The following is a 56,175-nucleotide window of genomic DNA, read 5'->3' on the forward strand; positions in this document are numbered from 1 at the left end:
TAAATAAAGGTTGATAATATTCTTACATTTTTTATACAAAGATACACGCAAATTTTCTTAATGTTGCATTGAAACAATTTGCGCTAAATACAGCTTTTTTAACTAAAAGTATTAAATATCTTGTTAAACATTATTTAATTTTTCAGCATAAAAACATAAAATAAATTCCAGAAACTTACTTAAAATATAAAATCGTAGGAATCGGTGAAAATACTGATACGATTTGTTTAAAGTAAAAAATATAAAATAGTTTCCTGAAACTTATTTAAAATATTAAATAAGAAATAAGTCAGTGATTCAAAAATAAGGGAAAAATAGCAAGGCGTCAATCTTTTATGCAAAATATTGTTCGGAAACCGTTTTATATTTTTTACTTTAAACAAATCATATCAGTATTTTCACCGATTCCTACGATTTTATATTTTAAGTAAGTTTCTGGAATTTATTTTATGTTTTTATTTTAAATAATTCGTAACAGTTATTTTACTACAGATTAAACTACAGATTGTTTAGTAATAAATATCATGATGGTCTTGTAAAGATGTTTTGAAGAGTCTATGGATGGAATCCATAGACAGTGTTCAAGATTCAAGATGGTCTTAAGCTAGTGCATGAACTAATCAGAGAGCCGTATTAGCATCTTAAGACATTGCTTGAGATTTAGTCCGGATCTACAATAAGTATTTTAAGACTTAAGCTGTAAGAAATTGACCAATTACAGTCAAATCCGAGGGGAATAAGCGACTGTGATTCGCCCATTTCTTATGGTTTAAGGATTAAAACCCTATTGTAGATCCGGGGTAAGACTGGATTATGGATACCACTGACAAGATAGCAGACAAATTGAATATTTCTGATTCATTTATGTCTATATAATTTGGAAATCTCACTCTATCAAGCGCGTTGGAGTGAGTAAGAGCTATGATAGGAGCATATTGGTACCTGTTGAAGCATGCGATGCGAACAAACCTTTACCCCGGATCTACAATAGGGTTTTAAGTCTTAAGTCATAAGAAATGTGCGAATCACAGTCGATTATTCCCCTCGGATTCCATTGTAATTGGTCAATTTTTTATGGCTTAAGTCTTAAAACACCTATTGTAGATCCGGACTTAGAAATCTAGTGATTTTACACTCAATAGCAGCGAGCGCTCACTCAACTGTTGAGTCTGCCAAATGCGTCCAATAAACTTACAGCTCCTAACATGTTCATTAAGTTGTAATCACACTACAGGCTCCCGACTCAACTGCCAACTCTGACTGTCGGTCTATAATGGACCAATAACAATAAATCAGTCTCATTATTATTGGTCCATTATAGACCGACAGTCAGAGTTGGCAGTTGAGTCGGGAGCCTGTAGTGTGATTACGGCTTTAGGTGCATCCAGAAGCACGACCGCTCATTAAGCGCTCAGTGAGCTCTTGTACTTGTTTAGTCTATATTTTTAGCTTTAATGGAATATGCCAATCAGATGCAAGAGCTCACTGAGCGCTCTATACTTGTGGATGCACCCAGTGGATGCATTCAGTACTACAATCGCTTACTGAGCGCTCAGTGAGCGCTTGCATCTTATTGGCATATTCCGTTAGAACTAAAAATATAGACCAAACAGATACAAGAGCTCACTAAGCGCTCAGTGAGCTGGTACTGAATACACCCATTGGTTATCGCGTCATATTGGGTGCATTCAGAAGCGACGACCGCTCACTGAGCGCTCACTGAGTAAAAAAGGGATTAATCTCTGATTAATATGTTTATTTGTTATAATTGTAATGTAAAATAACTTGTCTATTATCGATAATCTTTAATATCATATTCCTTACTTATTTATTACTGTTTATTATTTCTCTAATGCTGTGTTTGAGCCGTAAGGTTACGTAGCGCTCAGTGAGCGGTAGAGCGATTTTTAATTACGAATTACTCGTAACTCGGAACGCACCCTATAGCTGTCGCTATAGGCAATTACCCCACTCTTCCCCCACCACGCACTACGCCGTTGATAGCCAGAATCCGACACCATTGGTTCCACCATGTCATGGTTCACTCTTCCGGTTTTCGTCGCTCTTTCAGACGAACAAGATGGCTGATCAGGTACGTGTTCGACGCTGCGATTATAAATAAATCAATTTCCTCGTTGATGCATCACAATATTATTTTGTGAAAACATGCCTTCGTCATGATTAGCGTTAATTAATAAAAGTGGTTTATCAAGTAAGATCGTAGATCGAGGCGCGTTCAAGTGGTTAAAGTTCTTCGCCGTAGCACGTGGTTAGGTCGTCCACGCGCGCAAAGATCCGGACACTTAGGAGTAGAAATAGCATGTAATCCATACGATTTCGTTTATTATAGAGCGAACGCGCGTTCCAGAAGCAGCCCACGATCTTTCTTAACCGTAAGAAAGGTCTGGGCCCGAAGCGCAGGAAGCCTATGAGATACAGCCGCAATGTGGGGCTTGGTTTCAAAACACCTCGCGAAGTAAGTACAAATCTGTCTTGCTCTGATGTTCATTGTTCTGATATGATTTTAGTCAATAATCTTAAAACAGATATGTTTCATGTACTGTTAATTTATTTCATATTCATGTATAAGAAGCATATTGATTAAGGTTGCTTTCCTTTTAGGAGACATGTTCAATGTAAGTGCTGTTTTATCTTTATTATTCATTGAATGCCAAGGAAACAAACAACGTGTATGTCTCGTAAAAGGAAGGCAGTCCAACTTAGCAAGTACAGGTGAGTTTTTTAATTCATCGACTGATCAGTTACAAATGCAGCTTTTATGGAGTAAAATTGTATTTGTACATAAAGCGATTAATCAATTGATGAATTAAGAAACTCACCTTTTGTATGAAACAAAAATAGTTGAATATACAAAGATTTAATTTGTTTTTATTCCTCTGCTAGATTATACTAGAACTTTCTTTCTCGCTTTTACCAAATATCAAACATATTTATTTTGCTTTAAATTCCAAAAATGTATACTAGTTCAGCTATAAAAAAACAGACCTGTTCTAAAATATTATTCAAGTAGGATGTAATTCATTGGGCTAAAATGTATTGAATTAGAAATAGAGTTGATTAAGATTTAATTAACTACAGATTGTTTAATAATAAATATCATGATGGTCTTGTAAAGATGTTTTGAAGAGTCTATGGATGGAATCCATAGACAGTGTTCAAGATTCGAGATGGTCTTAAGCTAGTGCATGAACCAATCAGAGAGCTGTATTAGCATCTTAAGACATTGCTTGAGATTAAAACCGGACTATGGATTCCATCCTATATTCCCTGAATGTTTTTACAGATTGTTTAATATATGATGATAATCACGATGGTCTTCTGAAGATATTTTGAAGAGTCTATATTTTCTGAATATTTTTACATCTATTTTTTATTAGTAAAGGATACATAGGATGCTTTATATATTTTGGTGGTTTAATCTTTGCAGGCTCTTGAAGGAACCTATATTGATAAGAAATGTCCATTCACTGGCAATGTATCGATTAGAGGACGTATTCTTACTGGCGTTGTGCAAAAGATGAAGATGCAACGTACTATAGTTATTCGTAGGGATTATTTGCATTATATTAGGAAGTACAATCGGTTTGAGAAGCGTCATCGTAACATGAGTGTCCATCTCAGTCCTTGTTTCAGGTACATAAGCAATAAAATAATTCTATTCATTAAAATTCTTTTAATTTCCACTTTTATGATGATAATCACGATGGTCTACTGAGTTTTGATGATCATTATATATCTGAGTTACAAAATAATATTTAAAGAAGAATTAGTAATTAATTTATCATTAATATTCATGAACTTTATGTTATATTTCAGAGATGTAGAAATTGGTGATGTAGTCACCATTGGAGAATGCAGACCTTTGAGCAAGACAGTAAGATTTAATGTATTGAAGGTATCGAAAGGAACAGGATCAAAGAAAAGCTTCAAAAAGTTCTAAACATCTATCTTACAGCAATGGTTTGTAATATCCATTATTTGCAATTTGTATTACTATTATTTAACAAATGTAATTCTATTAAAATTTAACTCAAATGATGAAAACACGACGGTCTTCTGAAGATATATTGAAGAATATCACGTAATTTCTGAATATTTTTGCATTTTAAGGCTCTTAAGCCTAACATTTCATGTGTCAGTACGAAAGATTTCAAGTCTGTTGATTGACTGCAAGACAGAAAGATCCGAGACCTCTGTCTTGCAACTGATCAACTGACTTAAAAACCCTTATCGTATGATAACATGAAATATCAATCTTAAAATGAACTTTTTTATATGAATGTAAAATTTATAACATATCTCATGTACTTTTGTTGTTTTAATTACAGAACATTTTTGGCAGATTTCAAGGATGAGGTAAGGAAAAAATTGCAAAACGTGATTACACAATTCTGTATTATAATTCTCATATTTGAAATCTGGCAAAATGATAAAAATAAAATTTCTATAAAAATACTAATAGCATATATTTTTTACATGTTATTCCTTCAATATATATTATGTGAATGGGCATTTTTTAAGAAAATAGTTTGCATATTTAGTGAAGAATTTATGTTATATATATTCCCAATTATAGGAAGTCCAATAATCAAAAAAATTAATTTTTTAAATCATATATATATTGCATATGATAAAATGTGGAATTATTAACAACGTATCACTCAGTTTTAAAAAATATATTTCAGCATTTTTTAACAAGTATTAACATATAAAAATAATTACAAGTATTTTGGCATATATGTTGTATCATAAATTATAAAAATATTTAATTTTTAGAAAGAAGACATATTTGTCAAAATTTATAATTATAAATCTATAATTATAAATTTATAAAGATAATAGTTTGTTGCATAAAAAATTAATTCCATATAATCATATTGAATTAATCTGCAATATTAAATAATTTGAATATTTCCAATCACACAAAAGTATGACAGATTTGTTTTGTAATATTTAGATTGTACTGATCAACAATAGAGAGTTCCAGTTATAAAGGCACCAATATTTATCTAAATATTTCTTATGTATTCAGTATTTTCTATACTATTTTCTATTAATGATTTTAATCATTCTTATTAAATTAATTTTGTCACAAATTTATCACAATTATGTTTGGTATAGTATGACAACTTAATAACTTTTCTACATGAAAAATAATATAATTTTAATATATCTTATATTACTAAATATTAGAATTTATCAATTTCATTAATAGTAGTTATAGCTATAAAAAGATCTCACTCAATATAAAGGACAGTTCTCAGACTTTGAACTGTTATATGTAAAAATAAGAAAATATATTCTTTATATAGATACAAATATATAACTATAAATTTGTAATTTCGATTGCTAATAAAACACTGGCAAATAGTTTTATTAAATCTATATAATATACAAGAGAATAATTACATTCATGATAATTAGAAAATTATGGAAATTCAGTTTTTTTATTCAACTTGGAAATTACGTATGTCTATATGCAAAATATATCTTCTTATTCTGTGACTTTCTATCCTTATATTCCTTTACACGAAATATCAGTTACTTACAGTTATATTTGTTTTAGTTGAGTGTTCCGCTATATAAAGTATGTATATAATAGGCCCTGCGAAACTTAGTAGTAACGAGAATACAAGCAATTGCGTCCAGGACAATCCCCAATTATCGCCCGAACATTTGAACATATTTGTTTCACAGGATTCAGCCGTTCCTGTATTCTCAACATCATCAAGTAATGCATCGTGCTCCGTGTGAGAAATTTCAGGAGTGTTGGCACCGTTGTAGGACGATAGAGGTTCACACACTGAATTCAGTATGATCGTATTAATTTCCGTGTTTGAGGACTCCGTGCTCGTCGATGTGGCACTTAAATCTATCAGTTGTTCACCCGTTGTCGCAGGTGCTTCCTCTTGGCATTGCTCAGACATGATAGCATTATTGCCTTGATTTTCATGCGACGTCTCAGTTAAAATAGAGAATGGTTGTACGGGAACCTTAATATAAGGCTTAGCATATATTTCATTTTCTTTGTCGATTTTATTAATTCTTTTCAATTCAGATATCTAAAATTATGCGATGCATATTATGAATATAAATAAGCATAAAGATACGATTGCATATCTTTATGTCACGTAAACATACACGTTTTCTTACTATACATCAAAAATTATGCAATGCATATTATATGAATAAAAGAACAAAGTTATCAGAGCTGTCCTTTTTAGTTAAACTTCTTAGTTCATTTTTCTCTCCAATGTTAAAAGAAAACGAAGAAAAACGAACCATGAAATTCAGCTAAAAAAGGATAGACCTGATTGCATATCTTTATGATATTCTTTGACATATGTATCACATTTTTCTACTCACTATACAACATACGTCTAAAATTATGCAATGCATATTATAAATAAAAGGAAACATAAAGATATGTTCAGATTTGTTCTTTTTATTTGAACTTCTCACACAGTTCATTTTTCTCTCCAACATGAAAAGAAAAAGAAGAAATACGAACTATGACGTTTAGATAAAAAAAACAGGCCTGATTTCATATCTTTATGCAACACGTATCACATTTTCCTACTCACTGTACATCTATATCGAAGAGCTAATGCTTGCAGGGTATCTTCAGGTTTTATTTGCACATTGATCACCTGAATTTTTCGATATAATGATGTAGGACGTTTGATAGTTTGTAAAGAGATGTTATCTGTGCTACCTTCGTCATCCGAGTGTAAAAACACATAATGCGGGGAACTTTCTCTTCCACGGAGATGGATCGTCTGCCTGAGAATTTATTTTATTATTAAAAAGTGTGTTTTAATAATTCTTAATTTAAAAAGAAACTTTCCATTTATAATACTGATTCATTTTCTACATTTCTTATAAAAAGTACACGTTTTCCGTAAACACTATTGACTGCAATTGATTATATTTGTAAATTTATTGTACACATAATGTTATTCGTATGTTGCAAGAAGTTTATATAAATAATGATGCGACAAAATTGTAATCGGATAATCAGATAACCTTGAAAATTACCTAATACTTTTCTGTTCCTCGAACGTCGAATTCATTAATTTTTGCGGCATAATGCGATCATGCTTAGAATAAGTTTACCCTTCAACGAGAACGTTCGTTCGCATATGCATGAGTATTCAGGAAAAATGCTGTTACAGGTGACAGATGGGGACGTGTATCTAGCAATAGCAAGCTGCAAGAAGTTTGTATTGTATGAATTGTATCGGATCGAGTTAGGTTAGGTTAGGCATATTGTGGGAGGCATCAGCGTGAGATGAGCGACGCGTCTTCAGCGACCGTGAGAATCGAGTATCATTCAAGATGATGCGATTTGACGAAGAGGAAACGTTGAAAGATAAATCCCGATGCGCGAACGTTCGCGCTGATCTCAAAATGTGTTTGCTTCAAAGTGATTGTTGTAAAATCGTAAGTGAGCGCGAAACTGTCATAACCTATAATGCCGCTGATGCTGCTATAACTCGAAGGCGTATTTTTTTACGTATTCGTAGTTTTACGAAAAATAATATATCTTCTCTTCTTATTCTCTCCAGTTTTTGTATTTTTTAAGTAATCGATTAATTATATCCATCAATATAGATTCAATCATATCTAAAGTTACCAATTCCGATTTCCAAATTAGTTTGGAACATTTCAAAAATTACTTGTGCGTAGAATTTTGCGAAAAATAATTCGTTTTGTCTCTTTATTTCTATTTTTTGGTTGTAATTTTTTATATTTTTTGAGTAAATATCGATAATCAATATAGATTTGATCATATCCAAAACTTCCATTTCTGATTTTCAAACTAGTCTGACGTGTATATTTAAAAAATATTATATAAAAGCACATTTTTTTCTTCCTCTGTTTAACGAAAAAACCGTTATTTCTTTGACAGTACAAACGCACCCCCAAAGAATGCCTTAAATCACAGGATAGCACAGTTCCCAATGAATGTTTTGCTTTACAGAGAACGTTCTTTGAATGTAAACATTCTATAGTAAGTATAAATGGATTTGCATAATAATTTCTAAATATTGAGGAAAGAAGATATACACATTTTCTTCAGAGAAGTCATGTATGGAATATGTATGTTTATAATGTAGTTTTACTGTTTTTCTTTACTTTCTCACAGATTGATGGTAGGCGGCGATTTAGAGGTCCTAGGGGATATTAAATGTTGAAATAAATATTATATGTATATATGACATAATTATAACATTGTTATATAATTTATGTATTAATAGAAAATTGTATACTTTTTCTATTGAATACTTTGTGAATAAATGTCAAATGTGTATATATTAAATGCAAAAAGAACTTAAGTAAGTGTAAAAACGTATGTACTTAGTATCAGGCTGCTCCTCGCCCTGATGAAGTGAACTGCAAGGTTCACGAAACGTTGGCATTCCAAGAATGGATCTGAACACGGAGAAAACCCGCGAAACGCAAGATTGTCACATAGGTAACACCCGTGAAAGCCTCAAGAATATTGTAAAAACGTATGTTTTATTGATGAAGAAAAGGAAAATCAACGTTATATAACGTTTAATGTTAGAAGTAATTTATTGTTATTCGTTGTACACGATTCAATAAATCTATTATACTTGCGAAGTAACAATGTACCATACAATTCATCACATTTACTTACGTATCCTGATATCCAAAGATTTTCTTATTTTCTTGATATTCTGTTGCCAGACCTAATTGAGAAATATGAAGCTTTGTATGCTTGTTACTTTGAGGAGGTATACTCCTCTATATAGAGCAAAAGTTCTTTTTGTAGGCAAAAGTTTCTCTTCTCGAAGAACAAAAACGGTCATATTTTAACCCTTTCAGTACCCTTCTATTTCTTCAGTATCACAAATTAAATGTTTTATTAATTTTTGTAAAAAACATCCCATATTAATTTTTTTTAGTTTTGTAATGATAAATAACAAAATTGAATATATAATAAAAATTGATAAAAATATTTTTAATAATAAATTAAATATAAATTATTAAAATTCAAATATAATTTAAATTATCTTAATTTAATCTCTTGTATTTAATTTGTTACTGAAGGGGTTAATACGATGTCCAGCCTTTTTTAAAACAATATCACATTAAAATTTTCCTACGTATGTGCAAAATACCATGTATAATCGGAATTTATGTTTCAGTATAATTGTACAATGATGAGAAAAGAGAATGCAATGGATCAAATATTTTATTGACGCATTTGAATTATAATGTACTGTTTTTCTTTTTCATGATTTATACATCATATAGACTGGACAATATTGGCTCATTGTAGCATTTATCATATTTTATAATATTGCACTTATTTGTCGTGCTGAATCGCACACATGGATGCGTGTATCGAACATGATACGCGTATGATCACAGTAAAATTGCGAAATTTCCTAGCTTCCCTTTTTTTCTTTTTTTTTTGTTATTAAGTTAAGAGCATTTTGTTCCACTTTGTGTTCAGCGAGTATACGATTCGGGCGTATGATAAAGTACGCCATTATATAGGTCTTTTTTATTACAAATCTACCAGATGACGATCACGCCTGCGTAATCGCCCTATCTATTGTCTGTATGCAACAAGCGTATATTGGCTATACCATTTTTTTTTGTACTACAATGCCAACTCACGCTACTCTTTCACTCTCTAAAATGGCTATAGGCACCTAAAAATGGGATTTGCAAGCTTTTCCCGCGCATACTTGTTTTACTCTCATCTGTCTCCATATGTATGGAAAGAATCTTTAGATTGTATGTGGATAAAGTACAAATTCTTGAATTTATTAGCTTAAATTGAGCTCTGATTTTAAATAAATTATTTCTGTATGGTTATACATTTTTTCAAGTTCCTATAAAAAAATAATTAAGACATCAAGGAAAGGATTATTAAATTTCCAAATAAGATAATATATTATTATTTATTTGTCTATTCTTTCAGATGTGATAAAATCATCGTTTGAAATAAGGTTTATGAATTTTTTTTTATTTTACGAAATAGAAAAAGGGAAAAAGTGACATAATTAGAAGTAAAAGATATATTTTATTCAAATTTCTATTTTTAAAAACTGTAATTTACCCACACACGTGACACATCTGCCGATCGAATTTCGCGAGCGTAAAATCCGTGTATACGGATATACATATAATATCAAATATTAAGATAATCGATAAAGAACTTGAAGTTATTACGTTCTACCGCGTTGGCCTTCGAAGTTCCACTACCTTGTGCCTAAGTCACCTAAATTGATTTCAAGAGTAGCATTTTCAAGAATAGGTTTTCAAGAAGAGTCCCATTTTGTGATATATACGCCGCTGGTTCAAATATCACAGTTTATCGAGTATGATATGTAATTAGCGATTATTCGATAGTTATCAATAGTAATAAAAGTATGTTGCGTATATGATCGTTATTGTATGCTTGTATAATGCGATGCCCGTAGGATGACCAAACGTCTTTAATCGGCAACACTTACATCGTTAACTTTTCCATGTTACTACATAAAATGTTCTTTCCAGAAATTAAATATCGAGGATCCTTGGCGCTTCATCTGTATGAGATGGATCGGACACCCGTTTTGTATTATTTTATATTACGTATATATATTACAATATATACTTTCTGCAACCTATCAATTTTATTATTATTCGTTCTGTATATATTTCATTTCCGCTTCGTTCGGTGACCCTACTTGGGCAATACTCGTTTGCGTAATGAACGAGATAGTAAAGTCGAAAAATACAAATAGGTTCAGTTGCATATCTAATCGAGCATGCATGCCGTTTCGTCGATTATCGACGAGACTCGTCTAAAGCGTATACGAAGTTGCGCTCCTTATAATAGGTAGTACGATAAGAAATCACAGTGTCTCGTTCGTTAACGACATTTACGACGATATACCCTCAGTTCCTGCAAATTAGTATCGCGTCTTTTCTCCCGTTATAGTATTAATTATGTTCCTGCAATCAAAATTAATTCTGATTAAAAATAGAAATGCTGATCGATACCATTGCTTATCGACATCGTTTCACTATTAACTGAAAGATATTGGTATTAACTTGTTTAGTTACAAATAGAATCGTGAAGTAAAAGATTTGATACGACACCATTTCGTTTGGATTTTTCTGCAGAGTTATACGTAATGCGATTCGAAAGGATGTTCCTCGCAGACTCTAACAACCGGGTGAGGAATCAGAAGCACACGGAGGGTCTGTAAAGTCCGGTGTATCCGCACAGACGTGCACGAAGTGCTGGTAGAAGTATTGCCGCAGCAGATAGATTATCTTGCAGCTGCGAACACTCGCAGATTAACAGATACATCTTGTCGCCTTGTGACATCGATTTGTGCAAAGTAATACGTCTGAGACCCACAGATTTTGGCAAGTATCGATACATCATCCGCGCGCCTGTAACACGATAAAAGCTAATGTAGTATCTTGATACACTATCGGAATAAAATTTGCTTCTTTATTCGTGCAATTATTCGTAACACTTGTATAGATCAATATGTTATGGGTTGCGTATGAAATATTCATTTTGTAAGAGATAAAATATCAAGTTTTAATATTATTTTTTATATAAATTTAACATGATAGTCTTTAAATTGTTTATATATATATAATAACAATAAATCTTTTAATAGTAGACTTTTCAGATTGATTAAAGTCAATCTCATAATCCCATAAGAAAAATAAAATTGTAATTTTAATAAATCGAGATAATGAGACTAAAACACTACACTTTGTGCAGTATTTTAATCTCATTTTCTTATTAAAACTACAATTATTCATTTACTAAATTTGTTCTTTTTTTCACATACGATTTTGAAACATATTAAAATTTAAAAAAATAATGATAAAATTTTATTTTATCACAAATAAAAATTTTATTTTATAACACATACTTTTGCAATCGAAACGAAGGAAAATTTTATTCTTCAAACAAGCATTAAAGAGGTTTAATAACTTTTTAAATTAAAATAATTACTCAGCAGTTTACTTTTTTATTATCAAACTTCTTTAGCAACAGTAGGAGATTATATAATTATATTTTTTTAGTATATAACATATATGTATAAGCAAGTTATATCATTATGTTATGGATTCATTAGCGTCATCTAATTTATAAGATAAGAATACATATTTATCATAAGATAAGAATACTTTATACATACATATATTAGCGACGCTAATGAATCTACAAAGTAAAATGCAAAATGTGTGATAATAATATCAAAATCGGAGTTTTCCGATTCCAAGGAAGGGAAATGAATTCGGTGAATATTCACACATTTCATACTCTCTAAATTCTTTCGAGTAAAATCTCACTCTAAAGAGTGAAAATTGAACTAATCCTATAAAATAGTGACGCAGTTTTCAATCTATGAGTGAGCTAAATTTTCCCCAACATTACAGAATACACTTACAGCAATATTGCTGCAACGTGTAATATTGCTGCAAGTTTTGTGCTGTTGGGGTTTACTCCTCAGAGTGGGATTCACAAAAAAATTCTCTACAATAAGTTTTAAACTGTAGGTACATAAAATGTTTCGTATAACTGCTTAACACGACGTATTATAGCTACATACACAGCGTGCGATGTTCATGTAAGATCGCTTTGTTATCATTTGCACGGCATGGCTCAAGCGGACGGGTAGCGATGCGTTGTTGCCTCTCTCTCATCGCATTATTATAATGCGCGTGCTCTTAGCACCAAGACACTACCGTGTTTCCTGATATTCGCATTTCATATGTAAAATATTTCGTACAACTGTTTAGCACAACGTATTGTTATGATTACATACACAGTATGCGATATTCACGCAAGATCGCTTTGTTATCATTTGCGCAGCTTGACTCGAGCAAATGGATAGCGACGCATAATTACAGAGTTGTAATTATACATCCACAGATCTGGAAAACCAGGAAAAGTCAGGGGAAAATATAAAAAAGTCTGGAATTTTGAAATTTGCTCACAATTTCCTTAAACTGCTCCTATTCCAAATAATTGTTATAATTTTTTAATATATATTATATCGGAACGTTTTTTTATAGTCAAATACGTTCAAAACTCACTTTAAACGATTTTAATAAAATAATTAAAATTTATATTTTATTCAGTATTTTTATTCGATCACCCTTTTTCGTAACTGCATTCTTTTTTCCAATACTAATTTATTTTTTGTTAGCTTAAATTTGCACCCAAAATTTTATTATGCTATTAAGCCTATTTTGCATTGTTTTTAATAATATAGGTTAGCTTTCTTACAATCCTTGACTCTAAATATATTAAAATTTACATATTTTATATTGGAAAATTTTCCGTTTTCATCTGGAAAACCTGGAAAAGTCATTTTAAAATTCATTTTCTGTGACAATTTCCCTGAATTGTCTCTTGTTGTGTTGTTATAATACTTTTTGGAACAACAAATAGTTACGGAAATAAGACACAATCATTCTCTACGAACAATCAGTTGAGTTCACGCAATCGATCAATTAAGTACTATGATTAATGACTCTTGAGCTATTCGAGGCGGCGTGGGTAATCGTTCCTTAAAGGCGCGTTCACACCTTGACGGAAAAGCAGAAAGCGGAAAAACAGCAATCAATCAGAACTCGCGGTAGTCGACAATTTCGGCTTTTAGCACTACTTACTACTAACGCGAGTTGTGATTGGCCACTGCTTTTCCGCTTTCTGTTTTTCCGTCAAGGTGTGAACGCGCCCTGAGACTGGCGTAATTAATTTACTTGAGAGTATTTTAAAGTTGTAGATAACGAAAAGTGCGAATTGCTATTTCATCGCTATGTTCACGGATGATAATTATTTCATTATAGCGATGCTTATGCGGGGTCTACAATAGAAGTCATAGCGGTCGTAGCGTCTTAAGTCCTAGAAAATTGACCAATCACAGTTGATTATTCTCCTCATATTTGACTGTGATTGGTCAATTTTCTACGACTACTACGACTTCTATTGTAGACCCCGTATTAGATTCAACATTTACCTATTCGCGGGAAAATTACGCATTTGAAAGATTATATATACGATATTGAAATTGGCATTTAATATATTTTCGGACAATTTATCGCGTCTTATTTAACGATTCCTATAATCATTCCGTGTAATTCGTTTCGCGCGTAAAGTTGGCGATCATCTTTAGGTGCGTTCCGTATCTTGCATGATGCGCATGATGCATCCATTGTTCTTGTTTAACATTTGGTGAGCAACAAGGATAAACGATGCATTATGCACATCATGCGAGAAACGGAACGCACTCTTTGTAAATGGAATTTCGCGAATGAATTTCGAATGGAGCAGCGTAGCGTCTCGACAAGCAGCATCGTTTAATTTCTAAATGCAGTTATAACGAGTCATTTATCGATATTCGTCAACTGCACATTAACGTAAGTTTGGCGCTCGTATGGAGGTTAATAGCGAAATGCATATTTCGCGAGATTTATTCGATCGAAATCTATTGTTCGGGTAGTTGGAAACCTAACCGTTTTCAAAAATTGCAAATATGGCAAATCGTACTTGACTCGTACGCAGGGAAGACTCTTTTGTGTTATTCTTCCTGCCACAACATAATAAACTATTTAATCCCCTGATAATATATAAAGTGTGCGTCGCGTGTTATTAATGCCGCGATTAATGAAAGTACAATGCAAAGTGCCGCGCGTTGTATTCTAATTGTATTCTGATTTTACATGCATAATTATACTAATACAATTGGTGTGTTTTGTAGGTAATGTGTGTGCCACACAAAAAGGCAGCAACAGGGAAATAAGTGGAGGATAGAAAAGTATTGGATGATGGCGGGACAACAACTATAAAGTGAGCATTTTTATTATTTATTTAACATATTTATTGTTTGTGGAATTTTTGACGATATTACGCTATATTATTATTGCATAATGCATATAACATTTTATTGTTAGCTTTGAATTTAGGAAATATTTAAAATATTTTATAAAGTATTTGTAAAAGGCTTAATATTGATTAAAAAATACATGAAATATTTCAACATGTTTATAATTGAATTGTAATGAGAGTTAAATTTTTATTTATAAAATTTTATAAAAATTAATATTTAGCAAGCTTTCTTTCTCTCTAACACTTTTAGAGTGAATCTCACTCTTAAAGATTGAAAATTAAGCTATTCTTTTTCAAAATTGGTTCAATTTTCACTCTTTAGAGTGAGATTCCACTCCAAAGAATTTAGAGAGTTTGAAAATCATGTAGTATTATTATATTGCAGGAGACTTTAATTTAAATATATTTGTATTTTTACAGATCAGCATCTATTACAACTCCACTGCTTCGCATTATACTGGTTAGTCTTAAATTATTTTTCACCTTAATTACAATACCTACCTGTCCAATAGAGCCAGTTTTGTTCGAATTTGAGACCGTCGTCTCCCTCGAAAACCTTAAAAATCGACACTATGTATCCGGTGGATGGAATAGGCGGTCTTCCACCGGGTGGTTCGAGCGGCGGTCTCGCGATGGTTGCTACCTCGTTGAATAGATCTAACGTGTGACTGGCAGCGTATCTGAGATCTCGAGGGTCGAACTTACGTAGAGCCGCGCATTGCACTTCGTTGTAAAAATCTACGGGGTCTGTGCTCTGCTTGTTTATTAGATAATACGTGATGAACGGGAAATCCGCTGAAACACACGGAAATTCGACTAAACGATCTTAAAAAGTATTTGTCGTCGTTATCTCGCCGTCTTCAGAAGACGGATAATCTGATTTTACGTACTGTTCTTCTCCATATTCGTAAGTAAAATACTTTGCGAAGCAGAAGGTGCTATCTCGGCGACTAGTTCCGCGGCGGTGTCGCGTTGTAGGACTAACGGACGAGACACTGGAGATTCCATTAGCGGGTCCAGAGGTTCCAGTGGCGTCATGAAATGCGCGAGAACACATTGCTTCGGGTCCTCAACTTCGAGAACCGACAGAGGACTTCCCGGTCTCTTCTTATCAGCGACAGGAGCATGCTTTGATAAACGATAAAAGTTAAATTTCAAAGAAAGTGGAGTAGAATACATAGTTTACCAATTACGCGTAATTTATAATCTATGTACTCTATTAATTTTATTTTTTTTTTTGTAATTTGATTTATCGTAATCATTATTCGAAGTCAATCGTAATTATTATTTGAGCGAATACAAAAGCAAAAATAGTTTTTAGCAGAGTTTTTTAATATAAATTTTGTCTCTTTTTGCAAGTATTAAGATATAATTTTGTTACTGTTTTATTAAATAATAGCGTTTTTCAGAATCGTGACTTACTATCGCTTTATTTTAGACATCTCTAGTTTCTTTCTCTAGTAGACATATTTTATCTATTTTTAGATATTTGTACGGAAGGTCGCAAGAGTCTAAGGCCAATAGCTTGACCATTCTAATTTCAGCAAATGCTATGCTTGCTCAGAATTGTTGATTGCACATTTATCAATTGTACTAAACATTTTTATAATATTTCGTTAATATTTTCCAATTAAGCAAGCAACAGTAAATTATATTTTACTGTATGTACATCAATTTTAAAATTTAAAGACCCCTTGAGAAAAAGAATAATTGTTTTATTTCTTTGATTTATATAAATTGCTCTACAATTTCTTGTGATATTTAAAATTAATTTACTCTTAATGAAAACATTAAGTAACATTGTTTTACTGTGACATTACTTTACAATGACTTGTAACTCGAATATTACAATACTTTGATATTTTAATGAACAAATTTTAAAATTATACAAAATTCCTTTCGCCACGATGTGCGATTTAAAATATCTCTCATTTGCTACAACAACAAAAATTGTTATTTTTCAGTTGTTTGTAAAAAAAGAACGGAAGCTTAAAAAAAATAAAGAACATACGTTTATTCTTCTACAATCAGTTATTACCAAAATTGCATTTCAAAATTAATATTATAAAATTTTAATGGTTCAAAACATTGAAATTCATTTTCTAAGAATTAAACTCCGTTTTTTAAGTTTGTGTTGTTATAGCAAATAAGAAAAGCGATATATATATATATATATACATATATATTCGTGTTCTCTGGGAATATAAAGTGTGCATCGCATGCGATTAATGTCGCGATTAACGGAAATGCCGTGCAAAGTGCAGCGTTATTATTGTATTCTAATTTTTTATGTTTACATGCGTAATTATATGTACAATAATTAATGTGTTTTGCATGTACAGGTATTGTGTATCAGAAAAGAACGGGAAAATAAGAGAGAAGGAAGAGGCCAAGGAGGTATCAGACAACGGAGGAACCATGCGGTGAGCATCTCATTATTCATTTGATATATTTATTATTTGGAAAGGAAGAATAATGCTGCGTGTTTACTTTCCACTAATTCTGTAGCACTCTAATTTTATAGTAATATTTTCTTCTTAAAAAAACACGTGTATATTTTGTATTGACTTACTGGTACACCGGCTGGTAAAAAACGTTCGAGAGAAGCGAGAGGTATAATAAAGCAGTCACGGTCCAAAGTGGCCAAAGAGATTGGTTCGCCTCGTGGCGGGCTGTTTCCAGAAACCACGAGAGGTGTGTAAGTACCGGAAGTACGGTTTCCGCTGAAGGATACCTGTAAAACGATAATACAATTAAAAAATTATATTAAATGTATATATATATATATACTAAATGTATTAGAAATATGACTCAACAATTTTTAAAACACGAATAAAAAATGCTGTATTAATTGGGAGCCATGAAAGAGAAATTTTAAAAATTTAAACAACGAGAGAAATTGAAGAGGTAAGTGAAGTCAGAGACTCTCTAATCAGAGTAGCATATCAATTTATATTCATTTAATATCTCATACTGTAAAATCCATCACAGAACATAAGGTTCGTACGAATATCAGTAATTAAATGGGTATATGAAATATTATTCGAAACATGTACGAAATGAAAACTCATCCTGATCATTTTATTGATCGTATAATCCTAATTCGATATCCCTATACTTTTAATTAAATGTGTTAAAACATTTATTCAAAATTATTAATTTATTAATGAAACGTAATAGAAAAATAATTATTAATTAATTAATTTTTATTAAATATAATCTCAAAATATTATTATTTACATTTTAAAATATCTTTATTTCTGCGATAGCAACATGATTTCATAAGATTATACTGGTATCAATAGATTAACGATGTTGCTATAAATTTTTCTAATGAGAGAAAGATTCTTTTTCTCTCTTATTATATATTTACAGATTCGAACTAAATTCTACATTATATTCTTTATCTCTTAAAAAATTTCACTGCACTTAAAAGAATCGATGTCGGCTTATGAGGTTGTAGATCATCTTCGCAGGATTAAAGATGAAAGCGCTGAGAGATATCCTAGTATGTGCAACATGTGCAGTAAATTTACGAGCATAGACATATTTCGCAAATACGTTTATAGCAGTAATAGTAAAGATGTCAAGGTACGTGTCCAAATAAAATGAAAATAGGCTGTGGGTATAGACAGAACGTCGCTGCCAGCGTTCGCACGTACGCGCTCGAGTCCGACTCGACTTGTCTTTTACTACTTGCGTCAAAGCTCAGTTATCGTCGTAGTTTCGGCCCGCCGTTTTTTCCGCCGTTTCACGTAAAGTCTCGTAGACCTGACAACTTTACAGCTCACGTTCAAAGTTGGTGCAATGCGATTTACGTTGCATGTCAATTTTGCAAGTGCACTCGACGTTAACGATTGATCACATCGCTTCGTAATTTTTCATCCGGCGGCCGGCAAGCGTGAGACATCGTCTTTTATAAAGTAGAACTGAATAGAATGCACCGAGAAGAGACATTTTAGAAGAACAATGATTTATCGTTTATTTCTTTTTATATTATAAAAAATAAAACTTCAGTTTTTATCATAATATTCTAATCAACTTTATTATTGAAATTATTCTCATCGTACTGTCACGTTTTCGCTATAAATTATTACAAGAAGACCCTTCGTGTCTTTCTATATACAGAGATGTGCATACTATGAATTTAATACATTGCAACAGTGCATGCATGGAAAATACATGTGTGCACATCGTTAATATTGTGCGAAATGTACATATGCGGCGAAATACTTTTACGATCAATAACAATTTGCATGCTGTTTAGTGTGTAAAAATAGTATGTCGCATAACGTTGTAGTAACTATGGCAAGATTTCTACTTGCATTGCGTTCGCACGCATGATACGCACCAACATTTATACAGGGTTGGCAAGTAATGTGTTATATATTATATATATATATATATATACTTGTAATGACGTTACTTTGTTGACCGTTACCTTGTTATAATAACGTTTTGGTAATGACATTGTGAATTTTTTATGATGGTAATGCTAACATCAGAGTTAGAAAAGTCAATCGTTACTTGTAATGGATTGAAAAAGTCATTCGTTATTGGAAAAAATAACTCCTAATTTGTAACACGTTATTTTTAGTAACGCGTAACGTTACGCGTTATTCGTTATACTTATAACTTTTTCAGTGTAACGCGTAATAATGACAAGTTACTTTTCAAAGTGAGTTTTCTAACCTTAGTACAACCTTAGCGTTTAGTTAGTTAGTGTTACCGTCATAAAAAATTGCAACATCGTCATCAAATTGTTTACTATAGAAAGTAATGACAAAGTAACTGAAAAGTAACGTTTGCCAACCCTGCATTTATATCTGACTTACACATAATTTTATTTTGATAATCAAATTAAAATAGTACAATCAAGAGTTTAATCATCTATAGTTACAAACAAGCTGTCAACTCATGCATTGCATTCTATTGTGGTTATTGTATTAGCTTATCCCAAACAGCTGTTAAATTCCGAATGTCACACACATTGCGTATATATAATACATTAATTAAGGCACCGAATGGCGACTATTTCGCAATAATGGTTCCATTGGGAAATGTTTACTGTACTTTTTCAATCCTCAACATGCTAAAGGTGCATACAGCATAAACAAACAACATATGTGTATAATGCCCGATATAATCAAACTACTAATTTGCCAATGCATCATTGAGAGTATTTGACATAAACTTTTCATAGTATTTTTTTCAAAGATAATGTACTTCTTAAGATGGATTTTTTATATAATAAATAAGAACAAAAATATTATATCTTGAAAAAGATATAAAAAGGATTATTAAGAAATTCCTAAAAACTGATACTACAAATATACTTTAGTTCGTTAATTGTAAATTAAATTTATGCTATGACATTTTCAATAAAATTTTGTAATTTTCCTGATTGAATTTTATTATTATAATTATATTCTCTATTTATTGAACATATCTATAATTTATAATTTATTTTGTTGTGAAGAAAATCATTTGACATCTCTTTCAATTTTCATTTTGTCTCTGCGAAACTGCAATGCATGAAATTACAATAAAATACTAAATAATAAATATTTGATTGTTATATATACATAAATTAATATTTTAAGTAAATGAAAAATATGAAATTAATTAGCAAATCATGTTCGTTTTGTTTGTATGCACCTTTAAAGTGCAAACTTTCTGCATTACATGCTGCAGTACGTAATGTGCGATGACAGTGTTTTCTGCATTGGAATGCATTTACTGCATTCATAAGTTCAATCGATACATAGAAAAAGTGTGCCAACATGCGTGTTTGGATATTTAATTACATTGCATTCAGTACACATGATGGTAAATGTCCACGGTGCGCACTGTAAAGGTCACAGGTTACTGCACGACACTGCGGTCTTTGTCAGACCGTGAAAGCCGCAGCAATACTTCAATCGTGAATTTCCGCACTTATATCTCTCGCACTTTCAGCACGTTCTTTTCGATCACGCGAGAAGTTTAGCAGGAGATTTATGAAGAATTCTACATTTTCTTGTCGTATTCTTCCAATATTTTTTATCGATACATTTCTAAGCTTAATTACGATAATTGTAGCGCTGGCATAAATGTGTCAGACAGTGTAGCATTGCTTAATGTTACACTGAGAAAAAGTTTATTAAATTTTAATATATTTTTTTAGTAGTACTAACTATGCATTTATTTACAATAAATAAATATTTACTCAAGAAAAAATGATAGTTAAATTAAATTATTGTTGTATCAAATAAATATATGTTTACATTTAATAAATATTTAGTTAATACTATTTAAACAAATATCTATTAAAATTTAATACATTTTTTAGTTTAAAATTAATACTAATAATAATAATTTGACGAGTTTGTTACAAATTATTATTGTTTTTCAATTTCATAATCAACACACTAAGAATATCGTTACGTAAAATATAAAACATTATTAAAGGTTAAAACTGCCCTGCGTTCAGAAATTTCACTCGGCTGCACTTAGATATCATTTTATTCATGTTTAACATTCAATGAGCAACAAGGATAAAATAATATGCCCTAAATTCTTGATTACAATCTCTGTTTACGGATCAAGCGGTGAGATTCATTACATCGTAAAGTGCTTATGCCCGAAAATGTCTCTTCTCATGTGTATAATACAATATACTGAACGTTCACGAAAATATGGTGATGGAATGCGATACGGGTTTCGGATGGGCTGATAATAAACAATAGATGTTAATTATCGAATATTTGCACTGTGAGGAATTTATGGCATGTTCTCGGATTCACCACGACTTGCAATAAGATAGCGACTTTGGGTACCGTTTGAGCGCGCGCGTAAGTGCTACTTTATGTCTTCCCTCCTATAAACGGTCTCCTATTTCCTCCGTAACTTTGCTTTATTGCAAAATTTTTCGCTATCCCGTGGCCCTTTATGAGAAATGGTGATATAAATGGATATATACTTGGTTCAATAACGATAATGGAAAGCGATTAGTCTATCAAGAAGTCCCTCCTCCCCCTCCCAAGATTTATTATATTAATATCCCTTTAATTTCTTAGCTAATTCTTTTATTTTTAGGGAATAATAGAATATGACTAATTTTATTCTATGGTAGGAAACGTATACTTAAGCGTAAAATTAATTCAATTACATCTATAATTAATCACAAAATTATGTGCACGCACGCCTAATATGAAAAAGTAATTATTTTCTGTTTAAAAAATGATGTATAAATTATAAGGTAAAGTCGTTATTAAATAATCGTTATAAATTAGACGGTAAATTGGTCTGTATCATTCTATATGTAATGTTAAAATTTCTTGCGCTTATGCATATGACAGTTTGCGGGTAACGAGATATATTGGACGAACAGCCGAAAGGCAAACCACCAACATTCTTGTTAGACAGAATAATTCTAACGTCGGAAAAAGCGAAATAGCGATTGTAGATTAATAATTCAGTTTGTCGATTGTGTAGGAAATGACTATAATTAGGCTTAAGTACAGGGTACAACATGTTACAACAGTTTTCCGTGCGTGACTCACATTGAAAGATAAACACGCTTGATAGTTTATTGGCGTGCTATTTCATATCGTAGTATGAATTTATTGTTATTTAACAAGTTTTTCTCTAGATTAGCAGATAGATAAATTGATATACTCCTCTATTTTTTAATCTTTTTGGAATATTCTATATAGCTTACAAAAATAGCATAAATCAATGCTCGGAAATAATACGCATTTAAAGGAAAATTTAGATAATTTTAAATTAAAAAATTTTAATTGTATTAGAAACGTTGTTAAACGTTAAATCAAAACCAGATGACAAACTGTCGATCAACTATTGTGCGGTTCATGGAAAATCCTTGATAATGCATGTAACAATATAATTACATATGGGTACGCAAAAAAATGTACTAAATTTTATTAAATATTTGTTTGAATAGTGCTAACTAAATATTTACTAAATATAAAGATATATTTATATTTGGTACAAAAACCATTAATTTAACTATCATTTTTATTGAGTAAATGTTTATTTACTGTATTAAGTGAATATTCAGTTAATAATAACTGAATATTCACTTAAGTATACTATTAAAATAAATATTTATTAAAATTTAGTACATTTTGTCCCCATTTTATCATTTTTAATCGTTTTCTACAAATGACACAACAGTCAGCTGACACTTTGTCTATCGTTTGCTCTTTTTCTTAGAAAAGATCCAAGTTATTTTCTTGGTCCCTTCGAGTTTCTTATGGATTTTAAATGTAACACTCACCTGCCTAGACGCAGTCGGGCTTGGTGGGTCGGAAGGTTCTTTCTGCTGACCGATCTGATTTTGCTTTCTTCTGGCCTGATTGCCGGTCTGACCGCCCTGCGTGGAATTGACAGACCCACCGCCACCCCATTTAATCACATGGGGGCCCGAATTACGACGTGGCGGCGGACCCAGTCGCTCGCCTGGTTCTTCGGACGGTGAACCGAGTGCCCCACCTGCAGGCGGTGATAGGAATAAGTGAGTACGATAACCATGTCCCTGGTGCTCGTGATCGGCCATCGGAAAGTATCCGAATTCCTTGCTGCGTCGTACGGGTCCACGCACGCTACTGACCACTGACTGGCCGATACCACCGCGCGTAGCGCCAAAACGCGTTCCTGTCTGGCCGAATGAGGCCCCGCTGGTCCCGTAAGTAGTGGTGCTCAGGACAGGCCGAACTTCCCCCAGTCCTCCTCCACCTAGTCCGCCACCACCGAGTCCCTTCTCGCCGAAGTTCTTGCGGAACATAAGATTCATGACTGACTTCGGTACACGATCTCGCTGTCGGCGTATTTCTCGTGGTGTGTATGTGTATTATTTTTTCTCGGCTTTTTTTTTAACTTCTACTCGACCATTCGATACGCTCGGTCGATTCGACGAGTGCTCGAGAATGCGCGTGGAAGAGAGGCAGTGGTGGTGGTGGCGGTGCGCGACAATCACAAGAGGATACGAGGGTGTTTTAGCGTTTTTTTTTTTAAATCCTTTCCTAAATCTCGTTAAACGATTTCATATTAGACTTTGTGATTTCTCCGATAAGAGTTTTCCCTTTTTCCTTTTCTTTTCCTTTTTTTTCTTACGATTCTGGACACGCTGATTTGTTAACTCATGGCGAAATATATTACGAGTATAGCAATCTTGACACGTTACAAATGCCAACTTGGGCATATGATGTCGCGCTCGAACACAGAAGAAACCGACGTGGTGCAACGTCGGACGACATTGGGATCGGGATTTAAACTGCTCGTGCGATGGCACTGAAAGTGAACCCCGGCAGCGAATGGTCGGTGCACTTAACTTTTACCGACTTCCTGCTGCCGCGTAGTTCTAAAGCACTCACGTAGTTGATCTAGGTCGAACAAGAAGAATAGTAGCGATCTTTTACCGCGCGATTTTGGTCGAACTTCTCGAAGGATAATCGACGCTTGATCCCAAAATACTGAGAATAAGTAAAATCTACGCTTTATATGTATATACGTAAAAATTTCTTTAAATGAAAGTAAGTTTAAGTGTCAACATTTTAATAAGTACTTTTGTCAAATTGATAATAATATCAGCATTACTGTAAAAATAATATTATGCAGCAGGTGCAGTATTAAATTTTTATATTAAATATGTAATTATGTGTAAAGATGAGCACGCGCAATTGGTGCGTGGCTTAAATTAATTTAAAAAATGTTTCACAATGAAAGAAATTTTATTATTATTAGTTTTTAATTTTATTATTATTAGTTTTTAATTTTTAATTCAGTTCTAAAAAGAATATTAAATGTTGAAAAAGGAAGTTAATAGAAGAAAAATTAAAAATAAGATGTATTAAAAAAAACAATTAGAAAATAAAAAATTAAAAGGAAAATTATATACATAAAAGATTGAAAATTAAGATATGAAACATTTATCTTATAGAAAAAGGAACATCGAAGTAAAACATCGAATAAAGAGGATCAAATAAGAAGAATCAATTAAGGAAAGTTAAAATTGCTAAAGAAGTTTGAAAAAGAAATATTATAAAGATGTAAACGGATACAAGCTTGTACAAGGAAGTTTAAAGAAAAAGAATCAAAAAATTAGAATTCACTATACATATATTATACCCATCTAATTTAAAGCATATATGAAATTTTTAGTTTAAAATTTGCATTTTGAAAATTACCTCCTCAGGGACTCATATGGTTGTAGTCTTTCCAAGCCATTCCATGCCTGGAATGCAGCCAAGACTATCTTAAATCCACTTTGGACGATCTTCGCGATAATTTGAAATATAATTCGTATTGAAGTTTAATACAGAATTTTTTTCTTCATAATTTTATGAAACATATTTTAATATTCTTAAATGGTTATAAGTATTCTTTGGATACTTTGTATTTTGTACATGTGTATATCCTATCTCCATTTTTTCTTATTATATATTCAAAAATATATGACAAATATAGAATTTTATCACAAATTAGAAAAAGTCTAAAGTAGATTTAAAAGAATAATTTTTTAATAATGAATTGAGGAGTTTAATATATAACTAATATAGAATAAATAAATAAATATGTAATTTATCCAAACTGAATGAACGTACACATCGTGAATCGTTTGATGCATCATATTAATTTTTTCATTTTTCGAATAAATTTTACTGTGGCGCGCGAGTGAAACATTATGAAAATCGGAAAACACTGAACGATTTAAAACCTAGAACTTTTGATTATCTGAGAACACTGTTGCAATTCGTCTTTTGATTTGAAACAGTGCTTTATTGCTCTATCTTACATATCTTATACAACTCGGCAATCTTGATAAAATCGAGAAGATCATTAGTTAAACTGAGATTATCGAAGAAGACAACGATAATTTTGTTACACAAGGTAGTCACGCACACATAAATTCTTTTTATATAATCTTCTAGTTCGATACATTCTAAATAACGACATAATAAAGTTCGTATTATCACTTTCTTGCAGTTATTATATCCATTGATTTAGTATTTTTAATATTTAATAACATTAAATATCCATTTATATAGTAGGTATTTTTAATATTAAATAATATTAAATATATTTTTTTTGCTTTTATTAAAAATAATTCACGCTATTTAATATTTCACTGTTTATACAGTTTACATTTAAAATTATTTCGGTTTAAAGTCGTTAAATATGCTTAACGATGTTTTCACTTTTTAAAAAAATTAAATTTATAAAAATGAAAAATTTCAATTAACCGCAAAGTAGTAACGCACAACGTTGGATTACAAGTGGCACGGGTAACGCGCGCGTCAACTAACGTTTGCCTCTTCGTGGGAGAACTGTCTCGTCGTAGAAACGGCACAAGCTTTAATAGCGAGTCTCTCGATTGATTTAAAGTAGACTGCTTTGTCACGGTAGCGACACAGATACATGTATATGCAAGGTAAAATGCGTGAAAACAAGAGATTACTTTCGATTCATTTTAATGCTCAATATTTTATACTTGATAATGACAAAGGTAGAGGAATGCAATTTGTATTGACTCGTATTTCTTGAATATTTTTAGAATATATTGGCTGCACTGCCAAGAAGATTTTCTGTAATCTTCTGATGAATAAAATCTCCTCATATCATGAAATACTAACCGCTATTCTCAAATTGATATTAATAATACATTAACGATGCTTTAATTTCGACCGTATAATTTTAAAATATATAATACTGTTATAATATTTTTATGAAAATAATTTTCTAAAGAATTTTGCTGGAATGTTATTTTTACAGTACATGAATTTTAAAAACTTTTTTTAAGAGTATGCAAAAAATATTTGAAACATTTGATTTGATAGTTAAAGTTTGTGGCGTATGTTTTTCGAATGACTTTCCAATGATACACACGTGCCTTAAAATCGATTTTAGTATTCCAGTATTCTAGGATCAGTTCTTCGATATTACTGGGAAATGAAATTAAGTTTTTTTTGCTTGAACTTTTTCTTTAAACGCGTACCTGACGGCGCTATGTACGGCAATTAGTTAACGAGGTAAATGTCTTACTATTTCATTTGATCTATAGTTAGGAAGAGGTACGTGACCATGAGTTTATATTAGTTATTGAACTTAAAGCAAGACTGTCGTTTCTATTTCTTATATAAAATGTTGCAATAAAAGTGACGTATACGTCTTAAAAAATGTTAAAATATCTAAATAGGAAAGGTTTTCTAATAAATTTCGCTATAGCATCATTTTTATATCCATTTAATTTTAATATATGTTCAAACATTTCTAAATAAAAAATTAGAAATATATAAAACAAAAATGATGAAAATTTGAAGTTATTGACATATTTTAATTTAATACATTCTAGCTATGAGTTATAAAAAATTGTATATAAGTATAAGGAATTTGAAGCAAATAAGCGGGTGATTCAATTGGCTAAACGTTTTAGTTACTAATTATGTACGAGAAAAACAAATTGCACGAACGCTGCAATGCTGTAGCAACGAACTACTGAAATTTATCTCTCGCTTCTACAAAATCCTCTGATCTTGTTCTACTATCGAGTCACGTACCGTGGAGAAAATTCAACTTTTCTTGGTAGTAAAACAAGTGCCGGTTTCAAGATTTATCCCTGGATTTACACTAAAGTGCTGTATCATTACTGTCATAAAGTGTGGCTGTAAATATATATATATATATATATATAATTATCACATAAATATTAAGAATTATTCTAATCATTATTTGTCATTATAATTATTAATTAAATTCTAAATGTTAGACACGAAATGTTAATCATGTTTTAACTACAATTATAATACTTATCAAATATTTCAAAATCCAACACCAAAAGTTGACTTAAATTAATCCAAGATTGTATCACTCTTTAATTTTTTAAAACCACTTTAGTATTAAATTATAAATCGATTTTTTAAAACCACTTTAATGTTAAATTATAAATCGATTGCTTTCTTTTTATTTTTATTATTTTAGTTAACATACTCATATATCATATTTTTACAATAAGCCATTTTAACAATCGAATTTCAAACGAATCTTTTTAAAAATTAAAAAGACAAGATAAAGGACTATGAGCCGAGCAAGAAAATTTTTTGAAATTTTTAATTCCGATCGATTATTCTAATTCCATCATGATTTTTATTTTTTTCTGTACAACAGTACAAAACGCTTAGTACGATATTAATTTGTTTACTTCGAAAAAGAGAACTTTATACTCGAAAGTTATAAATATTTTCTTACGAAATTTCGATAGTCACACTATCTTGACCAATTATTAACGGCTGTAACTACTGAAGGAAGCAGTCGGTCAAACTCCATGCAAATTTCGAAGTTTTACACGAAGAAAGCAAGCGAGCAGCTGTCTTCGCGATAATATGTACAAGGGCGAGATGGTCGTCTATCATCGCTGTCGGAATGCCATTACGAGCGAGACAACACCGACATAAAACTCACAGTTGATTAAAAGCTGTAATTATACATACATAGAGAACGATCTAAAGATCCATGAATATTTTTTTACAACATAACGAGAACACAGTGAGTGACAAATGAATGCACTATTATACGACGAGAACGAAAGCAGGAAAATGGGTAAAAGTATATAATCGATGGATAATTCACATAGTTGAACCGTATTAAATATTCATATAAAGAACGTTCAAGTATCAAATCCGCGATATGAATGAAAAATGTTGGTTTGTCGTGCATAAAAAAATAAAATTATAATGTAGGAAATATACTTTTATGAATATATAATAATTTAATAAGTTATAAATATAAGAAATAATGAGTCGTCTGTCGTGATAAAAAAAAGCGGACGCGTTACTTCAATTTATCGAATGTTTAATCTTCCGCGATGAAAGGGTGATAGAAAGTTATCTTACGTATAACCTGCATGGAATTATTACCGCGATTATGCAACAGCCGCGTTATTGCTATAAAAGAGCGAATACTCGGAATATCTGCTTAGCTTCCGTAGATCGATGCTATATTGAAATATTCATAAGAAACTTGATTGGCGTGAGTGCACAGGCGCACGTTACAAGGATAAAGCATGGAATAATAGAAAATGACGGTTGTTAAGAACTTTTTTTCTATTTATGTTTCCAACATTAGTGACTGCAGCGTTCGCCCGGAGAGTTTAAACTTTGTGCTGTACAATTTCAATACGTAATTTCTTTCGTTATGTATACTTGAAAGGAAATTATCATTCATATCGGATATACTCATTGGCATTGAATAGACGCGTTTACTTGATTTACCGTAGACAGGCGAAGAAAAATAAAGTCACGACAGGTTATACAGAGGCATTTATGAAACATGTGTTGCAGTCGATCGATTTCGTATTGTAATATTCACACTACACGCGATTAGATGGAAAAGTTCGGATTCCGGCGTCTCTGCGGTAACGCAAATAAACGGTGTGACGGTCACACTGTGACATTTGGATCAGTTTCGTACTCGAGTACCGCGACTCGAATGAGCGACTGGTGTTTTTATGCGAAAATTAGCTTGAAACTTCTTTGAAATAAAAATGTAATGTGATCTTGCGATTCGATAAAGTTAGTGCCGTGTGAAAACCGCGATCCTACTGCTTCAGGTAGTCTGTTGACATTCGGGTAGATTAGTACCGCGTGGTAAATTCAAGGTAACATTGATCACAGGACTATCGAGATGATAAGGATGATCGGTATCACGCTGGTACTCACGGAACACGTGTTCCGCGTAGATCGATAATACGTTGAAATATTCACACGCGTGACACGAACGCACGCACTCTATCGTGACAGGTGGATTCACAGGGTGACAAGATGACAGCGCGTATAATGGTATACCAATATACATAGCGCGAGATGAAAGGAAGGCTTTTTCTACGAGAAAACACGACGACACGGGATTTGAGAGCAGAGCACAGACACTCACGACACACACGTATTTTACACGCGGTAGATCGATACTGTATTGAAATATTCACTGTGTAACGCGATGTGTGCCGTGACGGTGATACGTCAAGGTCCCTCCACGAAGGTTATTATCTCTGCTTGTCCGGGCTTGCGCTTGATCCAGACATGCGATGCCAGCTCGATAGCGCGATTGCCTTTGCGATGCTACTTGGAGTCGAGGGTACAGTTCTGAAAACGCACTCGCGGTGTTGATCCACGTGAAAGCGCGTATTATCGCGTTTCTCTCTTTGAAGAGCGCGGTAATGTGCGCGGAGAAGAGATAGAGAAGAGCGAGAAATGACAGAACGAGTGGAGACGGCGCACTCTTGGTGAACGGCACCCTTGCACTGAGACGTGCACGAGGCGTCGCGACGCTCCTCAGGGTCGAGGAAACCGCGGCCCCTCGCGACGCGCCGCAACTAGAGACACGTGGGAGTCGCTAGGCGATGCCTGCCTAATTCACGATTTACGAAGTAATTGCTCTCGTGTGCAGTTCCGATAATATCTCTTTGTTGTCGGAGGAGCGACTAAGCATCGTCGCATTTGGCGAGCATCATTAGCGATGATAATCTATTTTAGAAGCACCCTGGCGCAGACAGGAACTTTGAGACGCTCGCGATCAAATTAGAAAATTTGGTTTTAATGAATCGTATAATATGAAGCGATGCTGTCATATCCGTTTCTGAAGGAAATATTATTTTACCAGCATGAATGAGGATATTCATTTCTGGCAGCATTTCTAGCAGGTTTAAAAAGAGGTCTCGTTATGTTGAAAGAATTTTCAAAAGGAGCTTTATATTTAATAAAATAATATTTTAATATAATTAATTTATATATAATATAATATTTTTATCAAAATATCAATTTCTGATTCTATACGTTTTATTTGAATTATAATGAACAAACAGAATAAAAGAAATACTTTATAATGCGACTGTAAGGGAGGGCGAGTATGTGGAGAACAGAACAAAGACGTCATGAAGCTTCACTAAATTAGACTCCGAAAGTCGAAAACGCGATTTTGGATTCACTAACATGCAAACGCTTCTTATCACGCTCGTAAAATCACTGACCAGTAGATAAAGTCAAGCTCTTAATGTATATCCGAATTATCTATAGATATCTCGCGTTTTCTGATCAACTTAAAAATTCTCGACAAAGTTCTGCATCCTTTATTCGGATAATTTTGAATATAAAAAATATATAAATCTATTTATAATAGTTTTCATTCATTTTCAATGTGTAGGAATTTTTAGAATAAAATAAGGATTGGTTAATTCGATCCTTTAAAAAAAAAAGATAAATCAAAATGCGAAGATCTTTACTTAAATGTCAATTAATTTACAATGTTTTACGTGAATAATGGCGGATTAAACGTATAACCAAGTGTTTATTTGCTGACTAGATTTTCGTGTATGTACAAACGAATTGCCCTAAATATCCATATAATTAATTACAGCGCTAATTACAGAAATGTGACATTTTGAACATCTGCGAAGCAACGTTTATTATGCCAATGAAAAAGTTAAAAAAAAAACCGATTATCACAAACAGAAATAGCGCATTCTTCTGTATATCATAGACCTCTATCTATTAGCGTCACGGTTTTAATTCTAAATCCGTGAGTTGAGATGAAAAATAGTATTCGCAGTAATGCTTGTGGAATACAAAATAGTTTGATATGTATCTTCACGAAAGTTAATTTATAAGACGAATGGAAGAACCGAGTAAATGTGCAGTGTGTTGCTTTTTATTGAATATGTAAAGTAAAGGTAATGATATTATTTGAAAGTGACATAATAAATAATTAAGTAACTAGATTGATAATTAAAATGTAATGATTTTATTATTATTATCCACATATTAAATTAAGATTCCGTAATTAAAATGATATAATTATTATTTAATTATTTAGACGACTGCATGAATATCTTGCATTAAAAACGTATTAAGCTGTTCGATAATAATGATGGTATCTTTTTTGCATTACATCGGCAAACGTAACATTTGCAACTGATAAATTCTAGTCACGAATTTAGCGGCGAACTTCTATTTTTCACTACGAAATTGGTAGTTTTCGGTCGTCGTCCGTCGTTCTTTGCCTGCCAAGAATCACACAGTTCGTGACTGACAGACAAGGTAACTTTTTTCCTTGAGAGTTTTCGCGGGTCAATAGTTACGACACAACATGCATGTTGAAACAAAGAGTTGAAAGCGGAAAGCGCCTACCGCACTGAACTGTCACGATTGTTGCATTTCGTAGTATTTTATACTTCAAGTCACCGACTTGGCACACATGTCGTTCCAATAAAACAATTCTTGAATTGTGTCGCTAGAAGTACTTCAATTTATCTCTTTCACAATTAGAGACTTCATCGTATCCTTATTTTATTCTATTTTATTATATTATCTCATCTACTTGGCCTTCTCCATTCATACGATCTGACACGAGATTACAGAGAATCGTAAAATATTTCTATGGAAACTTTATATTGACAAACATAAATGGTTTCGAACTTAAATGATTTGACGATGTGTGCTCTGTTTGATTTTTTGACTTCGCGATTGCCTCACGATCAAACTTCTTCAAAGAGATCAAATTCACCGTTATATTTACATTTACGTGTCGCGACACAACTGTGTATTTATTCTTGGCATACGTTTGAAAACTAAAATTGCCTCAAGTATTAATAGCGAGACGGTGATACGGTAGGACTATGAATACCTCAAGGTGTTCAACGTGACAGACGGCTCGTGTTGGCGCAAATCGCTTAGATGACGCTCGGAAACCATCGATTTGGAAGTGTCATAACGAAAGATCGATCGACTTCGATCAAGGGATTTGCTGGAGTCGCGCCATTGTATTGTGATACTTCGATAGTTCGTGAGGCATTTCGATCACTTCGTCCATGTACTTTATTCAAATTTCTGAGACATTACTTCTAAAAGCATGCGGGAATCTTCTATCTTCGCATGGCTTAAAATCTCCTTTTGTTAATATATATTGTGTGATTTTGAAGTAAAGCTTAAAGACATATTTTTAAATATTTTCTTTAATATTTTCTTTTTTTGGATAATTTTTAATAAAAAAAATATTTGAAGTGAAATATATGTAATAGAAAAAATCCGGATGTGTAAATTTGTGAAAAATGTTTTATGAATATAAGCATTATATATGACATATAAACGCTTGTATCATCATTGATTGTTGGAAAATGAGAAAGTAAATTCAAGACTTGCATGCTCGCTTTCCGGATTACGACATATTCAGAATTACGAGTACAACATCGATTAGATTGCAGCTTGCGTGCGTTCTGTAACCTTGCATGAAAGCATGGCATCATCCTGTGATTTACTGTATCTGGTGGAATAGCTAACATTTTTAGGCAATGCAATAAATATACTATACTTTGTGTAAAAACTGTTTTATCCTTCTTTGTATCGTAATTTTAAAATGTCTTAAAGCTACTTTAATTAATTACTTCGTAAAAAAGGCAATAATGGATCAAATCCATTACTTGATTGCGTTTTTTAGACGAATTTAACAATTACCATTTATATGCGAAATAGAGTTGTGTTATTAAATTTCGATAACTAGTGCTTTTTTAATTTTGAAATTAAAAAGAAACAGAAGAAATTCCTACATACTTAATTTCCGCTTATTATACTTCAGAAATAATTTTGGCACTCTGACAACGAAATTCAAGCATTACATTTTCTAATTAATTCATTCTGAGTCTTAATAAGATATTTTTATCGTTGCAATGCTTCATAATTAATTCATGTTTACATTAGTTAATTATGAAACCACCTGTGACATATTTGGCACTCTGTCCAAACCGTTTTTATGTGTATTCATTGGAGAGATATATAGATCTATAAATAACTTCTAAATGAATCCGTTTTTTAGGAAATTTAATTTTATCAAACCTTTCAGTCTCACGGAAGGATGTACCATTTTTCATGTACACGTTATCGGTATATTGAGTCGATGTCGATACGATCATTGTTCCAAATAGCAAAAAAAAAACGATGTTTCTTTATCAAATATACATTTATTTTCCATAAATGTAAATATGAAACATATGTAAAAAATGTATCGAACGTATAGAACTAATTTTTATTAAAAAACGGAAATTTTATTACTCATTAAAATAAAAACTACATTTGTCATATTTTAGCAAAATTAATTTTTCTGTTTTTGTTTCTCTCTTTCTTAAATTATTTTATATTAAAAATTAATATGTACATAAATCATTTTATATTAAAATAAATAATAGTAAAATTACAGGTAGTAAACGATACGAAAAAATAGTGCTTAAAAGTTATATAATGGAAATTAAGTATCGTCAGTCTATTGAATCCAACGATTATATATGTATAAAATAGTCTTGATGACATTTCATATCGCCTTGTACGATTTAATTTGTGATCGACCATAAATTTATCATTTTATTTTAATCTATGTGAGAGTATTAGATTAAAAAAACGTTGACGCGTTTTTTAACTTAATGCAGATTTTAATTTAAATTCTTTGTTACGACCTTCAGATAAATTCGTCACGTTAATACGCAATATCGCGCTTTCAATTATATTCTATGTATTTTCGTGTCAAGCCCAAAGACGCTAACTTATTGGCTCTTTCATAAGACAAGTCGAATAAATTCCTTTGTTCACTACAATTTTAACTGTCAAATTATTTTCTAATCTAAAAGTTAATTTTTAAATTTTCTCATAACTAGTTAAATAATAATATTAATTTTATTTCCCCTTTTGTTTTGTTAAAAAATATACTTTTGAGAAATTGTTTAAATATTTTGATAATACCTTATACAATTATATTAAGTCGACTAAATGTAACATCTTGACATATATAGCAGTATTGCGAAGCGTTCGAATGCGACTACACTGCAGCGATAATGTTGCATAAATACATAAACATCTCCAGGTCTTGGGGAATATATATTTATGCGTATAGAGAGTATATCTTAGTGAACCTTGCGAATCTCGCTGGTTTTACTGTAGATCTCGATCTTAAATGCATGCACCTCAAATTTGGTTAATGCATATATTATATAAAATATAAGTTGAAGCGGGAAATACTGTTAACTTTACGATTACAGTACATTATTTAGGAAAGAATGGTTATTATATTGTGCAGTTTAAATATTTAATTTACAAGTAATTTAAATGATTGATTGTATATATTGTTCATATATGAATTGTTGTTATATGAAAGTTCTCACTGTTCTTGCTTAAATTTGTGAACAGAATGTGAATATTATGCAAGCCACGATAAGTTCCGCAGGCTTCACGTATCCCTTGGCAGTCATTACTTGCTTTACTGAATTACTATTCAGATAACAGCTATCCGCCTATTTAATATCGTATCAAGATCATTAAAATTATGTAGTATTTAGAAGTAAACAAAGAATCCAATTAATTGAGGCACATACAGATTTATTATTAAGTTTGATATATTTTAAAAAGATTTTTAATACAGCTTAATTATCTGATGATTTTCATAAAGAAAAATATTGTAAAAATGATATGTAAATTAATATTAATGAATACCTATACAGAATAATATTTGTGATCAACACGATTGAGGTAATATTAGTTATTATAATGTCATTATAAATTCTTGAACACTAATTAGATTGTACTTATTGCATTTAACCGAAGTTTTTCATTCACGGACGACATGTGTCAACAAAACAAGATGAGATTCACTTGCGAAACTCACGTGTCTGCATGTTGAGGGTAAACACATCGCACCTGGCGATGTACGATAATTTATTCGCATATAAAAAGCTCTAGGGATCATAGGGCATTATTTAGAGAGGCAATTATGCTTGTCCCCCGAACTTCATTTTATGGCAGAGCCGTCAACATATTTCGAGTTTTATGATATCCGCTACCGCAATTCGTAACACAATTTGGAAATAGTGCACATTAATCCAGCGCATGAGTTTCGAGGTTTTGAAGGAATTAAAACTTTAATGCAGAAGTAGAAAATGATGTAATGTTAGAACTTTAGTTCCAATTAGCGATGTGCTATATTAACACTGGATATGACTATTTATTATGTATTTTAGATAAGTTGTGTACAGAAATGAAAGATACTAATAATGATTATACAACACGTTATGTAATAGAACAATTAAAATCATTGACATTATTATAATGTTATATAATGAAATCTGAATTCTAATAAAGTTCTGAGTTTCTTGTCCTATTTTTAATAATATCAAATTGAATATTTATTTAAAAATTTTCATTTACTCATACATCGGTAATAATTTTTTTTTCTGAAAAGACCACGATATCTATACAGTTATTTTATAAAAATTAAATTAATTTGAATATTTTATCTATTTTTTTTTTTTTTTCAAACTAATTAGAGGTGCATTAAATTCTATTTCTTTAATGATTATTTCTAAAAATAATGTGTAGATAGGTATAAAAAAGATTAAGAATTTATCGCTTGTGTCGTTTCCTGTTATAATTCAGTACAACGACCAACGCCGCAAACAGAAAGTGTAATTAATCTAAGAGCACGTGGCACTCTGGTTAACACTTTCCATTCCACGAAATACTATAAATCTTATCGCGTAAAAAATACGTATGAAACGCGAGAGTGCGATTTTAATAGGAATTACTAGTACAATCGTTTGACAAAAAATACTAACGTTCAACTAACATTTCAAAACATATACAAAATGTTGGAAATGTCGTGAATTGACTATATAACGCTAGCCTTTATAAAATATGAACATTCAATTTCCCAATTCTAAACACTTACTGTTGGAAATAGAATACATAAATTTAAATATGTTATATTATTTTAATGAATTTCTTTTATGTCGTTATGTCTATATATATATATATATATAATATATATAATTTCAGTATGCAAATAAAAAGCATTATAAAATATTGTTTTAAAAATCAAAATGTCCTACAAAATACACTGTTAATCTAGGATTTATAGATATAATAATAGATATAAAATACATATTAAAATTTATTTTTTATAATCGCTTAATATTAATCATGTTTATCTTTATAATCTTTTAATATTAATAATGTTTACATTAAGATTACAGATATAGAATTATGTATTCAATAATAAATTAATTATTAAAATATAAACATTAAAAGATTCGATGTGACTGATGAAACTTTTTCAACTGATTATAAACTTAACGATTAACGTTAAATCATTTTTCATATTTTATCGTTTATCATTTATCTCTCATTGAGCATCTGCTATTTAGTCATATCTAATGCAATTACATCTATTTGATGATCTGATGTTTTATAGATGATCGTTCTTATATATTTTGATAGAAAACGTTGAATAACGTATACAAATTGATTAATATTGATTAATATTATTTTTTTATATATTTTTATTGAAACTAAACATGTTTTATATTCACCTATTGATACGCGACGTTTTAAAGTTTGCTTTGTAACTCATTATCGGAACTTTCGAATTATGTCGCGTTGTGTATCTGAGTCTCACAGGAACTAACATCGAAGATCGATCACGAGCACCTGCCAATCGTTATTAATAATGATAAAAAAAATATCTCTAATATTATTTAATGAGATTTCTCAAAAGTTCTGAAATTGGATATAAAATTATTCACAATACCATATACATTATCATATTCATTTAAAACAGAGTATAAACATTTATTCTGATATTGGAGAATAAAAGAGAAAGATGTGAAAAAAATCAAAGACTAAGTAATATTGATTGCAAGATGTACTTACCAGTGTCGTATAATGGACACGGCATGTAGCTATAACGTTGTTCGGGATAAACAACAGATTTATTCCTCTGTCCGCTGGTCATCGTAGCGAATTTGGTCACGTATTGCAGAAATTTGTCATAGAAAAGCAGGAAGGTCGTGCGGATTATAGTTAACGAAAGTTGTAGGCACACTGGTCTTTAAGGTGCCTCTAAGGAGTTCCTTATCGTCGTCGATAGATGCAGGATGATTAGGCAGAGGTAGTCACGAATGACTGCATCCTGTGACGATTGTCTACGACGCGTTGCATCAGCCAATTGAGCCACACCAGCGAATTAACTAATTATCACTGGGCACCGTCCCGGTGCCAATTAGTAATACCGCCTCTCTGCTTAAAGTTGAGTGAACACGTCGTCGCTTAATTAGCGTTGAAGTAATTGGCTGTTGTCGCTTGTGGCTCTTCTCTTCTTGTTGGTTCTTGTTTGCGTTCCGCCGCTTTCCGTCACTACCTAGACATTTTAGTTTTACCGTATCCGTCTTGCATAAGGAATGCACAGATATTGTGTCAAATGACTGCGTTCGCTCTTTGATTAATTAAAGTGAGATATAATATTTGCAAATTTGAACTTTTTTAGAGAAATTAGAAAATTTTGCAAATCTAGATTAAACAAAAATATAATCTACATAATAAATTTAACAATAATGAATAAAGCTTAATTTCTCAAGCATCTCTATTTCTTAATTACAAAATTAGTTATAATATAATAGTATAATTATACTATCCAATTCACGTTTGAATAAAAGAATCCAATACACATACACGGAAAAAAAAGTAGCTGTCGTAACTAAAAACTGCATGTGATAACTAAATGGCAGATGTAATATATGGACAGCTAAAATATAGGTATTATAGTTAATGTTTTAGCTGTAATATCTATATTATAGCAGTAACAGCAAACCATTTCGCTGTAGTTTATAAATTTATAGTTACGGCAGCAAATATATTATAACAAACTAAGATTAGCTGCGGCAGAGAAAATCTTTTTTTCTGTGTATCTAATTTATTTTTCTAATAATTCAAAAAAATTAATCTAAACTTAAACTTTAAAATTTTAAGATCAATTTTTTTTAATTAAAAAAATTAATTCAACTATTATTATTTTTTATTATAAAGTTATTTATTTCATATTTTTTTTTATGAATAATTTTTATACTACCTATGCTATGAAAACCATTAATTACAACAATTTATGTGTGTGTATTTTCTTAAAGTATTTTTATAATATAGTTGTTTAAGAACAATCAATGAATTACTAAATAACTGATTCGTTTAGTCGATGGAACGAAACTGATAAGCACAGACATTATTACTCTTTTTTCTGCGTGAAAAATGTAAATTACAGATTGGCTACAAGATAAACCAATATCCGAAAACTATAAAAGTAATTGCGTGAAATTGATAATTTGATTCGAGCGATAGTCTACATACTTGATTCGACAGGTTTCTGATACAAGAGATCTTCTTGATCGACATATTAAGAATTTTATCGTACATCCATCTCATACAGAAGCATTTTAATTTATTTTTTATTAAATAAGATATTTCATTATATCTATTACTGATACAATCATATCTATCGAACTTATTCACTGAGCAATTAGTGAATAATTTAATAGATTCGATCAATATAGATAAATATGCATGTGAATAATAATTCTGCTAGTGACTGTTATAAATATCTTTTGACAGAAGCTATGACCAGCCTTTTGTACTGATGAATGAAATGTCATTAACCCACTGTAACCAATTTATAAGCACGTTTGTGTTTTATATGGTTTGTACGAAAGTTTTATGTACTGTTGCGTTTTGTGCATACAACACACATTTCACATGTCAATTATATTGATATTATAATTGATATTAATGCAGTCACATCCATCTCAATTACTTGATTTTCCTGTTGGCACGGTGAGCAATTTAATCGTGATTTACAGGATATTAGTATAAATGCGGCACATATTTTTTCAATAAAAAAAGAATCAGAATCTGATATAATCATTTATCATGATTGATAATCTAAAAGATAATTCATGATCTTTAATTTAGAAGATTAATTTACAGAAATCTTGATTTTATTGAAAAATGTAGTTGTACAGATATCCGCTGTTATATACATATTTTATGAATCGACATAATAACATCCTATATGTATCTTAAATAGTCGACGGTCTGCTTATTATTTCAAACAATGTACAGCACCTTATTATTTTATCTCTCTCGCGTTCTGGCGTTATTGTGAAATTCGTACCCGGAAAGTTCACTCTCGCAATCTAATTAAATCAGAGAAATTTCATTCAGTTTCAAAGGTAGTCTTGAAATTTCTACGATCTTGCTTCTCTATTTTGCTTAACTATAGTTAGCTGAAACAATCCGCGCATTCCTTTGCTTTTCTGTATCGCACATTTATCTCTATTGTTCCTCAGATCTTTCCAAATGTTCGTAAATTTGTCAAGAAACAATCATCACATCGGAAAACAAGATTATGTGTTGAGAAAGTTATATATGTTTAGCAAAAAAATTTTTTGTTAAACTCTTATGTTAATGATTATTGTTTACTATTAGATATGAAAGGAGCAATAATAATCCAATCCCTTAAGTTAAATAATGTTTTGTTATTTTTAATTTCCATATGTCAAAATTAATCCATTTCTGCAATTAGTTTCAAAATAAACATTGTCCATTTTAACATATGCATTTAGTAAATAATAAATTAAATTTGAGTCAAATTTAATACATTTTCTTAAATTAAAATTTAAATTATTTAACTCTATTATTTTAATCAAATTAACGACATATTGAATAGAAGCAGTGATAGCTATACAAATGATTAAAAATAACTTATAATTGACATTATGAATTTAACAGTGTTGAGTCTCTACGATATCTCGAGAAAAATTCCGCATTGACTTCTCTATACCTGGACAGAATTATTTATCCAAATACCTTAGTTTCTTCAAAATATCTTAGAATTCTTTAAACAAACCTAAACAGATAAGGAGACAACTGCAAGGAGATTTTTCTAGAGCGAATAAATTCTCGTGTGGATAAACATCGTGAGAGCATCTCTCTCTTACTGGCATTTAATCTATAAATGTACCACGTGGATTCGGCCGTTCGATTCGAGGATTCCCTTCCAGATCAGCGTGAACTTCTTCATCGACCGCTTTACTACAAATATGTTTTATATATTTTCGATCGTAAATCGCAACCGGCGTGATCAACGTGCACGCGTGATCAACGTGCGTGTCAGTACGTACGGATAGACGCGCAGCGAACCGTTCTGTACACGCTTCGACGCTGTACTGGACCGAATGAGGTGAAATGCAGAAAGAGAAGAGATAGAGAGTGTTGTATATATATGTATGCGCGCACGAGACGGAGAGCTCTAGGTGCGAAAGCAACGAAAACGGATGTAAAGGGTGAAAAGGGGTGCGAGGGAGGAACGCGGAACATCGAAAGAGGAACAAAGACCCGAAACAAAAGGAGAGGGTAGTTAATCGAAAGTAGAAGGAGAGAGAGAAAGATAGAGCGAGGATGAGGGAATGGGAACGGATGATGGGGGATGCTGTGGTTGCGGGGCGGAAAATTGCTCTGTCTCGCTCTAGCCTCGCCGCAGCGATGCGTCGCGACGCGCATCATACCCCTTTCGGAGCTCCGAACGACTAACCAACCACCTCGCCGTCTGGTCCTCTGCCCTCTTCTCCGCAGCCGCGATCGAGTTCCTACACCAACCACCTCCTATTCTATGTCGCAATGTATCCGCAGTCGGAAGTCGAAAGCCCGGTGGTTTCGGACCGGCAAACGACGCCGCATGATCACAATACTTTATTATTGCCGCCGTTAAATGAAATTTCTTCAACATATTCTTTAATGTGTTAGTACAATTAGTCGAAATGACCCAATCTTGAGAGAGAGAGAGAGAGAATAGCTGTCGTATTTAACTTAATAGTTAATATATACATATATATATTAATTCAACGAGAAATATAAAATTTATCTTATTTTCAATAACTTAAAATTAATAATTATACTAACTACAAGAATTTATTGAAAACTGAAGCACAAGTTATGATTTTGATGGTAATAGCTTTCGGTGTTAAAATTACATATAGAGAAAAGTTAACGTTATATCATTGGTTTATGATATCATGGCATCAGTAATGGCAAGTAATGGTACGTATCACCTTACGTTACTTGAAAAATGTTATTTTGAAATTTAAGTGTAAAATTTTCTAAACAAGAAAGAATTTCTGGCTAAAAAAGTTTATACGTATTCAATGCATTAAATGCCAGAGGGAAAAATGCAATTTTGCCAACTCAATTGGATTTGAAGCGCCGCCAAATAGTTTTTAAGCTATTTTGTCATTTGTTATTGCGAAAAGAAAATAATGTAGAAAACAGTACCGGCGAATTGAGAACTATACGTAAATAGGAAATAGTATAGTATAGTAATGTAAACAGACAGATCCTTGTTATTGGTTTCTTATTCTGTCGAAATAAGAAACAAGAGTCTTGCCAGGAAAATGTAATTCTATACATATTTCTAGATGGGAAAAATTCATCATTAAAAGTAATAATGAATTAAGCTACATAAATATGACATGTTATATCTTACTGTTCAAATAAATATAAATGTAATTTGCTATAATAATTTATTCGAGAATTAATTCTACATATAAGAAATATAATACTTAAAATATACGAGTACTTATTATATAGAAAATGTTAAGTATTTCAATATAACAATAGATTGGTGAGTATCGTGATGTTTGTTTTTGCGGCGCTGTGTATAAACCGCGCAATTATATCGCAAAACAACACTCGAGCAAGTGACGTGAACAGCTCCGTGTAGCACATTATTATCTTTTTAATCGAAATCATCATGATTTGCGATTCTTAGATCATATGTTTACATACTCGATAATTGAAAACTTATGAATATAATGAAAAAGCAGTAATTGACTGAAAATAGGATAGTTTATTTCATTCTATTAAGTATATTTGAAAATTCCACGTTGCGCCAAATATTCGCTCTCTCTCTCTCTCTCTCTCTCTCTCTCTCTCTCTCTCTCTCTCTCTCTCTATAAACTTAAAAAAACTAAATTTTCTAAATTTTTTTATTGTGGATCCTTATATTTTGTATTTTGTTATATCCCGACACACACAAAACAAATTAAGTGTATAGGAAAAGTAAATAACATAATAAACCACATATAAAAAAGAGGACTGCTGATTAAAATCAGGGGAAGGGGAATAGAGGGCCTTTTATACAGGTTATTTGATTCTTTTTTACTACATGAAAGCAATAGTCTTGCCTTAAATCTAAAGTTAAAAATATAGTTGGATTTTAAAAAAAGAAACTTTAAATCAAGTTTAACCAGTGTTTAGCTAATTGATATACGATATTTAAAAAAAATAAAACAACCTGGAAAAAGAAAAACTTGCTTCTATTTTTTAGACGAAGAAATAAAAATATAAGAGTATGCGATTAATTTCAAGAATACTGCATTTTTGCATTATAAGTAGAAAATCCGATAGTTATTCCATTGTTTTTATCGAAACGTTTTTTGGATTGAAAATTCCTTGAATATTACAGTCATGTATTCAAGTAAAATTAAGAGAGAATATAGAAGTCCAACAAATATTGGAAAAAATTTTCAAACGTATGTCATTTGTTATATGTATAATTCTATTCACAAAAAAGATGTAGAATTTTTTATCTAAATTCGTCTTCCGAAATTTCTTCTCTTTCGAGGTAGTTTATTCAGATTGAAAAACAAAAATGTGAAATATTGCTGCAATTTTACGGAGATACTTCACGCGGTCGAAGTCGGCTTTTAAAATACGCATGGTGGAAAGTGAACTCCTCTTAATGAAAGAAATAATTTATGTCCTTTCTTAGAAAAATCTTTTTGATACATTTTGCATCCTAGCTCATGAAACTTACTTAAAATACTTCTTGTAAATACTTGAACATGAGGAAATATTTTCGAGATATAAAATTATAATGAAGTAAGAACGTTTCAGCATTTTTAAATTTTTACATTTATATGTTTATATACAGATATAATACACATAATATACATTTTTTTTAAGTAAAGCATCGATAAAATTAAGTACAAAAATCAAAAGAGAAACAAATTCTTTTGTTGATTAAAGATTGACTGAAAAAAATTCGGTATGCGATAAATTCGCAACAAAATATATCTAAGAGTACTAAGATCGCTTTGCTCGAAAACAGAATTCTCTTACTTAATTAAATTTCTCATCGGTTTAATTTCGTATTATTATAACTGATATTAGAAAAAAGTTGAAAATTTAGCGTCTCTTGTCGCTGCTCATAATTGAAACTTTTTCCTACAAAAAGAAAATAAGATTGGAGGCAAGTTAAAATGGGAAGGTCAGAGTGAGAACAGGACACCACCAGCTTAAACGAACGGCAATAGTTTATGCTTCGACATTGTCGTGTGAAGAAAAAGGAAAGAAACACCCGTCGATATTGATGAAGATGCTACAGTCGTATAGTAGGAAGCAACGAAACCGTAGATACTACGAGTGGCAATTCACTTTTATGGTTGTTCACACAGCAGTATCCATCTAGATTTTTTCTACTACCAATCCATTGAAACCACACGGTAAATTGTTAAAGGTGATAATCGAAGAAAAAAAAATTTAAAAAGCATGGACAATAGCAAGATATTGTCATATCGAAAAAAAACCAAAAGACTGCTTACGCATTTTATGGTTAAAATGTTTTATTCCAATAAACAATAAACAACTTTATCTTTACAAATATAAAGATAATGTTATTTGTATGTGGTATAAGTATATAATGTATCAAAAAAGCCGAAGATAACAAATACAAGTTTCTGCTTGCATTCTCGTCCTTATCCGGCATTGTATCGCTTCCGATATTGAATTTTCATTATTTTTCGTATCTTGTCTTGCACAGCAGCGAGCTGCCTTTTGGAAATATTGTGACAAAAATATGCCAATCGGCGTTCGGCAAACAATAGTTCTACCACGTGCCTTATTCGGCATTCGATTTTCTGTAGTAAATAGCACGACACGCCAGTGCACTTTGTACACATCGTGCCGTGAGAAAAACAATATTACATTTCTGTATCACTTTCCTGTATCATGTCATGTATCTAGCGCACGACGTGATGCGTCACTTTGTTCGCGGTAAATATGTTTGTTCTCACAGAATATCACATTACGAACAAGACTAGTGCGCGGCCACGCCGCGACACGATAATTCATGATTTTGCGGCCGGCATGATTCACATCCTCCCATGAGAAAGAACTCCGTGACTTTGATACATTGGCGAAAGCCTATCACTAAAGCATATAGGGCACTATCACTGAGTCAGTCTCGTATTCACTTTGGATTTCTTAAATACTAATTTACAAATTTAAACGTTGGACTATTTTAATTTAAGTAACAAAGTACAATTGTCTTGATATTTTTGTTACAAAAAATTGATTTTAAATTTTACAAGAAGAAAAGGGGCTATATAATTTTTTAAATATCATGAAAAATAAGCAATTCTATTATAATAAATATAATTGCGCTCTCCCATTTTAATATTCTTGCAAGGACAAAATAGGAGAGATAGAAAAAAAAATTGATGCAATTTTTGTACTGATAAGTATATTTCTCTTAATGTATTTTAACCTATAGGTTTATTGTACATATCTATTTCTGCCAACGGCGTCGTTTCCTCGGTGTCAATCGAATTATTTTTTTTGCACAATCCATTCCTGAAAATCTGCGCGCATAATTTTATGAAAATACTATATAACATGTTCGTATATATAGTATGTATATTAACAACTAGGAACACTAGGAACGGATTTCACTTTTGAGCAAATTTTCTTATACCTAACGAATAAAACATCATTATTGTCTTTAACAATTTCTTCTTGGTTGGAATCAACTAGCTTTAAAACTGGCTAAATGCTTTATAATCTCGCATTATATAATTTTAAAAGGCACGAAAAGTATTTATGAAATTATCTATAAAAATTTCAAGTATTTTTTTATGTAATAAATTGTTTGCAAAAAGGTCTGTACAAAAAAATGTTGAAAATTTATCATCGCAAAATAAACTATTAAGCTCTGTGAATTAAAATAATTCTTGATTAATTGCAAATATCACAGTGAAAGATTTAATCAGTTTTAAAACCGGATATATATATATATATATAATGGTCTTATAAATTAACAACGTTATGTTGGAAGTGATACGCGTTTCGTGAGATTATATATATGCTTATGCATATAAAAGTACAAATATCTCTCGATGCACGCGGACATAACTCAAATCGTTCACATAACGCAAGATACATGCTCTGTTCGCTTAACTCTTACTCATGGAATATACAGTGGTGAATGATACAAATGCTTACTTTAAAATCTTGTAAAGATCTAAGATATGTGATGTATATATGGCAGTTTCATAATATATATAATATCGTATAACAACACGGAAGTAATATATGTAACATTATTCTAATTAAAATATCAACATTATGTTTAATTCTGGTGTTTTCCACAAGACATTTTTTATTACAAAATACGAACGATCACAATTGGTTCGTAACGAATTTAATTTAGACGATTATATTTGCCTTGCGGTTCTTTCATTATTAAATGAAAAGAATATTTGATCAGGGCAACGATCTTTCGCTGTTTACATCTCGCGTTTAAATGCTAATTTAAGTTCAATCAAACTGATTGTGACACCGCAATAATTTCTAGTGATAGAATTAATAATCATCTATGCAATAACTGTTAAATATTTGTCTCATAATAATTATTTGCCGATATCTGTTACTCTTTTATTACTCTTTTATTACAGAAACTATATTTGAAAAATAATAAAATAATTTTTTTAAATTTAACTTCTTTCTTAGAGACCATCGGTGAGTATGGGAGTTGGCTTTTCTAAAATACTCAAACCATTCGAAATCTAGAAACGTAACCAGTATACCTTATTCATATTCCTGGATCAGATAGCCTAGAAAGATAGATAAGGAAAAATACGATTATATCTTAAAATATGTATCGGTAAATATTTATATTTGACGCAATTTTTTAATTTAAAAAATGACTGTAATTATATAATGCACATTATAGCTTGTAAAATTACAAATAAAAATAGACGTTTTTACTATCATGTTTAAATAATATTCGCTATTAGTTTTATCATTAGTAAATTTTTGTGGTGTAATTTAATAATTTTATATACATCGTCATCTCCGATTAGTATTTAGTACAGAATTAGCAAATTAACGTTTTAAAACGAAATTTTTGTGCATCATGTAACTTATTCATTATTTAATACATTATTTCTACATTATTTAGCATTAATCGAAGGCACCGGTAAACGTTGGATCTGGATACTATTTCATGAAACGCGATCTTTTATTGCACGTATTTACGATCCACAGTCCCACGTCTTTATTAAATATTATATATTATTAAATATATATATATATATTTAATTATATATGTTGAATAAATCAATAAGATATTTATTAGCTGAATAGAAGAAGTAGGATAAATTACCTTCTTTATTTTGAGAAACGAAAAAGAAGTCAAATAGAATCATCTAAAATTCAACTACTATATTTTTTTCTAAACTTCCATTAGGAAAATTTACGAAATGTCAAAAAATTAAAATTTAACGGAATACAAAGATTACTAATGAATTTATTGTTACGAGACGATAGATTATGAAGAAAAATATTAAGTCGCTTCGTGGAATAGATACCCTGTTGAAGAAAACAGTCGAGTCTTTGACTGGCAGATCACGCAAGTATTAGGAAAACATTTTCCTCTCGCGTTATGCATCTCCTATTAGATGAGAATATTTTTCAAGCGCACGATCGGATTTTAGTTTTAAAGCTATCTTGAACGCGAGCAAACGTGATCTATCGCACGTACGAAATCGATCATTTCCCATTTATGGCGTGAAGGCATGCGGTATAATTATATTCTCGGTTCGAGCGCTCGTTATAAATTATTATACATTAATATGTACAACGCATATGTAGCGCGAACGAGCGCGTGCACGCGGAGTATAAAGAATGAGGCACAGTTTTGCGCCTTCAATCAGGATGCGGAGGGTTCTATCGCGGTTGGTTTCTTCTCGTCGCGCCTCTCCCACATGTTGATCCTCTTTAACGGATAACAGATAACAGCTGACATAAGAATCAAGCTGCCAGACAGGTAGAACGAGGCATCATAGCTCCCAGTCGCATCCATAAATGCACCTGTTTATATCAATATTATTCAGTGAATTGATATTCAACTTCTTTAATTTATAAACCATTAGCAAGATTTATCTACGTGAAAAATGAATAATTTTAACGAACAGCATAAACGTTTCCTAGAATCAAAGGCGCTTGGTTTAAAAGCGATCGTAAATCAGCGTTCCAATCTGCTTTTTGCAATCTCATATATTCCAAGATCGATATCATTGTAATTACCTGCGAGAGGCGCGCCTACAGTCGCTGCCACACCTTGGAACAGAAGAAGCAGCCCAAAAGCATTTGTTAGTTTTTCTAAGCCCAATAGATCCACGACAAGGATCGATCTGAGGGAAGCGAAGACGGCTGCGAAAAAATGTCTGATACATTTTACAGATCTAACAAATACAATTAAAACTAGTTTATAAATTTTTAATAAAAATATTTTGTAAATAAAACAAAATGATAAAATACAGCTGCAAAATTTCTATGTATAAGATGTATTTTATCCTTTTGTCTTCATTCAGTCAAAAAAATTTTAAAAGTTACGTATTCTCTGCTTACATATACTGATACCAAAGCTGGCTGCATAAAAGAATTGATATCCCTCAGTTAAAGAAAGGCCGGAAAATATAGTTACTAAACCACCGACACTGATAAATACATTGTTCACGACTAAAGCATTAACTCCGGGCAAACTGCTTGCTAAGCCGCAAACGATACGACCGATGGTATTACCGATACCGATTACCGAAACGAGGAACATCGCCGTTGAAGCATCAATATTAGCCTTTATTGCTCGATCTGCAAAGAAGATATGTAAAATAATTTATTTCTCAAGTCTTAAGTATAAGAAACGTTGCACAAAAATGTATATTACAAGAATACAATAAACATCCCATATAGCACAGAATCTGCAGCAATATCGCTGCAAAATCTCTGCAATATTGCCGCAACATGCAATATTGCAGTAATGTTACTGCAACTTTTGTGCAATTTTGTGCTGTAAGGGATTAATTATATATAAACGAGATATATATTTTTATCTCTATTATAAATCCAAAATAAATAGTTAATGGCAGTAAATAAATAGTTTTAATAAAGTGACGATTAAAAATTTAACAATAAAATGATAACTAATACATTTTATCTTTATTAAATATATTTTTATTTATAATAACTATTTTACTTTCTGACTTATAATTGTTATGTTATTGGAAAAATGACGATACGATTTAGATTCTTCTGAAAAAAATTCCTTTGAAAAGTCATTTATTTTTTAAATGATGATAAGTGATAATGGTGATAAAAAGTTGTAAAGAATAAGTATTAATCATTTGATATACCTGTCACATATAAAAAGGGTGTATAAAAGCCCATCATGGTGAGCCCACCAGAGATTGCTAATATTAAGAAAGACGGACTTTTTAGAAGGCTCAAATCGAGCATTGTGGTCAAAATTCGTCGCACACTTTCCGGACACAGGTAGAAACTTCCGCTTTCTTCCTCTGCCACATCCTTTGCTGTTGGCAATCGCGTCACTGACATGTGGTAACCGACCGACGATTGCTAGAAAATCACATCTCGTTTTTTTATATTTTAAGTAAAACGGTTTCCTTAAATATGTGATCAGAAATTCAACATCAGTTTAATTTTAGTTTAATTTATTATTTTATATTTTTGTAGAAGTATAACTAAAAGAAATATCGATTAATCATTTAAATCGTTCTGATTTTATTCTTCGCTCAAAAAAGAATTATAAAATTTTTGTATGCATTAGTATTATATACATATATATGAGAGAACATATTTTATGTTCTCTCGTAGAAGTACAAATGGAAGAAAGTAAAATATCGGTTAACCATTAAATCACTTCGATTTTAAATTCTTTATATAAAAAAAATTATAAAATTTTTGTATATATTAGTATCATATGACATATATATGAGAGAACATTATTTTAGAAGTACAAATAGAAGGAAGTAAAATATCGGTTAATCATTTAAATCGCTCATATTTTATATTCTTTACACAAGAATTATAAAATTTTTGTATACTTTAGTATTATATAGGCATATTATAGATATAATGAAAAAATTTAAAAGTACATTATGGGAATATATTCGCAATAAAACTTACCTGAGACCTATAATGAGGAAGTCTATTCAAAGAGCCGCCGTAGAAGATGTCGTCTCTGTAGAACGGTCTTTGTGGATCTTTCGAGTTACGTTTGCCTATTCGAAGAGATTTTTGGCTGCATTCTGAATTCGTTCGGAGACGACTTATCGTATGTCGACGAATCTAAATCGGAAAATAAAACTTTTACGTTTTCTGAAGAATAATCTATTTTTTATTGTTTTTCGCGTTTGACATCACATGTTAGACATTTTTTTCATAGATTTTTAAACAGAGCTGTTTACGAAAATAATTAATTCACAAGTATTTGTGAAGATTTTCCAGGTCATAGAATTGGCACTCGTAGCTTCGGAAATACTAAATTTTCGTTTCTTGGCAAAAGTTAACATATATTTTTCTTCTACATCCATATATTTCAAATGTACCTACTTTACTTTGAAAACTGCAAAAGACAAAAACAAAATTCGCCAGAATTCGAACTAATAGAAAGTTTTGGTTATCGATCAAGTTCGACATAATTATTTAATTATGCGTTTTTGCAATTTTTTTATTGCAATCGACCGACCGATTAGTTTTGTATTGTAAAGTCGGATCGCGCAAGATACGACAAATAATTCTCTACTTTATATTTAATCAAAATTAATCGTGTATCCCAAACGGATTATGATAAATATTGTCCTTGATAATTTCTATCATACTTTTTTGTTAGTAAGAATCTTTTATATTTTTGTTCTTTATTTCTCTTAAAATTTCAGCACAAAATTCGATGATGAAAAATCTATCTCACGATCGATCTGTTTGTTCAAATTTTCCATTCTCCTAAGATATGTACATTCTCCATATAGATATACATATATGTCGATCTTACCGTCGGTACTTTCCCATTCAATCGCTCTAAGTCGCCACTGAGCAGATTGTTCTCCTCAGCAATCTTCTCTTCGTTAGTCATAGCATCCAAATCGGGACCATCCATAGGATATATTGGCGCGGATAACCGTTTCTCCGAAGTGCTTATATTTCTCTCCAAGATTTGAGTTTCCACATGCACCTTGTGCAACGAATGCAGGGATTTGGATGCGCTAAACAGAAATCGAGACATTCGATTGAGAAAGCTGACGCATTAAGAAAAACGATTGTCAAGTATTAGTGCAAATAAGATCTTTCGTTTATTACTTTACTATGTTAGGGCTGCTGCCGAGGAGTTCTGCCGCCGTCGGATATTCCGTATTATTATTCGTGCCGAAGAATCCGCTTCTATTCGGCTGCACACAGTGCAACGAGGTCGTGGACACACCTTTTCCTATCAACGTAGTTTTCACCTCGAGCGCAGCGTTTTCCGGAGTATTCTTTACCTTAATCCTCGTTGGTTTTAGAGGACGGAACATCGCGCCGAATATGGCACAATGTAATAACATGCCTGAAAACCGCGTAAACAGTTTTTTCCGTTAGATGTCAAGTCGATAAGATTATTATTATCTAAAATCTTTATTTTATTTAACATTAATATATGTATAAATTTATTATGTATAAATTATTATAACAAATCTTAATTTTTTAAATATAAATTTATATATTTTATATATACTTATACATATATTTATATATTTACATACACATATATCATATTAATCTATTAAATATATAAATTTCTATTTAATAACATATTTATTTATGACGTATAATATGTGAAATAGATTGTTATCGTGAGTACTATAATTTATTGTTTTCTACACATTAAACTTTCGAAGACTTTAACATAAATATTTGACAGTTTATATTACATGCAAACGTCAGTTTATGAGTCGAGATAATAAAATTATGCGGAAGTAATGAGAATTTCGTATAGTTTCATAACTGACTACTCAATCAAACGGTATCTTTTAGACACTAATTTTATCTTGTACGATCTGACTTTTCTCTCGGCGTAAGCAGTATGCATACCTGAACCGTTTATATTATTCATGCAAATTTGTGTTATTCAAGCAAATGTACATGACATATGATATTAAGTAGAAAAGGGCAGTCACGTTACTATCATTTTTCTTTGATGAGCAAACACTGATAAAATCAGAGTCAGCAAATTTAACTGAAAGTTTAGTTAAGAAAAATTGGAGGAAAAAAATAAATTCTTTTTATTGTGCCAATTGCGTAATGTAGATGTAATAGAGCATTTTTATTTTTATGATAGACTCAATAAATTTATTCAATTTTTCTGCGGGAAAGAAAAAATTTTATCATCTATAATTGAATAATTTATAATATAATATTTTTGTAAAAACAAAGGAATATTTCACATAGAAATGTATATTAATTAAATTTTTAATTAAAATTCTAAGAATTGCTATTCATATAATTTCGATGAATTCAGATTTTTTTGTATCGATATTATATTAATGGCAATATATATATAAATTTAAATTAAACTGCATTATTTACTTCTGTAGCAATAAAAATCAAATTTCGACTGAAATTATGTTGCTTTCAGTCTCTGTTATTTAACAGATAATAATTTAACAGTTTTCTTTAAATACATGATTTACTTTTTTTAAATAAATCAATATTCACCTGCTTGACACAGAAAAGCTCCTCTCCAACCAAAAGTTTTCAAGAGTATATTCGAAAGCGGTGCGAGTAAAAATGCACCGATACCGGAACCACATACTGCGATACCTGTGGCTAAGGCTCGCCATTTTTCAAAATAAAAACCGGTAGTTATCACGGCCGGCACGTATATTAGACCTGCCCCAATACCACCTAAGAAAAAAAGATTTATCTTAAAAAAAACTTTTACATATAAATCTAATATCGATTTGTTAAAAAATATATGAATCAATCTTTATTAGGAAATCTCAGATATTTAATTTTCTCTCTAAAACTTTTAAACACTCATTCTGAAAAGTGAAATTTCTCATTCTTAAAAATTGAAAATTGAGCTACTCTTTTTTAAAAACTGCCTCAATTTTTATTCTTTAGAGTGAGATTCCACTCCAAAGAATTTAGAGACTTTGTTTACAATGCAGACCCTAATCTTTAATATATAATATTATACATATATATACAGGGTGTTTCCAAATTAAATGGCAAAACTTCGGGAGCGTGTAGAGGAGTAAAAAACTAAGAAAAAAAGTCCTATAGACATATGCTCCTTTTTGCTTTGTTTCGCAGGAAATCACGAAAAAAGAAAAAAATATATTTAATTTATTATTTTAATTATTTTATTTATAAACTTTTTAATGAAGATTTTGTTCGAAATGTGCACCTCTTGCAGCAATACAAGCATTGCATCTGTCAAACACGGCTCTTGTAGCAGCCAGGCACTGTTCTTGCGATATTCTGTTCGCTGCAGCTACGATACGATTTCTCAAATGTTGCTCTGATTGAATAGGCGAAGAATAAACTTCTTGCTTCAGAGTACCCCATGCATAGAAATCTAATGGCGTTAAGTCGGGCGAACGAGTTGCCCAATGTACTGCTCCTCCACGTCCAATCCATCGTTGTGGGAATTTTCTATCTAACCAGGTTCTAGCGACTCTGCTGTAATGAGCAGGGCATCCATCTAATTGAAACCACATTTCAGTACGTTGTTGTAATGGGATGTTTTCTAAATAGTCAGAAAATTCATTCTCCAAGAAATTTAGAAAACGGTCCCCATTTAATCTTGCAGGTAAAAAAAACATTTTTTTTCGATTTCTCTGAAACGGAGCAAAAACGAGCATATGTCTATAGGACTTTTTTTCTTAGTTTTTTACTCCTCTACACGCTTCCGAAGTTTTGCGATTTAATTTGGAAACACCCTGTATAGTATTAACTTTTAAATTCTTTTAAATTCTATTTGAATTCGCATTCTTTTTATAATTCTTAAAATTACTAAAATGACATTTTTAAGTCAATGTTGATATTTAAATATCGGTAATAAATGCGGTCCAATACCCCGCTTTCTGTATCCTTAACGTCAGTGTCGGTATCATTGTTGAGCAAATATCATATATAGTAAAAAAATTGTACAATGACAATATGATGACAAACGACACTGCCGTTAAAAGTTAACAAAACCAGGATACAGATCCTCGGCAGAATTTTCCACAAGATTAAATAAAGTAGTTGGGAATATCGCGTATGTAAGAGAAATTGACAAAAACAACTCTCAGTAGAGACGCCAACTGCTTCGATAAGACATATCCGAGACAGAGGAAAGAACTTACCGATGACACCATAAGAAATGTAAAGGAATTCGATAGAAGTGCTGAAGAACGCGAGGACGAAGGCGGCACAGCTTATCACACTTCCTAATATCGCCACCAGTCTAAAGCCGTATCGATTGGCAAGGGCGGATACGAAGGGACCTGAGAAAAGCGATAATTTAATTCGCAAAGTCGTCGCTTCACCGACAATATGCGAATTTTAACTTTTAATCATCTGGTTGAATGAAAACGTGCAAATTTTCGTGTATCACTCCTTACACGCTTTTTATCGATATGATCCTAATGATTCCTTTTTTTTCTTTACTCGAAAATATATTAATTATTACGTATATTGACTATACGTAACTTAGCACAAATTATTATAATGGCAAACAAGTTATAGAAACAATATACATACATATCATATGTTTGTATAATTGATTCTATTAATGGGTGTAATGTTAATATGATAACGATATTATGCAATATAAAATTATATCGAATTTAGAAGTATATTTTATAAAATACCTTGCACGTTTTATGACATAATTAGAAATATAAATTTTCAATGATGTCATTAAAAAACTTATAAAATTATATATAAAAAACGTATAAATTATAAATTCAAAATGCTTATGGAGATTTTTCTACTTTGATTTCGTTTTTTATTTATATCTATTTTATTTTAATCGATTAATTTTACGCATGATTTCAATTCTAATCTATCATTAGCTAATTTTTGTATTACATAACAGTAAAAAGAATTACATGTATAAAATGCAAACATAAACTACTGTACATAAATAATTTCTAATTTGTTCAGAACGGAATGTACAGTTTTCACAACATTAAGGATAAATTATAGCTTATGTCTCCTTATCACGGGTAGTTAGCTCCAATTTTGCCAAGTGTTTATATCGCTGAAACTGATTATAGACGTTCTGTACATGAAGGATTCGTGCTATATAATTTTCCCAAAGTGACATAAACTATCGTGTATTTTCCTTCAAATCTTACTTTCGAATAATTACATACTACGCGCATAATATAATTAAATGCGTTTAGCATTTACGAAATGTAACTGTTAATTATCGATGTCACCAACGTAAATATCAGATAATTTAAACGCGTGAAATGTTGTTGAACGAGTTTGACGATAAATTGAACGCCAAATGGAAATGTTCCTGTATATTTATATTTCTTGCACTGCGAAGATCCTTGAGACTGGTCATACAAACGGTTGCTTATTGCGATGCTAACTTGGTGCGAACACAAGTGTACATCACACAATATATATGCAACTTTATCGACTCGATATATATCAGGAAGATTCCACATACGAGCATATTATATCGTTATATTGTACAAACAAACTTATCAGTTACGTACATTCAACAGAAATACAGCTATCCTTATCATATTTTCAGTGTCTTGCACAAAACGTGTTACGTCAACATTGTGACATGATATGTCAAAGAAATGTAAATTCTAAAGATCATACAGTATTCCAATTTTAAAATACAGGACTTGTGAAAAAATTTAGTGGTTAAAATACGATATATTTTGCATTTTACGTTCCATTTATATTCTTTGTAATGATAAATTATTCAAGAATTTATTTACTTATTAATTAGATATTACATTTTCATGCAATATAATATTCCAATGAAATGCAGTTTTTTTTAATAAGACATATTGTTATGCAAATTTGATAGACATTCAATTGCTATTGAAATGAGAATGCATTAAAAATTTTGCATGCCGTTATGTGTGTGTGGAACGACTTTTAATGATTTTTTTATACAGATTTGTTAACTTTCGAATTAATTTTATGAATAATCTTATAAAATAAAAATTATTTTATATTAAATTTATATTTCTATTTCTAAATTTATATTTCTATATTTATATT

General features: G+C 31.3%; 5 protein-coding genes across 14 annotated transcripts in view; 2 read left to right on the forward strand and 3 right to left on the reverse strand.

Moving 5' to 3' along the window:
• Positions 1-2,017: 2,017 nt before the first annotated feature.
• On the forward strand, positions 2,018-4,382 carry RpS11 (ribosomal protein S11). The gene is made up of 5 exons (XM_018450897.1): positions 2,018-2,092; positions 2,351-2,476; positions 3,449-3,654; positions 3,838-3,981; positions 4,350-4,382. Exons 1-4 carry the CDS (start codon positions 2,081-2,083, stop codon positions 3,959-3,961), a joined length of 468 nt encoding a protein of 155 aa, XP_018306399.1. The 5' UTR covers positions 2,018-2,080; the 3' UTR covers positions 3,962-3,981; positions 4,350-4,382.
• Positions 4,383-5,500: 1,118 nt separating this feature from the next.
• On the reverse strand, positions 5,501-7,132 carry LOC108724497 (lysM and putative peptidoglycan-binding domain-containing protein 3). 2 transcript variants are annotated; one of them, XM_018450900.1, is made up of 3 exons: positions 7,060-7,132; positions 6,606-6,804; positions 5,501-6,014 (listed from the first exon to the last, which is right to left on the reverse strand). In XM_018450900.1, the coding sequence occupies exons 1-3, from the start codon at positions 7,107-7,109 to the stop codon at positions 5,559-5,561; spliced, it is 705 nt and encodes a 234-aa protein (XP_018306402.1). In that variant the 5' UTR covers positions 7,110-7,132; the 3' UTR covers positions 5,501-5,558. The 2 variants fall into 2 exon arrangements, with proteins under 2 accessions (XP_018306402.1, XP_018306400.1); XM_018450898.1 differs by having other exon boundaries at positions 5,501-6,083.
• Positions 7,133-7,269: 137 nt separating this feature from the next.
• LOC108724498 (cytochrome c oxidase assembly factor 5) lies at positions 7,270-8,251 on the forward strand. The gene is made up of 3 exons (XM_018450901.1): positions 7,270-7,464; positions 7,934-8,035; positions 8,171-8,251. The coding sequence occupies exons 1-3, from the start codon at positions 7,360-7,362 to the stop codon at positions 8,210-8,212; spliced, it is 249 nt and encodes an 82-aa protein (XP_018306403.1). The 5' UTR covers positions 7,270-7,359; the 3' UTR covers positions 8,213-8,251.
• A 2,581-nt stretch (positions 8,252-10,832) lies between these two features.
• On the reverse strand, positions 10,833-30,374 carry LOC108724505 (uncharacterized). Of its 8 annotated transcripts, none has more exons than XR_001936706.1 (9): positions 29,632-30,374; positions 28,163-28,388; positions 27,475-27,579; positions 23,196-24,300; positions 17,487-17,648; positions 15,805-16,042; positions 15,416-15,709; positions 11,149-11,448; positions 10,833-11,001 (listed from the first exon to the last, which is right to left on the reverse strand). XR_001936706.1 is itself a non-coding variant. In XM_018450919.1 (9 exons), the coding sequence occupies exons 5-9, from the start codon at positions 23,709-23,711 to the stop codon at positions 11,234-11,236; spliced, it is 1,425 nt and encodes a 474-aa protein (XP_018306421.1). In that variant the 5' UTR covers positions 23,712-24,300; positions 27,475-27,579; positions 28,163-28,388; positions 29,632-29,793; positions 29,898-30,374; the 3' UTR covers positions 10,833-11,233. The 8 variants fall into 8 exon arrangements, 7 of the variants coding, with proteins under 7 accessions (XP_018306421.1, XP_018306426.1, XP_018306422.1 ...); XM_018450919.1 differs by having other exon boundaries at positions 10,833-11,448; positions 29,632-29,793; positions 29,898-30,374; XM_018450924.1 differs by having other exon boundaries at positions 11,246-11,448.
• A 17,048-nt stretch (positions 30,375-47,422) lies between these two features.
• The window catches only part of LOC108724503 (monocarboxylate transporter 12), a 31,255-nt gene continuing 22,502 nt past the window's right edge, over positions 47,423-56,175 (reverse strand). Inside the window, exons 4-12 of one of the 2 annotated variants that reach the window (XM_018450909.1) lie at positions 54,285-54,425; positions 52,648-52,836; positions 51,256-51,499; positions 50,951-51,161; positions 50,086-50,247; positions 49,293-49,515; positions 48,511-48,750; positions 48,187-48,312; positions 47,423-47,970 (exon numbers count right to left, since the gene is read on the reverse strand). In XM_018450909.1, coding sequence (XP_018306411.1) covers positions 47,810-47,970; positions 48,187-48,312; positions 48,511-48,750; positions 49,293-49,515; positions 50,086-50,247; positions 50,951-51,161; positions 51,256-51,499; positions 52,648-52,836; positions 54,285-54,425 — 1,697 coding nt within the window. In that variant the 3' untranslated portion in view covers positions 47,423-47,809. The remainder of the gene's footprint in view (positions 47,971-48,186; positions 48,313-48,510; positions 48,751-49,292; positions 49,516-50,085; positions 50,248-50,950; positions 51,162-51,255; positions 51,500-52,647; positions 52,837-54,284; positions 54,426-56,175) is intronic. The other variant, XM_018450910.1, reaches the window with a different exon arrangement.

The sequence above is a fragment of the Mycetomoellerius zeteki genome, unplaced genomic scaffold, assembly GCF_001594055.1.
Source record: "Mycetomoellerius zeteki isolate Tzet28-1 unplaced genomic scaffold, Tzet1.0 scaffold301, whole genome shotgun sequence".
NCBI lineage: Eukaryota > Metazoa > Arthropoda > Insecta > Hymenoptera > Formicidae > Mycetomoellerius > Mycetomoellerius zeteki.

Bases quoted from the DNA above. Each gene is read 5' to 3' on its own strand.
- LOC108724505 (XM_018450921.1), bottom strand. From the start codon at position 23,711: ATGAATCTTATGTTCCGCAAGAACTTCGGCGAGAAGGGACTCGGTGGT. The intron at 16,043-17,486 runs GTAAGTCAATAC...CGTTTATCAAAG, and splicing joins TTTTACCAGCCGGTGTACCA to CATGCTCCTGTCGCTGATAA. The intron at 15,710-15,804 runs GTACGTAAAATC...CGTGTGTTTCAG, and splicing joins TACGAATATGGAGAAGAACA to CGGATTTCCCGTTCATCACG.
- LOC108724497 (XM_018450898.1), bottom strand. From the start codon at position 7,109: ATGCCGCAAAAATTAATGAATTCGACGTTCGAGGAACAGAAAAGTATT. The intron at 6,805-7,059 runs GTAATTTTCAAG...ATAAATTCTCAG, and splicing joins GAGGAACAGAAAAGTATTAG to GCAGACGATCCATCTCCGTG. The intron at 6,084-6,605 runs GTGAGTAGGAAA...GCATAATTTTAG, and splicing joins CTCTTCGATATAGATGTACA to ATATCTGAATTGAAAAGAAT.
- LOC108724498 (XM_018450901.1), top strand. From the start codon at position 7,360: ATGATGCGATTTGACGAAGAGGAAACGTTGAAAGATAAATCCCGATGC. The intron at 7,465-7,933 runs GTAAGTGAGCGC...TTTCTTTGACAG, and splicing joins AAAGTGATTGTTGTAAAATC to TACAAACGCACCCCCAAAGA. The intron at 8,036-8,170 runs GTAAGTATAAAT...ACTTTCTCACAG, and splicing joins TTGAATGTAAACATTCTATA to ATTGATGGTAGGCGGCGATT.
- RpS11 (XM_018450897.1), top strand. The intron at 2,477-3,448 runs GTAAGTACAAAT...TAATCTTTGCAG, and splicing joins GTTTCAAAACACCTCGCGAA to GCTCTTGAAGGAACCTATAT. The intron at 3,655-3,837 runs GTACATAAGCAA...GTTATATTTCAG, and splicing joins CATCTCAGTCCTTGTTTCAG to AGATGTAGAAATTGGTGATG.